General features: G+C 39.8%; 1 long non-coding RNA gene across 1 annotated transcript; it reads left to right on the plus strand.

Annotated features, from left to right (window-relative positions):
- Positions 1-33,946: 33,946 nt before the first annotated feature.
- On the plus strand, positions 33,947-58,680 carry LOC133624319 (uncharacterized). Its single transcript, XR_009817986.2, has 3 exons — positions 33,947-34,034; positions 55,578-55,712; positions 58,402-58,680. It is a non-coding gene; the product is annotated as an uncharacterized lncRNA (long non-coding RNA).
- The last annotated feature ends 13,409 nt before the right edge of the window (positions 58,681-72,089 follow it).

The raw sequence follows: 72,089 nt of genomic DNA on the forward strand, positions 1-72,089 counted from the left end.
TATTATTATTTCCTCTTTTTTTAGTGCCCCTGAGAGTCGTTAAGTTATCCTTTCCTCTTGTAATTGAGCTACCGTGTCAAACAATTTCCCTTGGGATCACTAAAGTTTGGCTAGGTCTAGGTCAACAAAGAGCTGACAAAATAGAAGATTAAAAAGACTAGATTTTAGGAAATAAATACTTAAAACTGGTGAAATTGTCACGGCGGGGTCGCATGTTAATGCGCGGATTGTTTTCCCAGGATGCAGACGGAACTCCGGTGGCAGAGTGCAGGTAAGACAATCATTTATTTGCCATAAATCAGTCAAAATACAAATCAAACAGAAAAGCATGCCGATAGCATGGGAAGCTATGGCGAAGCTTAGTCCAAAAACAAGAATCACGAAGGTATTCACACGTGACTTGTTGCATGGAGCAGAGTCTTCTCATTTCCAGCGTGCAAGCAAAGCCAAGGAACTCAGGGTTTAGAAGCTAATAAAGAGACAGCGAATATGTCACGGCGGGGTCGCAAGTTATTGCGCGGATCGTTTTCCCAGGATGCAGAAAAGAGACAGCGAATACCCTGAATAGCAGCAGTGAGACGATCAAACATGACTTTTAACGCCATCACCTGGTGTATGTTGGTGTGTTCACGGAATTTTCAGACTGGTAAGTTTGAATCAAAGCATGTTTTATTTTAAAAATTTGCTGTAATTTTCGTCTACTAAAACTAGACTAAAACTCAATTGAGTTGACCGAAATATGACTAAAGCTAAAATACATTTTTGTCAAAAGACTATAACTAAAACTAAATTAAAGACTACTGTCAAAGTTAACAGTTAGCCATAATTAAGACGAACATTTTAAGTCAACAAAATTAACACTGAAACTGTGAGGATTACGCATGGCTGCGGTAGTTGTGACCCAAGATGCAGGAAACAGGAGAACGAAACAGGTAAGACTCTTTTAGTAAACTCAAAATAAGGAGAAGCAGTCATGCATACAGAGGTCCTAAACATAATCAATCCTCCTGCATTGAGGGACAGGCGAGGCAGGCATAAATAGCCGCCTGATTGGCAACTGCAACCAGGTGTGCCGGGCTGCCAATTAGGGACAGGTGAGGGAAACGAGCGCTCAGGGAGACATGCAGGAAATGGAACAAAATAAAGAGCGCCGACAAGTAAACAAACACCAAACAAGGAAAGACAAACACAAGTGAAGTAACAGATCGTCACAGAAACCGGACCATTAAAGTACAAAAGTGTCTTCTGGAAATAAGTAAACATGTGTTCCAACATTCATGAGATAAAAAAAAAAAATTCCGTCAACATTGGCACAAATCATCTTGCATCGCTGGTAAAAACAGGCCTTCAAAATGAAAAACGTGCTAAAAGACAGTGGGGTCTTTCCACAGGCACTGTCGCGGCACGGGCTCGAACCCGCTTTTCTTCTGCAGCCAGGACACGCCCCTGCTCGCGCTGGGCGCTTCACGGCAAAGCTGCAGGCAATCTTCAATCCACGCACCTGGGTCTAATCAAGACAAGCAGCATAAAGACGCAGGGAGCTGGTGCCGGAATGTAGTCTAACTCTTTGCATGTCCTTCCAGTTTCCCCGTGTTCGAGTTGTGTACCTCGACTTCCCTCTGGATTCTGGACTGCCTCCCTCGATCCTCGACCCCTGCTTGGACACGGACCTCGTTGCTTCTCCACTTGCCTTCCCACGGACTACCTTTTTGCCTCGCCCCTCTGGACAGGCGAATGATTCATCCAACACTTACAACAACCCTAATAACATTGACATTATTCATTATTCATTCATTCACACGTAGAGTAGCATACACCTCCCACACACTCATCAAAGGTTTAAATAAACCTGTTGACCTGATCCTCCTTGTGGTGTCGAAACAGGCACCAACCTCCACTCGTGCCTGGCCAGAAAATATTAACTTAATATCCCCTATTTTCCCTTACTTTTCATAGTATTTCCCCTTGTTTTCAAATGCAAAAGCTGATGGTTGCATGCAAATAGAATAATACAATAATGACAGGCGCTTTTCTGTGTATGAGTTGTGTGAGTAATGGACTCTGGGATTTTGTTTAATGCTGTCCTTATTTTATCAAAATCAGAAATATGACAGCTGTAGCAATGCACAGCTGTGTGTGTGTGCGTGTGCGTGTGCGCTGGAGGGTTGACAAGTTAAAAAATGACCCCCAGCCCTGACCTCTCCTCCTCCCATTATTCTTACTTTCCTGCCTAATTCCATGTCACTGGGGGGCTCGCTGATGGAGACTGACAGTAATGTCTGTCCTCCGTCCTCCGGCTCGTCGCCCCGCCTCCTTCGCCGCCTCCCTCGCGTCTCCTCCACTCTCTGCCCTTTGCTCTTGCCTGTCCAGCACTGACCTCGCTGACTTTGCTTTGGAGGTTGCCAGCTTAGCTTTGGGGGGCAAATTGTGTGTGTGTGTGTGTGTGTGTGTGTGTGTGTGTGTGTGTGTGGGGCTGGCTGTCAAAAGCACATCTGGGATGAGATCGAGCGTCCATCCATGACTGATTCATCTGACATTGTGCTTTTTTTTTTTACTTAATGCATGGAGGAATACTACAGCCAACTTTGAATGGGAACAGGTTCTAAGATAACAAGAATAATGATTCCAATCATAAAAAGTACACTTCAAAAACGAATATATCTGGAATACTCTATTCTTATTAGAAGACCTTTAGCATCCAGAGGACTGAAGATTCACTAACAAGTTCTCTGAAAATTAATCTAGCAGTCATTTCCCATAATATCCATAATTTTTTGTAGAGATGTCGGTAAATGCGTTAAAATGTAATATCGGAAATGATCGGTATCGGTTTTTTTAAATTATTGGTATCGTTTTTTTTTTTTAGTTTTTTTTTAAAATTATTAAATCAACATAAAAAACACAAGATACACTTACAATTAGTGCACCAACCCAAAAAACCTCCCTCCCCTCATTCACACTCATTCACACAAAAGGGTTGTTTCTTTCTGTTATTAATATTCTGGTTCCTACATTATATATCAATATATATCAATAAAGTCTGCAAGGGATACAGTCCGTAAGCACACATGATTGTGCGTGCTGCTGGTCCACTAATAGTACTAACCTTTAACAGTTAATTTTTCTAATTTTCATTAATTACTAGTTTCTATGTACCGTATTTTTTGGAGTATAAGTCGCACCTGAGTATAAGTCGCACCTGCCGAAAATGCATAGTAAAAAAATTAAAATATATATATAAGTCGCACTGGAGCCCGGCCAAACTACGAAAAAAACTGCGGCTTATAGTCCGAAAAATACGGTAACTGTTTTTATATTGTTTTACTTTCTTTTTTATTCAAGAAAATGTTTTTAATTTATGTATCTTATTTTATTTTATAAATTTTTTTTAAAAAGTACCTTATCTTCACTATACCTGGTTGTCCAAATTAGGCATAATAATGTGTTAATTCCACGACTGTATATATCGGTTGATATCGGTATCGGTATCGGCAATTAAAGAGTTGGAAAATATCGGAATATCGGATATCGGCAAAAAGCCATTATCGGACATCCCTAATTTTTTGAGTAATCAGTACATAACTAACTGCACTTGGAATGCACTTTCCATCGCCAGACTCAATGTACCCCTCTTCCTATCATTGTCAAGCAGAATTCACCAAGAGTTGGATTGTTCGTCCACTAATAGAGAACTTGAGCTGTGATTAGATTAGGTCAGTTTTGCCTTACTGGTTAAGTGTTGTTGCAAGACAGTGTGGACAAAGTCATGTAAAACTATTCCTTTTGATCACTTAACGCAGACCTGGGCAAAGCTTTTCAATCTGGCCCGCCGGACATTCCCAAATAATTTTTTTAGATCTTTAAGATGGAAACTGTAGCTGCCATTATGTTGTGCAGGGCTGTTTTTAAATGACCGTAAGTCTTGAACTATACAAAGTATTTCAATGGTTGGAATCTGCGCTTTTGCATGATATACTAGTTACTATAGTAATCTAATTAGTTACTATGGTAATCTAATTAGTTGCTATGGTAATCTAAGTCACAGAAAATCAGACGAGGCACCAATCAGGGTGGGCGGGGTGTGTTTCCACAGAGTGTTTCCAGAGTGGCCAGCCTGAAGGAGATTTTTACAACAAAGTTCTAAAGCTTAGTAATATATCATATATATCAGATTGTAGGTGTTTTTTTTTTTTACCCTTCGCGTACATATTTAGCTGTTTTTGTGTTTCGCTTGAATATAAAATATGTTGATCGAAAGGGGGTGTGACGTTCATATGTTGTCAATATTCAGTGTTTTATCGTTCATAGTTAAAGGGGAACATTATCACAATTTCAGAATGGTTAAAACCATTAAAAATCAGTTCCCAGTGGCTTATTATATTTTTCGAAGTTTTTTTCAAAATTTTACCCATCACGCAATATCCTTAAAAAAAGCTTCAAAGTGCCTGATTTTAACCATCGTTATAAACACCCGTCCATTTTCCTGTGACGTCACATACTGATGCCAACACAAACAAACATGGCGGAAAGAACAGCAAGCTATAGCGACATTAGCTCGGATTCAGACTCAGATTTCAGCGGCTTAAGCGATTCAACAGATTACGAATGTATTGAAACGGATGGTTGTAGTGTGGAGGCAGGTAGCGAAAACGAAATTGAAGAAGAAACTGAAGCTATTGAGCCATATCGGTTTGAACCGTATGCAAGCGAAACCGACGAAAACGACACGACAGCCAGCGACACGGGAGAAAGCGAGGACGAATTTGGCGATCGCCTTCTAGCCAACGATTGGTATGTGTTTGTTTGGCATTAAAGGAAACTAACAACTATGAACTAGGTTTACAGCATATGAAATACATTTGGCAACAACATGCACTTTGAGAGTGCAGACAGCCCAATTTTCATCAATTAATATATTCTGTAGACATACCCTCATCCGCGCTCTTTTCCTGAAAGCTGATCTGTCCAGTTTTGGAGTTGATGTCAGCAGGCCAGGGAAGCTAGGGTCGATATTCTTCTCTTGATCATCTTCGGTGGCATAAGGGACGGTGTGAGCCAAGACATCCAGGGGGTTTAGCTCGCTCGTCTGCGGGAACAAACTGCCGCCATTGCTTGCCGTGCTACCGAGGTCCTTTGTCCCTGAATTGCTCACACACTCCGGCAGATTCAATGGGGGTCTGGCGGCAGATTTCTTTGACTTTATCGTTGGAAATGCATCTGCTTTGAGTGTCGCAGGATATCCACACATTCTTGCCATCTCTGTCGTAGCATAGCTTTCGTCGGTAAAGTGTGCGGAACAAACGTCCAATTTCTTGCCACTTTCGCATCTTTGGGCCACTGGTGCAACTTGAATCCGTCCCTGTTCGTGTTGTTACACCCTCCGACAACACACCGACGAGGCATGATGTCTCCATAGTACGGAAAACAGTCGAAAAAACGGAAAATAACAGAGCTGATTTGACTCGGTGTTTGAGAAAATGGCGGATTGCTTCCCGATGTGACGCCACGTTGTGACGTCATCGCTCCGAGAGCGAATATTAGAAAGGCGTTTAATTCGCCAAAATTCACCCATTTAGAGTTCGGAAATCGGTTAAAAAAATATATGGTCTTTTTTCTGCAACATCAAGGTATATATTGACGCTTACATAGGTCTGGTGATAATGTTCCCCTTTAATATTGTAAATACCACATTCTTTTATTTTCATGTACATTCTGGGTGTCTCATTCAGTAAAAAAATGTAGAATTCCATTGTGTTTTTTAAGGCGGTCTGTCGTAACGTTTTTAGCATTCAATCAGACATTATTGTGAGGTTTTGTATTAGTGAAGCGAAGTGAAGTGAATTATATTTATATAGCGCTTTTCTCTAGTGACTCTAAGCGCTTTACATAGTGAAAACCCAATATCTAAGTTACATTTAAACCAGTGTGGGTGGCACTGGGAGCAGGTGGGAAAAGTGTCTTGCTCAAGGACACAACGGCAGTAACTAGGATGGCGGAAGCGGGGATCGAACCCGGAACCACACTTGCCAACCTTGAGACCTCCAATTTCGGGAGGTGGGGGAGTGGGGGGGCGTGGTTGGGGGCATGGTTAAGAGGGGAGGAGTATATTTACAGCTAGAATTCACCAAGTCAAGTATTTCATATATATATATATATATATACATATATATATATATATATATATATATACATATATATATATATATATACATATATATATATATATATATATATATATATATACATATATATATATATATATATATACACATATACTTATGTATATATATACATATATATATATATATATATATATAAGAAATACTTGACTTTCAGTGAATTCTAGCTATATATATATATATATATATATATATATATATAAATAAGAGAAATACTTGAATTTCAGTGTTCATTTATTTACACATATACACACACATAACACTCATCTACTCATTGTTGAGTTATGGGTTGAATTGTCCATCCTTGTTCTATTCTCTGTCACTATTTTTCTAACCATGCTGAACACCCTCTCTGATGATGCATTCTGCTTCGTCTCCTTGTTGTGTGCGCAGTTGTGCACTGCACTCTCTAAAAGCCCTAGGTGTTATTGTCACATATGCATGTACAGTAGATGGCAATATTGTCCTGTTTAAGAGTGTCACAACATTGCCATTTACGGCAGACGAACTGCTTTACGGTAGAGGAAAACGTGACTTTTGTTGTGTGTTGTTGCCGCGCTGGGAGGACGTTAATGAAACTGCCTAACAATAAACCCACATAAGAAACCAAGAACTCGCCCTCGATCATTCTACAGTTATAACGTGATTGGGCAGGCATGCTGTTTATATTGTGGGAAAGCGGACGTGAAAACAGGCTGTCGACACCTCACTCAGGTCCGCCTGAATTTCGGGATATTTTCGGGAGAAAATTCGTCCCGGGAGGTTTTCGGGAGAGGCGCTGAATTTCGGGAGTCTCCTGGAAAATCCGGAAGGGTTGGCAAGTATGCCCGGAACCCTCAAGTTTCTGGCACGGCCGCTCTACCAACCGAGCTATACCGCTCGTGTTCCTACAAATACATATACAGGCCCCAGACACATTTTTTCTCTAAATTTGGCCCCCGAGTCAAAATAATTGCCCAGGCCTGACTTAATGGCATGTTTTTATCGCCCTGGGCCATGATTACTTCAAAAGAAAGAAAGGATATATAAAAGAATCGCCATTTCCGAACTTCACTGCTCTTCCATCTTCCTGTGTTTCCTCGTGCTCTTTCAGCCTCTCCTCAAACATATTTTGGAAAACATCAGTAGAAGAGGACACAAATAGAATAGGGCTTCAAAGTGTAGTAAACGCAATGCATTGTGTCTTGCTGGCCTATGAATCGCTTATTTTCCATGGTTGGATGTTTTTTTCTCTAACAAGTTTTAAACATGGCGCGAATGTGCGGCATCATTAACTGCCACAATTGTTGTCATAATCCATTCTGAAATAAAACCCCAAAAACGATTTGACTAGTTTCCTCTCATTTCCAGCGTGAAAGCAAAGCCAAGGAACTCAGGGTTAAGAAGCTATTAAAGAGACAGCGAATATGTCACGGCGGTGTCGCATGTTATTGCGCGGATCGTTTTCCCAGGATGCAGACGGAACTCCGGAGGCAAAGTGCAGGTAAGACACTGATTTATTTACCATAAATCATTCAAAATCTAAAAATACAGGAACATGCAAACAAACACAAAGAAAAGGGAAGCTAAGGAAATAGCCAACAGGAAGACTTAGCATTGAATCAGGAATCAAATAGTATACCCTCGTAACTTTGCATAGCGTAAACAAGACAGCCAGACTGAGTGTGGCGAAAAGCAGGAATAAGTAACACTCTGATTAGTGCCTGGGAGCAGGTGAGCGTCCCGAACACTAATCAGAGGCAGGTGAAACTAATCAGCACCCATGGCAACAAAGAACACACAAACCCAGAGGTGCTGAAACAGAACTAAGGTAGTCTTTAACTAAACAAAACATGATCCGGGCAACAAATCGTGACAGAATACACTAAATAGCAGCAGTGAGACGATCAAACATGACTTTTAACGCCATCACCTGGCACATGTTGATGTGTTCACGGCATTTGCGGACTGGTAAGTTTGAATCAAAGCATGTTTTAGTCCTTTACACATGTAGCATTTTGTAGACTGTTAGCATTGACCAAGCTAGCTGCGGGATACAAACAAAAAACAGTATTTTGAAAAAAAACATGTTCAGTAGGTGGGTCTTTATTGTCATTGCACAAGTACAACAAAACTTTGTTATGTTGTCTGTTTACTTTTATTTTTCTTGGGTTACCATGAAAATGAATGGGCCCTTTTTAGTAGCGCAGTGATCAAAGTATTTAAAAGTAATAATGGGCTTGTTTTGTTCAGTGAAACCTGCTTACGAAATGAGGCTGGGCACTGTCACTCCATCTCAGACACAAACAAGATGAAAGCCGCACATTACGCTCAATTTGAAGGGAGGACAATGAGCCGTAACAGACTTTGTACATCCGTGTAAACGAAAGCTTTGGCCAACTTAGCCCACAATGCATTGCGAAATCACATGCCCGTTTGAGCCCTTTTCTCTTGTTTTTGAGTGCCAAGTCATAATAATTTTGATTTTAATTCATCAATATTCTTTGAGAAATTTTTTTTATTTTTTTTAATCCCACTAAAATTATTGGGGATCCAAAAGGGCCCCACAAGTGTTAAAAAAAAGCTAATAAATTTTTTTTTTTTAACTTTATTGCTTAATCCTTTATATCAATTTCAATCCGTCGATTATACATTTTTATTCAATTTTAATGGTTTTTTTTTGTTTGTTCTACGGCCTTTTTGTCCAAGAAAACTTAGAGTTTTGATTCATTATTATTTTTAAAAATGACAGTTTTAACGAATACAAACAGCTTTGTGTTATTAGAGTCTACATTGGTACTTTTTGTCATTACATTTGTGGTGTGCTACATTTGTACACATTGTGGGGCGGCATAGCTCGGTTGGTAGAGCGGTCGTGCCAGCAACTTGAGGGTTGCAGGTTCGATCCCCGCATCCGCCATCCTAGTTACTGCCGATGTGTCTTTGGGCAAGACACTTTACCCATTTGCTCCCAGTGCCACCCACACTGGTTTAAATGTAACTTAGATATTGGGTTTCACTATGTAAAGCGCTTTGAGTCACTAGAGAAAAGCGCTGTATAAATATAATTCATTTCACCTGTTTGCTTTTTCTTTCCACTTTATGTAAAATAAAACGTTTTAAAATTATTCTAATAGCAGGCCGTTAAAAAAAATGAGCTGCGGGCCACAAGAGTTGAAACTCCGTCACAGAACCAATTAAGGTGAGGTACTACTGCATTTTCATAACAGCTTTATGCTAATGACATGTTTTTCTTCTTCAAACATTACAACTTTATTCTCATTTTCCTGATATCGTCTGTCATTCCCACGTTTTTTTGTCCGTGTGACTCACCGGAGCAATTCTACTATGGCGACATATCCAAAATCCTTTCACCTGTTAGAATTATCAGCACGTTAATCACTTTTATAAACTGGGGTGTGACAGACCATGCCAAACATGCACGTACGCGCATGTTCCCCACACACTCCTTCCCACTTCCTGTTGCGCAATTTTCACAACTGATATAAAGGATGAACTTGCTGAACTGGACGAACACACCACACACACACACACACACACACACACACGAACACACACACACTCTTGTATTTGTTACCTTCTTTAGACCTCCGAAAAATGTCTAACTTTTTAGGACCACCCTTTCTAGATATATAAAGATTTGTATTTACAACATTAATAATATATACATACTATGCAAATATAAAAAATGGTAAGCTTTTAGTTCAGGGGTGTCAAACTCCTTTTAGATCGGGGGGCCACATGGAGAAAAATCTACTCCCAAGTGGGCCGCACTGGTAAAATCCCAGCGCGATCACTTAAAAATAAAGACAACTTCAGATTGTGTTCTTTGTTTAAAAATAGAACAAGCACATACAATGTTGCTGTTTTTTGTTTTTTACGCTTACCGTATTTTTCGGAGTATAAGTCGCACCGGAGTATAAGTCTCACCTGCCGAAAATGTATAATAAAGAAGGAAAAAAACATATATAAGTCGCACTGGAGCCCGGCCAAACTATGAAAAAAACTGCGACTTATAGTTCGAAAAATACGGTGCATGTTGCGGTTAATCAAGATAAAAAATAATATCAAAATCAAATACAGGATGTTATTTATGTAGTTTGTTCATTTTCCTCGACTGGTGCACTAACATCATGTGGTTTATTTTATTTGTTTTACATATGTAGCATCACCTACAAAGATACCAATAATTGCTATTGCCACATCTAGTGGACACATTTAGAACAGCAGTTTCTCCATCCATCCATTTCCTACCGCTTATTCCCTTCGGGGTCGCGGGGGGCGCTGGAGCCTATCTCAACTACAATCGGGCGGAAGGCGGGGTACACCCTGGACAAGTCGCCACCTCATTGCAGAGCCAACACAGATAGACAGACAACATTCACACTCACATTCACACACTAGGGCCAATTTAGTGTTGCCAATCAACCTATCCCCAGGTGCATGTCTTTGGAGGTGGGAGGAAGCTGGAGTACCCGGAGGGAACCCACGCAGTCACAGGGAGAACATGCAAAAAAACAAAAATACTTAGCAAACTCATCCCGTGGGCCGGATCAACACACTTGTTATTACATATGTTGGCCAGAGGGGGAGCACTTTTAAAACCGACCCACAGTCAATTTAAAAAATCCCTCCTTTTTGGGACCACCCTAATTTTGACCACCAGGGGTGCAAGTGAGATCTCTATTTTTTTGTTTTTTGTAATGTGCTTTAGGCCGATGACAAACGAGTCACGGACCACAGATGGCCCCGGTGCCGCACTTTGGGCAACCCAGCTGCAGAAGCTAACTGTTAATAGCCACTATAGTCTTAGTTGTCGTCGGCATCCTTCCGTCTCGGGAGACGATGGGGTAGAACCAAAAGGGGGGGGGGGGGGGGGGGGCTGTCTCACTGGGATAGTCTCTCCCACGGACGGAGATGGCCCCTGGCACGTGTTTCCTTCGCCAATCGGATGGGCTTAGAACCGGTATCTGCTGGAGTGGACCTCTCCAGTGTATCTCTCCAGTGGATCTACATGGCCTGGGCATGGAACTGAGGAGGGCAAGCTGTTGTCCAGGCAGCCAGCTGGTGGATCCAAGGGAGCGACGAGTGTCGATACAACTTGGCACCAGCGACGCCGCAGGAGTTGCCGGAATGACGCTACAACACCAAACCGCCTTCAGGACTCGGGCTCCTGATTTTCTGTCGGGGTTTACTCCCTTAGCCTTACCCTCAAGTTAAGTTAAGTTAAGTTAAAGTACCAATGATTGTCACACACACACACTAGATGTGGTGGAAATGTGTCCTCTGCATTTGACCCATCCCCTTGATCACCCCTTGGGAGGTGAGGGGAGCAGTGGGCAGCAGCAGAATCATTTTTGGTGATTTAACCCCCAATTCCAACCCTTGATGCTGAGTGCCAAGCAGGGAGGTAATGAGTCCCAATTTTATAGTCTTTGGTATGAGTCGGCCGGGGTTTGAACTCACGACCTATCGATCTCAGGGCGGACACTCTAACCACTAGGCCACTGAGTAGGTGGGTTGACCGCAAGGCAGCGGTGGTTTTGAGATTGGAGATTTCCTTCTCCTAGATGGGCTGCCTTGCCAGGTTTACGAGCCCCATCTGCCCGAATGCGGCAGGTAGCACAGGGGTACATCTTACCCGTGGCGGTATAAATGGGTTTGGGTTATACTTGTATAGCGCTTTTCTACCTTCAAGGTACTCAAAGCGCTTTGACAGTATTTCCACATTCACCCATTCACACACACATTCACACACTGATGGCGGGAGCTGCCATGCAAGGCGCTAACCAGCAGCCATCAGGAGCAAGGAGTGAAGTGTCTTGCCCAAGGACACAACGGACGTGACTAGGATGGTAGAAGGTGGGGATTGAACCCCAGTAACCAGCAACCCTCCGATTGCTGGCACGGCCACTCTACCAACTTCGCCACGCCCGACCTGACTATATAGTCTTAGTACCGTAGTGTATTTGTTCATCCTATGGTCACATACGGGACGCGGGTTGTCTTACGTCAGCACCGGAAGGTTTTTTCGGGAAATAATAGGGAAGTCCTTCTTTAGCTGCCTTTGCACCTCACTTTTGTATGCACATTAAATCAACTAAAAAAAATCCTGACTTTGGAGCAATGTTCACGGACTTTGGTATTTGGCTCTCTGTTAGATGCAATGGTTTTCCGTATTGGGACCATGATTTCGGTCCTAACTTGTTCACCGGTCCTTATATGGAAGATACTTTTCCTGGTTGATGTCTCAAGAAAGGGTAGAAATACAAGAACACACACACACACACCTGAAATAATATCGGTGTGGGCCTCTCCACCCCATTCATTGCCTGTGTGTGTGGCAGTGTGGGCCCTTAGAATTGTCATCACCCCCCCCCTGATCGGCGGCACGGCGAACAACCACAACACACACGTCAGTAATGATGAAGAAAACTTTCAAAGGTAGCTGAGGAGGAAGGAGAAAGTGGAGGATGTCATGTTTTGGCGGCAATATGTATTATTCATGCTGTCAGCAGAGACATGGCTGCAGTCACAGGAGTGTAAGTAATGGTCTGTGTCACGTAAATCAGCAGCGATGATGACCTCATTTTACTGCACAACTCCCGCCGCCCACACGCTTGAAGGAGCTCCAGTTGCACGTGGACACACACACCAACGCACGCACGCACCTTCTGTTTGCTCACAATAAACGAATAAAACATCATGACGCTGATAAGGCCTGTTTATTATCTGTCTGTCTTTTCCACATAAAGGCAGTTATCAAATCTGTAATAAATAATGAAGCAGATAACTGTGCAACAGCACAATGCTGAACAATCAGTTTGTGCCTGGTATCATCTGTCCATGGACAAGTAGTTAAAAGTTCTCGTTATCATTTCTTCTCAGTATCCCAGCAGGATATTGGTTTTCTTACCAAAGCTTTCATTTTAATGGGGTGGGGGAGGAAGTAAGCTGTCTTCTTAAAATTTTTAAAAATAAAATTAAAAATGTGTCTTATACTCCTTATATTTTTTTGTTGAAAGAATCTCTTACACTTACACAGTGGGGGGGATTTCCATGGCAACATTGCATCAAGTTTACAGTAACTGTCTTTTTATTTCCCAAATGGTTGCAAGAAGGGCTGCTAAAGTTAATAACGAGTAAGCAAAAATGTCATTTTGGGCCAGCTAAATGTACATCTTACCAGACTTTTTACTTTTTACAATTTTGTTCACTGCTGCTGGAATTTAAATTTTCCTGAGGGAACTCTCCTGAAGGAATCAATAAAGTACTATCTATATATCTATCTATCTATCTATCTATCTAACAACAACATGACTGCAAATTGTTCCTTGGACTGCTTTTTTTGGTCGGGGCGATAAAAAATCATAAAAATGTGTAATGTGTAATTGTGAAAAATATAGACAAAAATTGTGTTCTGTTAAACCACTAATGCAGTGGTTCTTAACCTTGTTGGAGGTACCGAACCCCACCAGTTTCATATGCGCATTCACCGAACCCTTCTTTAGTGAAAAATACAATTATGTTTTTTTTTCAAATTCAAGACAAAGTTATATGTTTTTGGTAACACTTTAGTATGGGGAACATATTCTAAGTAACAAAGACTTAATTTAGAGTTATTTGGTTAGGGTTAGGGTTAGAGGGTTAGGGCCAGGGTTAGAGGGTTAGGGTTATAATAAGGCCATGCCGAATAAGGCATTAATAAGTACTTAATATTGACTAGTTAAAAGCCAATATGTTACTAATTTGCATGTTAATAAGCAACTAATTAATGGTGAATATGTTCCCCATACTAAAGTGTTGCCATGTTTTTATTACTGGTGCACAAAATGAACCGTGCATGAACATCACCTTGTTCAAAGAACAAAACCAACACAGTGCATAAACTCCCAACAAATTACACACCTGCAAATCAGTCTGACTTCCGTATTCGTAATACACCGATAGGGAGAAGTTTTTATTCACACGATGAGTCGGGTGTGTTTTGACCTCCGCCGAACCCCTGAGGCCGACTCACCGAACCCCTAGGGTTCGATCGAACCCAGGTTAGGAGCCACTGCACTAATGGTAACATAAGCTAGCCTGTGATGTTTTGTTATATATTTTGCTTTAAAAAAATGTTGCAAACTGCACCTATAAGGTGGGGGGGGGGGGGGGGGGGGGGGCACAAAAAAATCGTCTCAGGGGCTGCGATTGATCAGTGGGCCACAAGTTTGGGACCACCCGTCTAAAATATACAATAAGTGTTTCACAATTCCCTGTGTGCAGTGGTTTGCAAAAAGTGTGACACTGACATCATGCTTATAGTTGTGTATGTGTGTGTCTGGGGTTTTGCTCTGACAGTGTAAAGCAGGGGTCCCCAAACTATGGCAACTATGGAAGTCCCAAGTTTAAAAAAAAAAAAAAAAAAAAAAAAAATGTTTTAAATCATTTTAAAAAAAATCTGTCCTTTATAATCCATTTTCAAATTAATCAATCAAAGTTTATTTATATAGCCCTAAATCACGAGTGTCTCAAAGGGCTGCAAAAGCCATAACGATATCCTCGGCTCAGATACCACATCAGGGCAAGGAAAAACTCAACCCAATGGGCTACAATGAGAAACCTTGGAGGGGACCGCAGATCCCTGCTTCAGATGACGTCACTTGCTCAACTCATTTGCTTCTTTGGGTAATGTTTCAACTGCAGAATCATGTTCAGGGGATGAATATGACATCACTTTTCTCTGCATCAATTTGTGAACAAATGCGTGCGCAAATTGTCGATCGCAAGGAAATTAGGGACTTCACCATCTATGGTCCGCAATATCATCAAAAGGTTCAGAAAATCTGGAGAAAGCACTGCATGTATGCGATGATATTACGGACCTTCGATCCCTCAGGCGGTACTGCATCAAAAAGCGACATCAGTGCGTAAAGGATATCACCACATGGGCTCAGGAACACTTCAGAAAACCACTGTCAGTAACTACAGTTTGTCGCTACATCTTTAAGTGCAAGTTAAAACTCTATGCAAAGCGAAAGCCATTTATCAATAACACCCGAGCCCATTTAAGATGGACTGATGCAAAGAGGAAAAGTGTTCTGTGGTCTAATGAGTCCACATTTCAAATTGTTTTTGGAAACTGTAGACGTTGTGTCCTCCGGACCAAAGAGGGAAAAAAAAACAATTCGGATTGTTACAGGTGCAAAAAAAAAATGGGACCCAAAACATTTACTGTGGGACCCCATTTTTATGACTTGATGGGGTCCCTGGGACCTCATTTTGTAGTATTGGTGTGTGTAAAAAACAGCAGCAGGCGGCTGTGGCCTGCGGGCCGGTTCTAATACTTATCAAATATTATCCCGGGGGCCATAGATCATTCATTCGCGGGCTGGATCTGGCCCGTGGGCCTTGACTTTGACACATAGGGAGTAGAGACAGAAAATCCCTGCTTCAGATGACGTCAACTCATTTGCTTCTTTGGGTAATGTTTCAACTGCGGAATCATGTTCAGGGGACGAACATGACATCACTTTTCTCCCTCAAAAAAAGGAAACTTGAAATTTTCAACACTTGTGAGACAGACAGCCGTTATTTATGGTGCAGCGTTCAGCTGTTATTGTCTGCCGTCCATGCAGGTGTTGGAGCTGGCACAGACACACCTGGCCGTGACCACAGACAACAGCAGCGTATTAAACCCTCTTGAACGCAACTCAGACAGACACACAGACAGACAGACATGAGTGTGCATGACACACCCACACACTGATCAGATAATCACCTTTGTCGATGTCAAAACACAGACGGGACGTGTCTGTCCTTTCCCCTCTTCATAGACACTCTCTAAAGTCATTGAGGTACAATTCGCCTTGGAAATCGGTTCCGCTGGCAAGAAGACGAATATTACTTCACCGGAGAAATATCTTTCCAGATTTGTAAGAGTCCACGGGACAGGTTCTCTCCCGATCTTTCACCCCCCCCGCCCCGGGCCAGGATGTCAATTTCCCCGAGTCGTCATTTTCCGCCTCTCCTGGTGGATCTTCTTGTCTTGTCTTGCTGCCTTGTTTTTTGCTGCTCGGCAGCCTTGAGAGGTGACCTCATTTGGTGCCCCGACTCCCAAAACAACATTGTATTTATCGGACCAGAATAGACGCTTCAGCATGGAAAAACCCGAGTCGGGACAGACAGAAATAAGGCAAGAGTTTCCAAGGAAGCCAGTCTGGACTGAAGGGGATCATTTTTGACTGACACGACACTTGTGTGACATTTTTAGTAAATAGCCCAAAGACTGTTAGAACAGGCTCCAGCTCACCTGTGATCCTTAAAGTGAATGCTTCAAAAAGATCACATTTGAGTACTAAAGTAGTCATATTTTGTTGTTCCAATAAAACTAAGTGCACCGACAAGTTTAAATATTTTTATTTTTTTTATAGTTTTAAATGAGTAAAAACATTTTTTATTTTAATCAAATTTAAATATAAATACAATAAAATAAAATAAAACTAACAAAAATCATGATCTCTCATCACAATTATCATCTCATAATAAAAATGTCTGGTATTTTGTCTTATTTCCGATCCAGCGTACTGCTCACCTGTCCCTGATTGAATCAGGACACACCTGTTCCTGGTTGTCCTGATTCGATCATTGACAGGTGAGGGATGACATTGCTTGACTTGTGAAGCCTTTTGCTTTGCTTTATAGCTAAACGTGCATACTGTAGTTTCCCCCATGCTTCCTGTGCACTTTCCCCGCTGAAATATTTCTTTAATCCTTCCATCCATCCATTTTTCTACCGCTTGTCCCTTAATATTGTTGAGAAATACATTTGACCTGCACGTCGCCCTGCATCCTGGAGTCACGACCAACAACACCCGCATTAAAACGTAAACCTGTGTGTAAAGTAATACTGCATTTTTTTCATGGTTCTTGTGTAATAATTGTAATAAAACAAGATGTTTTAATCAAATGTTGTATAAATATGGCACAGTATAACATTTGATAGTAGACTGTAAATATAACAGCCACCCTAGTGGCTCCTTGGAGCTTTTTCAAAGATGTGTGAAACCGGAAAAATATGTTTTACTATGCAATGCTGTCTGCTGAAAATGATGGAAAGCGCAATTCTACACATAAACTGATGATGTGGTGAAAGTTGCAATTGCCACAAAACACATTTGAAGATATTCAACACTCTACTTGCGTCCGGCGGCTAAAGTGGATGCACGCCCCAATTTGTCACATTTCATGTGTCAGGTAAACCATGACAAATGGGGCCGTATGAATCCCCTTCCTACTGTAAGTTAAGGCTGATTGTCTCATTGGTATATTCTGACACTTGTGTTGTTAAATAATTGAATATTTTCTTTGTTTCTCACCCAAGCATGAAGCTTTTGTTGTTTGTTGAGGGTGTTTGTCTTGTTTGAACATACCGTATTTTTTGGAGTATAAGTCGCACCTGCCGAAAATGCATAATAAAGAAGGAAAAAAACATTAGGCAATTTTCATAAACTATGAAAAAAAACTGCGACTTATAGTCCGAAAAATACGGTATTCATGTGAACAAAGGCTAACTTATTTCTACACTTGAATGACTTCAACATTCCCCAATGTTAATGACAACATTGCCTGTTTACATTATGGTGGTTCCTCCATATTTAAACGCCACATTTTTCATAGGATTCAGTTTTTGCCGAAATGTTTCGCCAGCGGTTTTCCTATACCGTCTTGCTTATTGTACGCCAACATTGTGCTTAACAAACTTATCTGTTCACCTGCGTATCATTCCGCAGAATCAAATTCTCAAACAAAGAATCCCAAGGATTTGTGACCCTGCGCTTTTTTTTCTTTTTTTTTTATAGTAAGACAATGTACCAACCCCAAAACCAGTGAAGTTGGCACGTTGTGTAATTCGTAAATAAAAACAGAATACAATGATCTGCAAATCCTTTTCAACCTATATTCAATTGAATAGACTGCAAACACAAGATACTTAACGTTCAAACTGGAAAACGTTATTTTTTGCAAATATTAGCTCATTTGGAATATGATGCCTGCAACATGTTTCAAAAAAGCTGGCACAAGTGGCAAAAAAGACTGAGAAAGTTGAGGAATGCTCATCACAGGTGAACAGGCTAATTGGGAACAGGTGGGTGCTATGATTGGGTATAAAAGCAGCTTCCATGAAATGCTCAGCCATTCACAAACAAGGATGGGGAGAGGGTCACCACTTTGTGAACAAATGCGTGAGCAAATTGTCGAACAGTTTAAGAACGACATTTCTCAACAAGCTATTAGAAGGAATTTAGGGATTTCACCATCTATGGTCCGTAATATCATCAAAAGGATCAGAGAATCTGGAGAAATCACTGCACGTAAGCGATGATATTACGGACCTTCGATCCCTCAGGCGGTACTGCATCGAAAAGCGATATCAGTGTGTAAAGGATATCACCACATGGGCTCAGGAACACTTCAGAAAACACTGTCAATAATTACAGTCCATCGTTACATCTGTAGGTGCAAGTTAAAACTCTACTATGCAAAGCCAAAGCCATTTATCAACAACACCCAGAAACGCCGCCGGCTTCGCTGGGCCCGAGCTCATTTAAGATGGACTGATGCAAAGTGGAAAAGTGTTCTGTGGTCTGACGAGTCCACATTTCAAATTGTTTTTGGAAACTGTGGACGTCGTGTCCTCCGGACCAAAGAAGAAAAGAACCATCCGGATTGTTATAGGTGCAAAGATCAAAAGCCAGCATCTGTGATGGTATGGGGGTGTATTAGTGCCCAAGGCATGGGTAACTTACACAATTTGTGGCGCAATATGAAGCCTAAAATACCACAACGGAGAACAACTTAAGCTGTACATCTCCTCAGTTCCCAAACGTTTACGGAGTGTTGTTAAAAGGAAAGGCCATGTAACACAGTGGTAAAAATGCCCCTGTGACAACTTTTTTGCAATGTGTTGCTGCCATTAAATTCTAAGTTAATGATTATTTGCAAAAAAATAAAGAAAAGTTTCTCAGTTCGAACAAATAAATATCTTGTCTTTGCAGTCTATTCAATTGAATATAAGTTGAAAAGGATTTGCAAATCATTGTATTCTGTTTTTATTTACGAATTACACAACGTGCCAACTTCACTGGTTTGGTTTTTGTAGTAGTGTATACTGACTATTCATTAAGGGTCAGTAACATCTGCAATTATACGTGTATTCTCCAAAGTTAATTAAAGACACTTATAAGACTTAGACGTCCTTTTTATTGTCATTCAAATTTTAACTTTACAGTACAGATAAGAACCAAATTTTGTTGCGTTAGCTCGTTGTAGTGCAGGGTAAAAGAGCAATAAGGTGCCGATATAAATACATAAATTACTGTACAGATAAATATATTGCACTTTTGCATATGCATCCACGTTTATGAATGTATATTTTATTGTCTTTATATATTCCAGCGAGTTAATCCATTTTTGGGGGGAATTGAGGGGAATAAAAGGAATACAGTCCGACATGAAAGTGAACAAAACAAAGATAAGTTGAATTGGATTTGTAAATCATTGCATTCTGTTTTTTTTATTTAGGAATAAAACCGTGCCAACTTCACTGGGTTTTTTTTTTTTACAGTGGGGCCAAAGAAAGTTGCAAGTGCCAGCACTTTGATAAAGAAGGTGAGAAACACGACTGAGTTCAAGAAAAGTACGAAGGTGACCTCTTTGTGGATACTTCAATAAAGGTAAAAGCGATATTAAATATTAATTTATATGGTGCCTTTATCCAGACTCGTCCACTTGTTACCCGCGGCAACGTAACTCTGGCAAACTCTGCTTGTATTTGTATTCTCTGATTGGTCGATTTGCCTCTCAACACCACTCTAGCTCGCCTCATTACTAATTATTTGATTTCATTATGCTTTCAGATCATCCTAAATCCTTGACATCGCCGTCCTGTTGCCTGGCAACCCGTTCACATTTGAGGAAATCCCTGCCCGAGGCCAACACATGATCAAAAACATGAGGAAATGCAGCTTGACACATTTTCAGGTTATCATATGGATTACACAAATGAGATGATAATTCGCTGTGAGAGGCAGGATATGTGGCGATATTCCCTTCTGTGTGTTCATGCACGTACTAATTAATGCTCCACCACACATAATCCCTCCATGGAAAGTGACAGGAATAAATAACTTTCCACCAGATTTTAGTTTATGATTTATGGTGAATAAAAAAATGATGCTTGAGCCTCAGAGAAAAGCAGATGTTGAAGATGTCAGTTTAACCTCCCTGCGGTTCATTTAGTCTAGTATCCTTCAGACGCACGAAAACCAACATTCACACAGACGGACAAACATTAACCCGCCGTCTGACCTTCCTCTGCTCCACCTAAGGAGGAGGAGGAGGAGGAGGAGGGGAATTTTGAAAAAAATAAGAATTGGAAACACATTCCATTTCCCGTAAAGCTGGGAGAAGGAGCAGTGAGTCACTGGGGCAGTTTGAAACAAGCTCTTTTTAGTCCCAGACACTCCGTCTTTGAACGTTTCCACGCGGCACTTTTAACCTGCGAGGGTCCTCAAAGGATTAGTTACATGTTGTGAATGTCGACGCACCACTTCCTGCATCATTCAACTGTGACGCCTTTTTTTTTTTTTATCAGTTCAATCGCTGGCTCAATAAATGTACGTTATTCATTCCTTGCAGTCACATGACAAATATGGCAGATACAGTAGCACCTGGCTTTTTGGACGGATTCACTTCAGTTCAGTTTCAGTTTCAGTTTATTTGGAACATGCATACCATACAATGTAATGCATCACATATTTCCAGTTGTTTCATTACAGCACGTCCGAAAAGGAGTAGGAAGAAGCTGAGCTTATTTAATCCGACCCCTTTTCACACCATAGCTATTTTATCCTATTTCCATGTTCTCTGTAACAGAACAGTGAATAAATAATAAATAAATAATTTACCATAGTAAGTAAACAAATCTTTCTTTCTTTCTTTCTTTTAGTTTATTTCGAACATGAACACACTTACAGCATAATACATCACACAATTTTCATATAATTTTCTGTTTCCGAAAAGGAGTAGGAAGAAGCCCCTTTCCCACTTCAGAGCGTTTATAAATATATACATTCATTTACTGACCTTTTCATAGTAAAATAACATCCGTGAATTAGCAATACAACAGTTTTGTAATATGTAATTAGTTACGTCAGTCATTATAAACATACTGAGATGAAGAATATCTTAATTTCAATAAGGTTGAAAGTAGGGATGTCCGATAATGGCTTTTTGCCGATATCCGATATTCCGATATTGACCAAACCCTTAATTACCGATATCAACCGATATACACAGCCGTGGAATTAACACATTATTATGCCTAATTTGGACAACCAGGTATAGTGAATACAAGGTCCTTTTAAAAAAAAAAAAATCATACAAATAAAATAAGATAAATAAATTAAAAACATTTCCTTGAATAAAAAAAGAAAGTAAAACAATATAAAAACAGTTACATAGAAACTAGTAATTAATGAAAATGAGTCAAATTAACTGTTAAAGGTTAGTGCTATTAGTGGACCAGCAGCACGCACAATCATGTGTGCTTACGGACTGTATCCCTTGCAGACTGTATTGATATATATTGATATATAATGTAGGAACCAGAATAATAATAACAGAAAGAAACAACCCTTTTGTGTGAATGAGTGTAAATGGGGGAGGGAGGTTTTTTGGGTTGGTGTACTAATTGTAAGTGTATCTTGTGTTTTTTTTATGTTGATTTAATAAAAAAAACAAAAAAAACGATACCGATAAAAAAAAAAACTGATACCGATAATTTCCGATGTTACATTCTAAAGCATTTATCGACATCTCCAGTTGAAAGTATTCCTCATAGTTCTTCTTTGTACTTTGTGAGCACAATTAATTTGAACAACCTCTTAAACTGGATCATATCAATACAATGTTGAACTTCTTTACTTAATCCATTCCATAATTTAATTCCACATACTGATATATAATAATAATAATCTTTATCCGGTAACACTTTAGTATGGGGAACATAATTACCATTAATTAGTTGCTTATTAAAGTAACAAAGACTTAATTTATAGTTATTTGGACACAAGGGGAACATATAAGGGTTAGGGTTAGGGTTACTAATAAGCAATAATTATGAGGTTATTGAGGGAAGACTCTTAGTTAATGGCTTACTGGTTGTATAATAAGGACATGCAGAATAAGGCATTAATAAGTACTTAATAATGACTAATTAAGAGCCAATATGTTACTAATTTGCATGTTAATAAGCAACTAATTAATGGTGAATATGTGTTCCCCATACTAGTGTTACCCTTTATCTCAAAAAAAAAAAAAAAAGGGTTCAAGATGTGTATCATAATTCTTGTTCTGTGTACTTTGTGAACACTTGTAGTTTGAATAGTCTCTTAAAGTGAATCATATTGGTGCTTTGTCTGATTTCTTTGGTTAATCCGTTCCATCATTTGATTCCACATACGGCTATGCTATAGGTTTTAAGTGTTGTACGCGTATACAAATTGCCACGGCCCGCATTCATCTGGGCGCACCTCCAGGAGCGCGCCACGCCGGCTGCAGCAGGCGGCCGCATTCAATCATCAGCAATCAACACACCTGTCACTGATGAGAAGAGCCGCCTTCTTAAGCCAGTGCAACCTGCTATTCTGAGCCAGAACGTAGCGACCTGTTCCTGTACAGTAAGCCAAAATTCTACAAGCTATATGCATACTCTCTCTCCGTGTTGATTGGTCTCGTGTCCCCCTTGTCGTCTTCCAGCAGTCTACCTCCGTTCCCGCGTAACGAGCTGTGTGTCTCGTCTCCCTGTGTTCCCCTCTGGTTCTCTGGCTGCCCTTCCTGGATCTCGACCTCCCGCCTGGACACGGACTTTGACGCCTCTCTATTGCGCCCGGCTCTCGGACCTCCCGAGCCAGCCTTGCCCCTCTTTGGACTTCCGCCTCTCGCTCAACACTACGGGTAACACTCAACATTTAATTCCCCACACATAGTCGTACACCATACACACTTTTTAATGAATCACACTCCATTCCCTTGTTTATTATTATTGTTTCTTATTTATATATATATATATATATATATATATATATATATATATATACACATATACATATATATATATATATACATATATATACATATATATATATATATATACATATACATATATATATATACATATACATATATATATATATATATATATACATATATATATATACATATATACATATATACATATACACATATATATATATATATATATATATATATATATATATATATATATATATATATATATATATATATATATATATATATATATATATATAAATAAACATTAAGCTAAAACCTGTCTGTGCCATCTTCTTCCCCTGTACAAACCGTAACACAAATGTTTTAAATTAGATTTTCCTCTGAGGTTATATTGTTGTACATTCTTGGGTAGCAGGTTATAGTTTGCTTTGTGTATAATTTTAGCTGTTTGCAAATGCACCAAATTGTTGAATTTCAATATTTGTGATTCAATAAATAAAGGGTTCGTATGTTCTCTATATCCAACATTATGTATTATTCTAATTGATATTTTTTGTAACACAGTTAGTGAATGAAGTGCACATTTGTAGTTGTTCCCCCATATTTCTACACAATAACTCAGATATGGTAACACCAGCGATCAAGAAACAATATAAATAAATAAATAAATGAAACAATATGAAGTGTATTTTGGTCTCGAACATTGTGGTTAGATTGTCCGCCCTGAGACTGGGAGGTCGTGAGTTCAAACCCCGTAAGCGTTAAAGTCATGTGGGCTGGACTGGTCACTAGTTCATATATAATCACAGCATTTCACAATAACCCCCCTCCAAGGAGTCTAATTACCAAACACTGTGGAATAAAACTTCTTCTCCCTGTCTCCTCACACCATGTCCAGACAGCCCGCCAAAAAACATCAATACTCCAGAAAATGATGCTGGTTTTCCGTCTAGTTTTGAGGCAGCATCCTGAGTCACAGACGGCGCTCCAATCGTTCTCATGCTGACAACTAAATGGACTCCAGCGTGGGATGAGAGGCCCGAAAATGTGCTCTCTATCAACACTGCAGTGTGACTCTCGCTGTAACACAGGTGGACTGTAAAGCTTTGATCTGCTTTTTAATGGTCAAGGCTTTTTCTTCTTGTCACTTAAGTAGTACTGTTATATATTTATAATCTCTCGAGGCCCAGAAAAATAAAAGTAGCATTTTTTTCTTGCATCCATGCATTAAACATATGTTACAGGTGAAAACAACACTACAATAGTTTTTTGGGTCAGGGAACATGTTAATGTCTTCCTCTTTTCTACTACCATACTCAATATATATTGTTAACATAATAAAAATACATATTTTTTTCATTTTCTCGATGCAGTGTTCGTTGAATATATATATATATATATATATATATATATATATATATATATATATATATATATATATACTGTATATATACTGTATATATATATACATACATACATACATATGTATAAATAATTCTGCGGAATCAAATAAACACACACACACACAAACACACACACACACATGCGCACACTCACACAGATACATATATTTTATTTGTTTATTATTATTATTATTATTTATTTTTGATCAATAACTGTGTAAAATAAAATAAAAAACATGCTGGTCAGTATATATATATATATATATATATATATATATATATATATATATATATATATATATAATAGTTATAACAATAATTCTATGGAATCAAACACACACACACACACACACACACACACACACACACACACACACACACACACACACACACACACATATATATTATTTTTATTTTTTTTAATCAATAACTATAAAATAAAATAAAAAACATGCTGGTCAGTATATATGTAAATGTGTATATATATATAATTCTATGGAATCAAATAAAAACAAACGCACACACACACATATATATATATATATATATATATATATATATATATATATATACATACTGTATACACATATTTATACATATATACACATATATATATATATATATATATATATATATATATATATATATATATATATATATATATATATATATATATATATATATATATATATATATATATATATATATATATATATATATATATATGTGTGTGTGTGAGTGCATGTGCGTTTGTGTTGTTGATTCCGTATATAAAAAAAATAATTAAAAAAAAAAATAAATAAAAATAAAATATATATATATATATATATATATATATATATACTTTTTTGTATTAATTGTTTTTAAAATCACTAACTGTGTAAAATAAAATAAAAAACATGCATATGGCAGCCATTTCAGGACCTTTATTTTCTGGAAAGTTCAATGTCTTCTTCACAGCACAACCGAAAGCAGTCTTGTGTAAGTGTTCTGCATTGGAAAAAAAGGCCATTAAATGCTTGTTTCTTACAGTGGATGAAAATGTATTTCTGGCCGTCAGGAGGGAGGAACACTTTAGTTTTTTTCCATTTCTTCACAATTTTCCCCCAAAGACCTAAATGAATGGTTTGTTGTTGATAATACTACTACTTATACTTCTAATATGACTTATTATTATTTTATTAGTAGAATTAGTATTATTAATATAACAATTACATTAGTGTAACAATATCATTATTAGTATTATTTTAACAATACTAATATCATTACTACTGTAACAATAATAGGTATTATTGGCATAAAAATAATGGCTATCATAATTATTAGAATTAAATCATAATAATATTATTATAAAAATCTGTTATTTAAGTTCCTGCAAGCTAAGCTTGAAGCATTACGTCAGGATGCAGAGATGGCAAATGAAAACTTATTTAGCTAAGAAGTGCACAAAAAGAACTACATTAGTCAAGGTATCAACAAGCAATGATCCAGAGGAACAGGGCCGGCCTAAGAAGCAACCTGATTGCCAATCAGGGACAAGGTGAGGCAGGCAGCGCTCAGGTCATAGGTGAAGTGGCAGGAAATAAATGCAAACGGGAAGTGGTGACTAAAAAACAAGAGCGCTGGAACAGAAACACCACCAAGCACAGGAAAACTAATACAAGTCCAAAACTGTCATGGAGGGTCATGTCAATTTAGTGAGTGAATGCGAGCATGAATGGTTGTTTGTTTATACCAGGGGTGCACAAACTGTTTGATTTGGGGGGCCACATTTGGCTAAAAAAAGTACATACATATACACACATACACAGCCTATACATATATGTGTACATATATACATATTATATTAATATAGTATTATAGAAATATATAATATATATAGAAATACACACTGTATATACATACATAATATATATATATATATATATATATATATACATACATACATACATACATACATATGTAATATATACAAAATATATATTCTCTATTTTCGAGGGTAATTGCCAATACGCTATCATATGGATCTGCACGCATGCACACACACACACACACACACACACACACACACACACACACACACACACACACACACACACACACACACACACACACACACACACACACACACACACACACACACACACACACACACACACACACACACACACACACACACACACACACACACAAAGGAGTGGCATAAAACACGTCTTTGTGTGGCAGCGTCGGAGAAAGTTGTTCATGCAAACAAACTACGATGAGTTCAAGGATCGCTGAAATTAGTAGGAAAGAAACGGTGCTTGCCAAATACTCTCATCAGTGAAGCATGTATAACATAAACAGTGGGATGTCTAACAATTAGGAAGGTTTGTGTCATGTTTGTTCCCCTACAGAAAATATATTAAAACAAAAATTAGATTTTTTTCTTCATCTTTTTCCATTTTCACACATCTCTGAAAGAGGTCCAGCGAGCCACTAGGGCGGCGCTAAAGAGCCGCGGGTTGCTGACCCCCGGTATAGGTCATACATGCAACGTTATGAAATCTTATAATGCTGAAATCTTGTTTCCTCTGGTGAACCCTAAATCGTAACCTGCCACTGAGCCAAAGTCAGCCGGGATAGGCTGCAGCTCACCTGCGATCCTAATCAGGATAAATTGTATAGAAATTGGATGGACGAGCAAAGACCGAGGCGCTATTATATCCTCTAAATTGTATAGAAATTGGATGGACGAGCATAGGCGCTGTCTTCTACTCTTGAGTCAGAAAACACACAGGCAAGAACCAACATACACAAACACCAGTGGCGGGCCGTGCGTTTCTCACCTAGGCCTTCAGTGATGTCCTACTTAGTCTGACTTCACCTTTTAAAATACCGTACCTTATGTCACCACATGGACACGGCTGAAGATACTATACAGAAACCCACTTGCACACTACTGGGTATCAAATCCCCTCAACAGTGTACAAAACGGTATATTTTTCGGCGCACATTCAATAAACCCACAAAACGGTCTATTTTTCGGCACATTTTTATATTTCCTGTATTTTATATTATCACTTTAAACCATGGTTTCAAACTCTGGCCCGCGGGCCATATTTTGCCCGCCGTGTAATTTCATTTGGCCCTTGAGGCAATATCAAATTAACATTAGAGCTGACCCGCCGGTATTATACAGCGTATAGTATTAGCATTCACCGCTAATACTCATACTTGCCAACCCTCCCGATTTTACCGGGAGACTACCGAATTTCAGTGCCCCTCCCGAAAATCTCCCGGGGCAACCATTCTCCCGAATTTCTCCCGATTTCCACCCGGACAACATTATTGGGGGCGTGCTTTAAAGGCACTGCCTTCAACGTCCTCTACAACCTGTCGTCACGTCCGCTTTCCCTCCATACAAACAGCGTGCCGGCCCAGTCACGTAATATATGCGGCTTTTACACACACACACAAGTGAATGGAAGCCATACTTGGTCAACAGTCATACAGGTCACACTGAGGGTGGCCGCATAAACAACTTTAACACTGTTACAAATATGCGCCACACTATTTCGGGAGAACATCCGCACCGTAACACAACATAACAAATACCCAGAACCCCTTGCAGCACTAACTCTTCCGGGACGCTACAATATACACCCCCGCTACCACCAAACCCCGTCCCCGCCCACCAAGTTTATGTTGATATTTACCTCAGAAGGCTGCAAATAGAAAAGAGGCATTACATTTGATTTAATATTCCATTGATGTTTTTTCGTTTGTTTTTTGAAATTTGATTTAGCACTATTAAGTTATATAAGCGTTGCTTGTTCCATATTCAGTGTTAAAGCAAATCAGTGTAGCAAACTGAGCAATAATTAACGTTTTATTCATGCACTTTCTCTTGCTACTTCAAGGCTTGAATGTTTGATTCATTCATTATTGTTATTTCATTTTCAAATGTATTATTAGCCTGTGGAAAAAGTTTATTTTGATATTTACCTCAGAAGGTTGCAAATTGAAAAGAGGCATTCAAATTTGATTTGATATGCCATTGATATTTTTTTAACTATTATTATTATTATTATTATTATTTGAAACTCGATTTTGCATGTCACAATAAAGTTATATAAGCCTTGCTTGTTCAATATTCAATGCAAAAATTGTTTGGGTCCCTATTAAAAGGTTAATTTGTTCAACCGCGGCTTTGTTAAGTTTTAAATTTTGGCCCACTCTGTATTTGAGTTTGACACCCCTGCTTTAAACTGTTTTATATTTTAATTTTTTATCCTGTAAAGCGTCTTTGAGTGCTCTGAAAAGCGCTATACTAAATAAAATGTATCATTATTATTATTATTACATTTAACATTCAATAAACCCATACGGTATGTTAGGCCAGCAGAGAAGGCCTTGCTGGCCCTGACGGCACACCACTGACAAACACACACATCCTTGTTATTATGGGGGCTACAGGTGAAGACCATGTCATTTGAAAGATTATTCCATCCATTAAAAAACCATGTGAGTAAATCCTATGCATCCTTACATGCTTGTGTCCTCCCTCGACACAAACACACTCACATAAAACTCTTTTTCATTGCCCTAGTGTGCACTGGAGGCACAACAGTGACTCAGTTTGAGTCATGCAGACAAACACACACGCACGCACACACACACACACACACACACACACACACACACACACACACACACACACACACATACACACACACACACACAAGCTTGTCTCAAACTCTCACACACACGCAAACACTTTCCAGAATGCCAAAACTTTATTGGTTGCAGTCGTCTGAGCTCACGTTAATGTGAGAGGGTTGCTATATTTGCAATAACAACAATTCCAAACACACTTTGCATACGAGGCTAAAAGAAGGATAGTACACATAAATGTGAAATATTACATGTTTTTACATTTTCAATAAATACAGTAGCAGGTTTAGAGTTAGCAATTTGTCATAAATACTAACATTGAGAGTATTTGATAATAACAAGCTTTCTGCAGCTAACTACTGTATGTCAATAATGCTATTTGGGGATAATAGCAATTGAATAAGGTGATAAAGATCAGTGTTTCCTAACCATAGGGCCCCTATAGAGGGCCTCCAAAAAGTATCTGTTTCTCAGCTGCGGTCTTTAGGCAGTATTCAGTTGTAATACACTCTTCCACCACTTGTGGCAGTAATGACAATCTCAAAGAAGTCTGGAGCTAAAAAAAAATAACTAAAGTGGTGAAGCCTTTTATTCATTTGCATTTAAATTTCATTGACAGTTGAGTTAAGACACATTTATCATTAAGTTAGTTTATTTTAGCACAACATAACTATGTAAATTTATTTTTTGGAGTCTCCTCTAATGCAATATATTTGGTTAGTTTCTCTAATCAGCATGACCTAAGCCCAAGGTTTATGTGTTCCATAAGTAATAATCTATGTGATTAACATATGCTTTCATTTTATAAAAAAAAAAAAAAAAATACAAATCAAGATTACTAACTCAGTTTTATTATTTGAGTATTGGAAAAGTTGGGGCCCGAGGTCAAAAGGGTTAAGAAACCCTGATATAGACGATTACTTATTTATATGTGACTGTTGGAAGGCGCTAATGGACACAAAAGTAAGATAAGAGTACTCAGACTTAGACTTAGACCAGGGGTAGGGAACCTATGGCTCTAGAGCCAGATGTGGCTCTTTTGATGACTGCATCTGGCTCTCAGATAAATCTTAGCAGACATTGCTTAACAAGATAAGTAATTAATAATTCCGCTGGTAATCACAGTGTTAAAAATGACGTTCAAATTATAACCATTCTCATACATTTTAATCCATCCATCTGTTTTCTATCGCACCTGTTCAAGAAGTCGAATTAATGGTAAGAAGTATTTTATTTATTATTGGTTAGCTTCAGAAAAACAATGTTATTAAAAAGAATAAGAGACTTATCTTACTCTAAAAATGTTGGTCTTACTTAAAAATGCACGCAATTAGTTGTTTTCAGTGTTAAAAAATATTATATGGCTCTCACGGAAATACATTTTAAAATATTTGGCTTTCATGGCTCTCTCAGCCAAAAAGGTTCCCGACCCCTGACTTAGACAAACTGTATTGATCCACAAGGGAAATTGTTCCACTCAGTAGCTCAGTTTCAAAGGATGGAAAGGGCCAGGATGGAAAGGATAATGCAGGTATTAAGTAAATAAATGATAAATGGGTTGTACTTGTATAGCGCTTTTCTACCTTCAAGGTACTCAAAGCGCTTTGACACTACTTCCACATTTACCCATTCACACACACATTCACACACTGATGGAGGGAGCTGCCATGCAAGGCGCTACCAGCACCCATCAGGAGCAAGGGTGAAGTGTCTTGCTCAGGACACAACGGACATGACGAGGTTGGTACTAGGTGGGGATTGAACCAGGGACCCTCGGGTCGCGCACGGGCACTCTCCCACTGCGCCACGCCGTCCCCGTAGACTAAAAATGTACCATAGTAGCAAAATAAAATATAACATATATGTATGTGGAGGTATCTCTTCTCCGGGTTCTTCGGACCACCAAGTACAGACATCACCGCTCCTTTTCAGGGTTTTTAGACACGGTTTTATTTAACAATAAAAGTCTCTGTTGTGCTTTTCAGCAATTGTCCTGAGTGTGTGTCAATCTCGCTCTCGCTCTCTATCCTGCTCCAACTCCAGCTTCCCTCTCCTTCCCGGCTGCTGCCTTTTAACAGAGCGAGAGGTGATTAGATAAGTAGGCCCAGGTGGGCCATCTACGCACCTGTCGCTGATCTCGAGGCCGGTCCTGGCACACCACGCTTCGCTGCAGGTCCGCAGGCCAAGCCCCCCTCCACAATGTAATATTTACATATTATATATACAGTATATAATATATACTGATATATTATATCATTATATTTTTATATATTATACACAATATATTACAAATCCCAATTTCCAATGTACTATAGTACAGTATATGTAACAGCTGCAGCAACAACAAAAAAGGGCAGCATAAAATAGCGAGTAGATCCAGAAGAAAATATACATTATAAACAAAGAGAGGTAGCTAACATAGAAGCGGTCAGGTAATAGACAGATATCATCTATTGCTGTATGGCGAGTGATTATACAGCTGGATGGAGTGCGGAATGAAGGAGTTCTTGAATCGAACGCTGTGGGAACGAAGCTGAAGGAGCTGTCACGCCAAATTTCTTCCCCCTACAAAAACCTTCCCCCTCCCCATTTACTTCCGGGGTCATTTCCTCTTACTTACATAATTTCCTCTTACGTCATTGACAGCGATCGATAGAATCCGAATCTCCTGAAAATGGTGGTGTCACTGAATGACATTTGTCTTTATCTTTACCAGGGGACTTATGTCAAACACCAGCAGGCTTCGAAAAATTCCAGGCGGAGTGCTAGGGAAAATTCCAGGTTAGGGCCGCTGCTGGGAACTTCTGTCTTCGTGGTAACGTGCAAAAAACATTAATTAATATATAATACTGTTAAATGTCTGTAGTTTAAATCAACATTATTGTTGAAACCATTTCACTACAATATTGTGTGTGCTGCTGTCCTGTGTCAAAGCCGAAGTGTTATCGATCGCTGTCAATGACGTAAGAGAAAATGACGTAAGAGGAAATGACCCCGGAAGCAAATGGGGGGAAGGTTTTCATAGGGAGAAGAAATTTGGCGTGACAGAGCCTCTTTGAGTATGATCTCCGCTGTTCCTCAATGGTCTGGTGGAGTGGGTGGGCAGGATTGTCCATGATGGCGAGCATTTTGTCCAGCGTCCTCCTGTCCCTCACTGACTGCACCTGCGTGCCAATAGTTTGGCCGGCTTTCTGGATCAGTTTGTCAATCCGGTTTAAGTCCCTTTTGCTGGTGCTGCTCCCCCAACAAACCACTGCAAAGTACAGGGCACTGGCCACTACAGACTGCAAAAAGATCTCCAACAGATTGCTGCACACATTAAATGACCTAAGCTTGCTGTTGTCCTTCCAGTCCAGTCTGCTGTTCAAGTGGACTCCCAGGGACTGCCACCTCCCGGCCCTGGATTTTGATGGGCTCCACAGGGGCCATTTTCTTCTTGATACTGTTATCGTATTAATGTCCATTGTAAATGCCAGGAGAGGCATGGAGAAGACATTTTGGTACTTACTTCTCCTCCCCCCATCGTCATCATCACCATCATCATGTACAGTCATTAATCAGAGACAACATGAAGTCATCGCTCACTCGTGGGATTTTACTGCCTGTGGAAATAAAAGGCAACATGGCTCATGAGTAGCCCTACCAACAATATGTCACCAATAACAAACTTTGGCAGCGCACACGCAGAGTTTCAAGTATGTGATAACTACGAGGAGATCTGTGAGTTAGGGCTGTGGTCCAAGCAGAGATCTCATATTTTCCACACGGAGCGAGGAATGAATGCACAAACGGTGGAAGGAGGATGAAAAGGGATGGAGAGAGGACAGATGGGTGGATGCTGTATCTGAAGGGGAGGGGCGGGGCTTGCTGTTTGCGAACAAATACATGCGTCACCCGTGCTATTCCGAGATTCACAAATGCTCTCACACTCGCGCTCCACACATACACAACGTCTTCACAGCCTGTTGTTTTACATTGTGTGTGTGACGTCATCATCTTCGAAAGGACTTGATTTCGGCTGAACCCCAATCCGACCATTTTGCGTGAAGAAGCGCATGTAAAATGTCATCAAATGAATGACAAGGCGCTTCATAGGACATTTTATCACAAACGTATATTCCCAGCCCCTTCCTGCTATGTCACTGATAGGATCATGATGTACATTTTTTTCCAAGATATTATAGTCCTCTGTGGCATACAGTATTAGTGCTGGCTTTGTAAACAGTAGTACCAGGAGCAAATCCTGTTAGATGTGTCAGGAAGATATGTACATTTATGATTTAATTATGCTAAATTTGCACCAAAAAAATATATTGAACATTTGTAATTAATTTATACAATTGCATAAAATTAAATTTTAAAAAGTATAAAACATACTTGGACTGGGGAGTGGAGAGCTTAAAAAAAAAACATTCTGCTTAAGGCCCCAGTCTGTGACCATCTGTCACTTCACTTCTGGTTGTGGTTCCTGGTTTGGTGTTTGTTTCCTGTCAGCACTCTTTTTTTTGTTCCCCTTCCTGCATGTTTCCCTGAGTGCTCGTTTCCCCTCACCTGTCCCTGATTGGCAGCCTGGCACACCTGGTCGCAGTTGCCAATCAGGCGGCTATTTATGCCTGCCTCGCCTGTTAGTCAGGGCTCGAGGATTCTGTGAGGAACTCGCACGGCTGCGGTAGTTGTGACCCCAAGATGCGGGAAACGGGAGAACGAGGTGCAGGTAAGAGTCTCTTAATATACTCAAAATAGGGAGAAGTAGTCATGCATGCAGAGGTCCTAAACATAATTCATCCTCCAGCAAGGCAATGAAAGTTTTTTAGAAAAAAAACAGCCTGCATTGCAGCTTTGTGTTATTAGAGTCAACATTGCAACTTTTTCTAGATACATTTCACCGGTTTGCTCTTTTATTCCAATTAATGTTTAAAAAAAAAAAAAAAGCATTTCTAGAATATGTTGCAAAGGCTGAAAATAACCCCCGGGTTGGACTTTGGACACCACTGGCTCCAATCATTGTTAAAACGCTCATTAAGATAACCAGAAAAGGAAGATTGACCAATCATAAGAAAGTTATCAAATGCAACTTGGTCTTATTTATTTACTTTGATCAATTTAAAGACATTCTTTCTTATTGTCTATTGTATTTGTATGTAAAGTATATGCACTATCCTCAATGAAAATGTACTTTCTATGATCACCTATGTTTTTTCTTTAAATCCAGATTAGAGATCATGTATATACAGTATAATCCTCCTCCGTATTGACAGCCACATTCATTAATTAATTCATTCAGCAGAGCATTAAAACATTGTTCTTCCATCTGACAAAAAAAAATCCCCTAAAAAAAGCTGATGTCTTCGCTGATAAAGCACGGTAGCAAAATACGTCTGCTAGCTCACAATTTCACTCAGAGTACTACAAGAGGCTCCTTTCTCCATTTATGGAATAACGATGTCATTGTCATGGTTGGGTCGCACATTAGTGATAGATGTGTTCTTCAAAAATACTGTCTCCAGTGGTGAACAAATATCTTGCAAGGACCGGCAGGGTGAGACGGGCGCCAAAGGGGAGTGATTAGTGGCGGCAGCAGGTGGATACACCCCACACCAAACAGAAACCGGTGTGTGAGCTCAAGCGCTCCTCGCAACAAGAAAGTAAACAAAAGGAGGGCAAGGAGCACTAGAAACAGAACTAAACACAAAACCTAAGAGAATAACAACAAAACATGACCAGACACGACCTGAGGCACAGGTGATAAAAGTTATATTTAATTTAAAAACATGAGAGGCTGTAGATTTTACAGTGTACAAACTACAAATCCATGGTGTAAAAATGTCTCTGCAAACAATATTTTGGCGACATTGTGACAAGCAGACCAGCCAGTAAGCCACGCCCTCATTCTTCTCCGCTCCCACCCATACTGGCAATAATAAAGGGCGGCACGAGACCCAGAAGATTTATATTGTGATTTAAACATTTGCTGTCACACATGAAATGCATTCATACCCCAGTTTAAAGGGGAACATTATCACAATTCCAGAAGGGTTAAAACCATTAAAAATCAGTTCCCAGTGGCAAGTTTTTTTCAAAATTTTACCCATCACGCAATATCCCTAAAAAAAGCTTCAAAGTGCCTGATTTTAACCATCGTTACATACACCCGTCCATTTTCCTGTGACGTCACACAGTGATAAATAAATAATGATAAATGGGTTGTACTTGTATAGCGCTTTTCTACCTTCAAGGTACTCAAAGCGCTTTGACACTACTTCCACATTTACCCATTCACACACACATTCACACACTGATGGAGGGAGCTGCCATGCAAGGCGCTAACCAGCACCCATCAGGAGCAAGGGTGAAGTGTCTTGCTCAGGACACAACGGACATGACGAGGTTGGTACTAGGTGGGGATTGAACCAGGGACACTCGGGTCGCGCACAGCCATTCTTCCACTGCGCCACGCAAACAAACATGGCGGATAAAACAGCAAGGTATAGCGACATTAGCTCAGATTCAGACTCGGATTTCAGCGGCTTAAGCGATTCAACAGATTACGCATGTATTGAAACGGATGGTTGTAGTGTGGAGGCAGGTAGCGAAAACGAAATTGAAGAAGAAACTGAAGCTATTGAGCCATATCGGTTTGAACCGTATGCAAGCGAAACCGACGAAAACGACACGACAGCCAGCGACACGGGAGAAAGCGAGGACGAATTCGGCGATCGCCTTCTAACCAACGATTGGTATGTGTTTGTTTGGCATTAAAGGAAACTAACAACTATGAACTAGGTTTACAGCATATGAAATACATTTGGCAACAACATGCACTTTGAGAGTGCAGACAGCCCAGTTTTCAGCAATTAATATATTCTGTAGACATACCCTCATCCACTCTCTTTTCCTGGGGGTCTGGCGGCAGATTTCTTTGACTTTATCGTTGGAAATGCATCTGCTTTGAGTGTCGCAGGATATCCACACATTCTTGCCATCTGTGTCGTAGCATAGCTTTCGTCGGTAAAGTGTGCGGAACAAACGTCCAATTTCTTGCCACTTTCGCATCTTTGGGCCACTGGTGCAACTTGAATCCGTCCCTGTTCGTGTTGTTGCACCCTCCGACAACACACCGACGAGGCATGATGTCTCCAAGGTACGGAAAACAGTCGAAAAAACAGAAAATAACAGAGCTGATTTGACTTGGTGTTTGTAATGTGTTTGAGAAAATGGCGGATTGCTTCCCGATGTGATGTCACAATGTGACGTCATCGCTCCGAGAGCGAATAATAGAAAGGCGTTTAATTTGCCAAAATTCACCCATTTAGAATTCGGAAATCGGTTAAAAAAATATATGGTCTTTTTTCTGCAACATCAAGGTATATATTGACGCTTACATAGGTCTGGTGATAATGTTCCCCTTCAATGTTACAGAACCTGGAGGTTCCGCAGCCTCCGTAGCAGAACCTCCAGGTTCTGTAACAGCTTCTTCCCTCAGGCCGTAAGACTCTTAAACGCATTAAAATAATCCCCTCAATTCCCCCCAAAAATGGATTAACTCGCTGGAATATAAAGACAATATAACATACATCCATAAACGTGGATGCATATGCAAAAGTGCAATATATTTATTTGTACAGTAATCTATTTCTTTATATCTGCACCTTATTGCTATTTTATCCTGCACTACCATGAGCTAATGCAACAAAATGTCATTCTTATCTGTACTGTAAAGTTAAAATTTGAATGACAATAAAAGATAGTCTAAGTCTAATGGACAAATCTTAATATTTATTTCATGTTTATATTATGAATTTTTTCATCATGACGAGTACCCTGACCGCACAACCCTGCCACACAGAGATGGCCAAACAGATATTTGTACCCTCAACCTCTTGACTGTGCAGCCAACATGCTAACCACTAGACCAGGGGTCGGCAACCCACGGCTCGAGAGCCGCATGCGGCTCTTTAGCGCCGCCCTAGTGGCTCTCTGGAGCTTTTTCAAAAATGTATGAAAAATGGAAAAAGATGAGGGGGAAAAAATATATTTTTTATTTTAATATGGTTTCTGTAGGAGGACAAACAATACACAAACCTCCCTAATTGTTATAAAGCACACTGTTTGTATTAAACATGCTTCACTGATTCGAGTATTTGGCGAGCGCCGTTTTGTCCTACTAATTTTGGCGGTCCTTGAACTCACCGTAGTTTGTTTACATGCATAATTTTCTCCGACTTTCTAGGACGTGTTTTATGCCACTTCTTTTTCTGTCTCATTTTGTCCACCAAACTTTTAAGGTTGTGCATGAATGCACAAAGGTGATTTTTGTTGATGTTATTGACTTGTTGGAGTGCTAATCAGACATATTTGGTCACTGCATGTCTGCAAGCTAATCGATGCTAACATGCTATTTAGGCTAGCTATATGTACATATTTAGGGATGTCCGATAATGGCTTTTTGCCAATATCCGATATTCCGATATTGTCCAACTCTTTAATTACCGATACCGATATCAACCGATACCGATATATACAGTCGTGGAATTAACACATTATTATGCCTAATTTGGACAACCAGGTATGGTGAAGATAAGGTCATTTAAAAAAAAAAATAAATAAAAAAAAATAAAAAAAAAATTAAAAATATTTTCTTGAATAAAAAAAGAAAGTAAAACAATATCAAAACAGTTACATAGAAACTATAGTATATAATGAAAATGAGTAAAATTAATTGTTAGTACTAGGTTAGTACTATTAGTGGACCAGCAGCACGCACAATCATGTGTGCTTACGGACTGTATCCCTTGCAGACTGTATTGATATATATTGATATATAATGTAGGAACCAGAATATTAATAACAGAAAGAAACAACCCTTTTGTGTGAATGAGTGTAAATGGGGGAGGGAGGTTTTTTGGGTTGGTGCACTAATTGTAAGTGTATCTTGTGTTTTTTATGTTGATTTAATAAAAAACAAAAAAAAACAAAAAAACCGATACCGATAATAAAAAAACGATACCGATAATTTTCGATATTACATTTTAAAGCATTTATCGGCCGATAATATCGACAGGCCGATATTATCGGACATCTCTATACATATTACATCATTATGCCTCATTTGTAGCTATATTTGAGGTAATTTAGTTTCCTTTAAGTCCTCTTAATTCAGTTTATATCTCATGACACACTATATGTATGTAATATGGCTTTTAATTTTTTGCGGCTCCAGACAGATTTGTTTTTGTATTTTTGGTCCAATATGGCTCCTTCAACATTTTGGGTTGCCGACCCCTGCACTAGACCATCGTCTATTCTCGCTCAGATCTGATCGGATTGCTCGGAAATTCATTGCCATAACAATGTGACGGAAAGAACCAACTAATGAGAGCTAAAGATGCCTCGACGTGACGCCTTGATTTATTTGGTCATTCATATTCACATTGGAATATTCCAAACATGAGTTCTAATAATCTACTTGCACTGCAATTCTGCTTTAAAGCTTACATAAAAATATTTTGACTGTGTAGTTCAAGGGTGTACAAACTTTTTCCAGTAAGGGTTGCATACAACAAACATGCAGGTTGAACCCTCCACTGTACTGTACACATGATTTACTTAATTCCTCACTTATTTCGGTCCTACTAAGGGAATAGGTCCTTATAATTAGGTGGTCTTGGTCCTTAGACACCCCCACACACACTAGTTGGGTACACGCCAACTTTCGGCAGCAGGAAACCAGCATTTCCTGCCGCACGTAGTACAGGATGTGAGATTAGTGACTTGTCGTGTTCCAGACTATCATGAATGAGAGTTTTTTTTTTTCGAAGGACTATCCAGTAGTCAACGTGCACATGTGGTGCTGCGCTCCCACACATTTCATGAGTGATGGTCAATCAGAGAGGAGAGGCATTCTTTCACTGAGAATCTAAACTGATTCGTAGCGTCTGCCTTTTTTAGATTTCATGTGGAGAAAGAATTCAAATCAACCCCAAAATATAATATACAAGATGTTTTTGGAAGAACAAGTAGGTGAAGTAAGTTTTAGTCTTATTGAGGAACAGAGAAGCAGGGCCGGTTAAAAGATCTCCTTCTGCATCCTGTGTTGTGGCCGACTTTGTTTCATTGCATGCTGTTGATACACTATTTCGGATTTGAATGGTTAACCTCAGGTTTTCCTTTAATAATAACTTTATTATCTGACACCGGTGCCAAGTCGGTACTTTTGAAACATATTTTGCCCAAAAACAATGCCTTTTTATTGTGTGACGTGCGAGTTGAGCTGAATAGTAATCTAAATACTTCAACAATGTTGTTAACATGAGTAACAAATAAGACGACGCTGCACGTTGGCTGTTGCTGTGAACCCAGGATGCAGAGGAGGTAGTGAAAGTGCAGGCAGTGTTCCGTGCGGGTGTTGTGGATCCCAAAAACGCAGAGACGGTTAGCATTTGGCAAAAAGTCTTCCTCTTTATTGTGAGGGAAAATAAGGTTCCATCCATCCATTTTCTACCGCTTATTCCCTTTGGGTCGCTGGAGCCTATCTCAGCTACAATCGGGCAGAAGGCGGGGTACACCCTGGACAAGTCGCCACCTCATCGCAGGGCCAACGCAGATAGACAGACAACATTCACACTCACATCCACACACTAGGGCCAATTTAGGGCCAATCAACTTATCCCCAGGTGCATGTCTTTGGAGGTGGGAGGAAGCTGGAGTACCCGGAGGGAACCCACGCAGTCACGGGGAGAACATGCAAACTCCACACAGAAAGATCCCGAGATTGAACCCAAGACTACTCAGGACCTTCGTATTGTGAGGCAGATGCACTAACCCCTCTGCTACCGTGCTGCCCGGATAAGGTTATCCAGGGTAAATCCTACCTAACCTTATCCTTGTCCACACACACACACACTGGTCGTTTAAGCCCCCCTCCGTCCGCCGGCTTAACGCGACCTAATACGCATGCGCGGAAAATGCGCACGTCATAGTCACCTCCAGTGTTGCTTTGTGTGCAAGTTCTTAAATGTAACTTATCTGAACAATATCCAGTGTTGTGGTATTTCAATTAACTGGAATCCAGTGTGCTGTGGGGCCCTATTGTAGTGATTCACACCTGAGCCATCATAAATTAATCAAATCTTTATTGGACAAGTGAAAGTAAACAATGTGATGAAGAACATTTTACATCAAATCAATCTAGGGATCTAGATATCTGGTCAGGACACTCCTCACTCTTTTGCCTTCACCTTCATTGTCCATTCATTTTTGGTGACTTTATATACTCTGGACCTAGACGTTGAGTCCGCGACATACATGGCGGACAATAACTGATACAGTCCGCTTTGCCAGTCCAAAAGCATTCAATGTTTTCCGTAGTCTTCCCTCGTCGGCCAGGGAATACAAAGCACACCATTTTTTTTTAAATCACATCCATGGGAGCCCACATTCACATAGTCTCTCCTTTGACAAATGGATGAAGGTTTTCAGTAAGTAGAATCATAGCTGACCTGAACATTGGAAAGTTCTCTTGCCGTCTGAGAAGTGTTGTATCCCAAATAGCTGCAATCGCTTTCTCTTAAGGTATTCATGCGTGATTTCCACAAGCATCTGTACAGACGGAAGGAGAAGCACGGGCATGTCTGGATGACTTGCCTCCATATTTCCAGTGGTTACCTCCGAGTTACGAAACCGATTTATTATGAAGCTGGCTGTGGCGCGTTCTTTCTGGCGTCACTTCCTCTCCGAACTCAGTTTGTAAACGATCATCGAGTCCATACAAAGCTAAGAGCCAAAGATGTCTGGATGATTCGCCTCCATCTTTCTAGTGGTTGCCGCCGAGTTACTGAACGGGTTGTTATGAAGCTGGCTGTGGCGCGTTCTTTCTGATGTCACTTCCTGTGTGGCATCACTTCTTCTCCAAACTCAGTTTTTAAAAGATCAATGAGTCCATACAAAAGTAAGAGCCGGAGATTCAAGAAATACACGGCGCACTTCCCCGCATAAAAAATTGTCCGAGGAGGGGGACCTTAAACGCTGCTTTAGTGTGGCTGAAACGGGGCTTAGGCTAAATAATTATTCGTTTAAGGGGTTATCCGGCTTAGTGTAGACATAGCCTAAGGCAGTGATTTTCAGCCACTGTGCCGCGGCACACTAGTGTGCCCTGAGATATTGTCTGGAAATTATGCCACTTAACCTAATTGGTCCCAAAAATATTTTTTGCAAAGCAATAATCATAATAATGTGCCGTTGTCTAGTGCCTGCGCTGTGTAGAGCTTGGCAATCCCAATATGCAGAGCACAGCGGGAGACAGCGTGCAGGTAAAAAGGTATGTAAGGCTTAAACCAAAAATTAATACAAAAGGCAATGTTATGATCCGCTGCCCGGATCATAGTTTGTTTTCTTGTCACATGTGTTTTCAGCACCTTGAGTTTTTGTTTGTTTCAGTTGCCATGACGGCAGATTGCTTACACCTGCCTCTGGTTAGTGTTCGGGACGCGCACCTGTTGCCCGGGCGCTAATCAGAGGGCTATTTAGTCTTTGCCCTGGCCTCACTCGGTCTGGTTTCCTAGTTTGCTGTATGCAACTGATAACGACTATTTTGATTCCTGCTAGCTTTTCACGCTATGCTATTTTTGCCTACTAGCTCCCACGCTAGTCCCTTTGTTTTTTTTACCTTCTGTGCTATGTGCATGTCTTTTGTTTGTTCCCCGTATGATTTATATCTTAAATAAATCATTTTCCTACCTGCAAGCTGTGTCCGAAGCCGTCTGCATCCCTGGGAGAACAACCACGCATCACGATGCGACCCCGTCGTTACAGGCAAGTCCCGCTAGGAAAAAGCACTGAAGCATAGAGATGGCTATGTAAAACAAAAGTAAAACTGAACTGGCTACAAAGTCAACAAAAACAGAATGCTGGACGACAGCAAAAACTTACAGCGTGTGGAGCAAAGAGGACGTCCACAAAGCACATCCGTACATCACATGACAATCAACAATGTCCCCACAAAGAAGGATAGCATACGCACAACTTAAATAGTATTGATTGCGAAAACAAAACAGGTGCGGGCAGTAGCACTCAAAGGAAGGCGTGAAGCTGCTACGGGAGAACACCAACAAAACAGGAAAGGCCACCAAAATAACAGCGCAAGACAGGAACTAAAAGGACTATACACAGGAAACAACAACAAACTGGGGGAGTCTAATTTATTAACCTTTTCTGCTGGTGGTGTGCCTCCGTATTTTTTTAATGAAAAAAATGTGCCTTGGCTCAAAAAAGGTTGAAAAACACTGGCCTAAGGCAGCAAACAAAAGGCGATTGCGGCAAAAAGTAACACGCCACGATAAAAATAAAAATAAAACCAAAGTACAAAAATAAGGACGCTAGGCAAGGCTCGGAAGTACTGGGACACTGAGCATGCTCCTTGCGAGACCATGGAAGATGTGGCTGTGGTAACTGAGGACAAAGCTCTGGCGCCCACATGCTGCAATAGCACGGTTAAGTAGTGTGACCCTTAATTAGAATCAGGTGTGCCCTGCTGTCTGGAGCCAGCTGTGGGGGAGAGAGAGAGAGTGAGAACAGGTGCGGGGACAGAGAACAGACACACCAGAACCTCAGAATACCTCAAGCAGGAGGTCTCGTCAGAAGAAAAGTACACTATGGTATGAACCAGCACTGAGGAGGGATCAAAGTGAAACTAAATGGAAATAAATGAAAAATGAGGAACATGTGTGCTGCAAGGACGAGGAACACAAAGCAGAGGTGCTGCAAAACACAGACACCAAAAAGGAAATACTACCAAAACAAGAGCAGCAGGACAGTAAGTGATACCAAACACAGGAAAACAAAGAACAGAGTCCAATCTGTAGGATCATGAATCACCAATATGAAATAAAATCCACAACAAAGTGTCCAAATTGAATGACGGCAACACCAGCAGTAACACATGACACAAAGAGAGTAGGGACAATACTCCAAGTGCATGTATTCTGTACAAAACAAGCGGAGATTGATCACTGATTGTCAGGCTTGGTAAAAAGGATAGGACTCAGATGCAGAGTAGGGAACTTAGACAGGCTTTTATTTTGGCAGCTTCCTTTCACCTCCAAAGTCAAGGAATACAATATCTATTTTAACCAAAAAACTAATCGGCAAAAAAGGTTCCAAAAAATAGGAACAACCGAAAATCACTCCGAACAGAGGAAAACACAAAAGCAAAGACGAACTATAATTGGCGCCGTATATGCTATAAAATGTATAAACAAAAAAACGCTCCAACAGGAGGAAGAAACAACAGCTATGAAAAAGTATACACTATCTAATCTAATAAAGTTGAACAAAAATTGTCACTCAAAAATTTGAGGAAAGAATGAAAAATAACTGAAACTCACCACTTCAGCTGAATAAACTAAATAACAAAAAATCACTCTGCTGAGGAGGAAGAAAGGAAAACTCAAAATAGCAACGAAGGGATTCAGGATCAAGGAACATAAGCACGAGACGAGGCAAGGCAAGGTAAGGCAAGGCATGGACATGGATAACTTTTTTGTGACTCTTTAGTGCATGGCAAATAACTTGTTACGTCGTGGTCGCATGTTACTGCACAGATCGTTTCCCCAGGATGCAGACGGAAACTCCGGAGGTAAGGTGCAGGTAAGACAATAATTTATTTACCATAAATCAGTCGAAACCCAAAAATACAGGAGAATGCAAACAAACACAAAAACAGTGTGCCGATTGCACAGGAAGCTAAGGAAATAGCTAACAGGAAAAGCCTAGCATGGCAAAGCTTATAACGGGAATCCAAAAGGTATACGTCGTAACTGTTGCGTGAAGCAAACAAGACAGCCAGACTGAGTGTGGCGAAAAAACAGGAATAAGTAGCTCTCTGATTAGTGCCCGGGAGCAGGTGAGCGTCCCGAACACTAATCAGAGGCAGGTGAAACTAATCAGCACCCATGGCAACCAAGAACACACAAACCCAGGGGTGCTGAAACAAAACTAAGGGAGTCTTTAACTGAACAAAACACGACAACGCTAAAAAGACATAACAATGCTAAAAAATGACTAAAGCCAATACACGTGTAGTATTTGTGTGGGTTAGTATCCCTGAAAAGGTTACTCTATATTAATGTCAAGTTCTGAATAAAGTTTGATACTGTTTACTTTGTTCCTTCTCAGAAATACAACTTTGTCATCCTCCCGCTTTCCCAACCGTGACAATTGGGACATACTGCATATTACTTTAACCACAGGTGTAATTTGTCAGCCTTTATTCATCGAGCCCCTCCCTTTCTGGTAACCATTCTTAAATGAACTATTTCAAGCACAGTCATCGTCGTCACCAGCTGTCACAGTAAATGACATGTCCATCTGCTCCTCGCTGCACTATATTTGACTTGTTTCACGCGCTTTGGCAAGTCATATTTTTTTGTTCTGCTGTTGATTTTAGGTCAAATATAAATGAATGAAGATAAGAAAATTGGTCTAAGCAATGAAATAAATGAGCTATGATTCATTAAAACCACACCTTATAGTCTGACAGTGTCCAAAATGACTTGGATTGCAAATTGAATCAAATAATGTTTCAACAAGCAACCACATGACACGAATGGCTCATCATGACTGCTTATGTTGCATATACAGTATGTGTTCATAAATGTGTAGATGGCTGCTTCATGAACTTGGGTCAAATGTCGCTCCTGGGCACAATTTAGGTGCACGGCTTGTGCCAAGAATTTCCATGTATATTTAAAAAAAATCACCCTAAGGCTGCAGCTAAGCAAATGTAGGCTGCTGCACAAGTCTAATAATGAGGCGGAACAAAAACTGAAAAAAAAAAAAAAAATGCTAGCACAGAGGAAAAAAATGAGGAGGAAGATATAGAGAACAACACTGAGAAATTAAAGTGTGTTTTATGAGGACAAACTCAAGTGGTGATTTTCCTTTTGTTGCTAATAACTATCTGGTTAAGCATTTTCTGTGGGAAAAAAAAGACAATTGCAGTTTAATCGTTTCATTGCCGGGGAGAATTGAGTCGACTGTGGTTGACTGACTCAAAGCGTTTTTGCTCTCTGTCTCCATATATTAGTGGTCACACTACAATGGGTGCTGGTGAAAGTGTGACAGGGCCTCTCCCAGTCACGCCTGTCTCAACCACTACCCGACAAGTAACAGCAGAGGCGCCTTGAAGAATGAGCCTGGTTCAAATACCTGGGTAGACTGGACTCTGTGCATAACTCTTTAAATGATAAGTTTCCTGTATTTAAATGCTCCTATGAATAAATAAACGATTAAAGGCCTACTGAAACCCACTACTACCGACCACGCAGTCTGATAGTTTATATATCAATGATGAAATCTTAACATTGCAACACATGCCAATACGGCCGGGTTAGCTTACTAAAGTGCAATTTTAAATTCCGCGCGAAATATCCTGCTGAAAACGTCTCGGTATGATGACGCCTGCGCGTGAAGTCACGGATTGTAGAGGACATTTTGGGACAGCATGGTGGCCAGCTATTAAGTCGTCTGTTTTCATCGCAAAATTCCACAGTATTCTGGACATCTGTGTTGGTGAATCTTTTGCAATTTGTTCAATGAACAATGGAGACAGCAAAGAAGAAAGCTGTAGGTGGGAAGCGGTGTATTGCGGCCGACTTTAGCAACACAAACACGGCCGGTGTTTCATTGTTTACATTCCCGGAAGATGACAGTCAAGCTTTACCATTGGCCTGTGGAGAACTGGGACAACAGAGACTCTTACCAGGAGGACTTTGAGTTGGATGCGCAGACGCGGTACCGCATGCAGCTGCGGCTTCCAAATATTTGATCGCTTGCCCGTACGTGTGTGCCGCTATGTGCATGTCACGTACGTAACTTTGGGGACTTTGGGGAAATATATGTGCTGTATGAACTTTGGGGAGGTGAACGGTACTTTGGGCTGTGGGATTGAGTGTGTTGTGCAGGTGTTTGAGTTGTATTGGCGGGTTATATGGACGGGAGGGGGGAGGTGTTTGTTATGCGGGATTCATTTGTGGCATATTAAATATAAGCCTGGTTGTGTTGTGGCTAATAGAGTATATATATGTCTTGTGTTTATTTACTGTTTTAGTCATTCCCATCTGAATATCAGGTCCCACCCGCCTCTCACAGCATCTTCCCTATCTGAATCGCTCCCACTGCTCTCGAGTCTTTCACTCTCACTTTCCTCATCCACAAATCTTTCATCCTCACTCAAATTAATGGGGAAATCGTCGCTTTCTCGGTCCGAATCGCTCTCGCTGCTGGTGGCCATGATTGTAAACAATGTGCGGATGTGAGGAGCTCCACAACCTGTGACGTCACGCGCATAACGTCTGCTACTTCCGGTAGAGGCAAGGCTTTTTTTTATCAGCGACCAAAAGTTGCGAACTTTATCGTCGATGTTCTCTACTAAATTATTTCAGCAAAAATATGGCAATATCGCGAAATGATCAAGTATGACACATAGAATGGATCTGCTATCCCTGTTTAAATAAGAAAATCGCATTTCAGTAGGCCTTTAAGGTCTGCATTTAAATCATAACACTCAAGACCAGTAAATAGTCAGTTTATTGGTCAGGCTACATGTCTGTCATTATGGTCAATCTTAACGCAGAGCATGTCATGATCCGTTGCCCGGATCATGTTTTGTTTAGTTAAAGTCTACCATAGTTCTGTTTCAGCACCCCTGGGGTTGTGTGTTCTTGGTTTCCATGGGTGCTGATTAGTTTCACCTGCCTCTGATTAGTGTTCGGGACGCTCACCTGCTCCCGGGCAGCTACTTATTCCTGCTTTTCGCCACACTTGGGAGAGTGGCCGTGCCAGCAACCTGAGGGTTCCTGGTTCGATCCCCAGCTTCTACCAACCTAGTCACGTCCGTTGTGTCCTTGAGCAAGACACTTCACCCTTGCTCCTGATGGGTCGTGGTTAAGGCCTTGCATGGTAGCTCCCGCCATCAGTGTGTGAATGTGTGTGTGAATGGGTGAATGTGGAAGTAGTGTCAAAGCGCTTTGAGTACCTTGAAGGTAGAAAAGCTCTATAACCCATTTACCATTTACCATTTTCTACGCTAAGCTTTTTGTTAGCTTTGCCATAGCTTCCTGTGCAATCGGCATGCTTTTCTGTTTATTTATATTCCTGACTGATTTATGGACAATAAAGTCTTACCTGCATGCTGCCTCTGGAGTTTCGTCTGCATCCTGGGAAAACGGTCCGCGCATTACCACGTGACCCAATCGTGACAGATGTGGGGAACTCGCTTGTCTGCCGTTCTTGTGACCCCAAGATGCAAGAACCAGGAGAGCGAAGAAGAGGTAAGATGAGTTGAATCTCATATAAACAGAAAAAGAAGCAGTCTTGCCTAAACATTCCAACATAGAATGTGATCGAGCACTGAGGAGTGCTCGAGACAAGGCATAAATACAACATGTGCTGATTGGCAGCAGGTGTGGACCGGCTGCCAATCAACGGCAGGCGAGGGAAAAAACAGTGCTCCGCGGAACAACAGGAACTTTAACAAAATAAGAGCACTGACGGGAAGTAAATACAAAAACAAGGAAACAAACAGAAATGCAGTGACCGATCGTCACAACAGAGACACTGTTCGGCAAATTACTTTGAAAAATAAATTAATTATAGTTACTCGTTACTTTCCCACGCATATAATTGAATTACTCTTTAATAAATGTACTAATTTAAAAAGGAAAGTAATTCATGTGTTACAAAAAAAAAAAAAAAAACCTTCAAATATCCGGCATATGCAGTTGAGAGATGTTTCATGAGAGCAGAGTGTGAGTGGACAAGGGGATGGGTCGAATGCAGAGGACAAATTTCACCACACCTAGTGTGTGACAATCATTGGTACTTTAACTTTAACTTAACTTTTAAATTATCTTAACTTAACTTTAACTTAAGTTTAACTTTAACTAAACAGTCTTGTGCTCAATGGCAGAAAACACATTTCACCACACCTAATGTGTGACAATCATTGGTACTTTAACTTAACTTTAACTTAATTTAACTTAACTTTAACTTTAACTTAACAGTCTTGTGCTCAATGGCAATATTATTATTTCACCAAAAATAAAATACAATTTAATTAATAAAATAAAATAAAATTCCATTATAGCTATTATTACAGTAGCAAAATAATGCTTCTGTATTAAGGTATGCATTTTTCTACAAACCCTGTTTCCATATGAGTTGGGAAATTGTGTTAGATGTAAATATAAATGGAATACAATGATTTGCAAATCCTTTTCAACCCATATTCAATTGAATGCACTACGAAGACAAGATATTTGATGTTCAAACTCATAAACTTTATTTTTAGATTATTTTTATTTTTTATATATTGTCTTTGTAGCATATTCAACTGAATATGGGTTGAAAATGATTTGCAAATCATTGTATTCCGTTTATATTTACATCTAACACAATTTCCCAACTCATATGGAAACGGGGTTTGTATGAGACAAACATCAAATAGAGAGCAGATTATTATGATGGAAGTGTTCTTGTTGTTTTTAGCAAGTTGCTTTTAAAAAAAAATATTAGAATCCGGAGCTTTATAAATAGCGTGCCGTACTTCTCTTGCATGACTGTTGTGGGCACGAATCAGTTAAAATGATCTGGCTTCCACAAAACAGGTGTGCTAATGGCTAAAAGTTCAAATCCATGATAAAAGCGCTGCTGATCAAAAAAAAAGAAAAAAAACACATGCTGCTCAGGCATGTCTCAAGACATTAATGACATCTCCACCCTCACTCTATTCATTTCAAGGACACCTAATTATTCTCTAAGCTCTTGCATTAATGAATTGAACTCAAGATTCCCACAAGGCGTGGCTCCATGCAGGGTTAGAGCAGGTCATCTTGGAGCCTTTAAAGTTTCTGGCAAACCTCCTTCACAAAACATGTTTCAATGAAGTCCTAAACTGCAAAGAGCAGCTCTTAACATGTTCAACCAATAGAAAATAGCACAGTTTGGAAAAACAGATTAGATTTTCTGGATTCGTCTTGAGCGAAATAACGTTAATAATGTAGGCACACGCAGATTGTATTACACCAGGGGTGTCAAACTCATTTTAGATCGGGGGCCACATGGAGAAAAATCTACTCCCAAGTGGGCCGGACTGGTAAAATCCCGGCACGATAACTTAAAAATAAAGACAACTTCAGATATATATTGTATATATGTTATAGACATAATATAATATATCTGTATCTATAATATACTGTACACATATGTATATATTCGTATATATATGTTAGATTTTTTATTGCTATATTAGTCTATTTATACCTGCATTGTCCTTTCCATCCTTACACTTTCCATCATTATAACTGAGCTACTGTGTTGAATAATTTCCCTTGTGGATCATTAAAGTTTGTCTAAGTCTAAGATTGTTTTCTTTGTTTAAAAATAGAACAAGCACATTCTGAAAATGTACAAATCATAATTTTTTTTTTTACACTTACACGTTGATAGTTTTCTATCTTTATTTGTCGTTATTTATACTTTCTGAATAAATGATGTGATAATGTTCATCAGTCAACACATTGGTGTTAATTTTCAACCTATCAAGATAAAAAAAAGTATATCACAATCAAATTACAGGATGTTATTTATGTAGTTTGCTCATTTTCCTCGACTGGTGCACTAACATGTGGTTTATTTAATTTTTTTTTTTTACATATGTAGCATCATCCACAAAGATACAAAGAATTGCTATTGTGACATCTCGTGGACACATTTAGAACTGTTTATTTCATTCAAAAATGTTGTCTTATTTTTATACTTAGCAAACTCATCCCGCGGGCCGGATAAAACCTGTTTGACACCTTCGTATTACACTCTCACAAATCCGAACGTGTGCACTCAAATCGTACACGGCAGAAGTGTCGCAAAAGTCACGTATAAGTAGACAGCCTATCGAGGGTTATTTCTGATTAGGGACGGACAGACAACTTAAAACACACGTACGCTGATCTGAATACACACACTCAGATTGATATACAGACACACAAACAAGTAGACACGCACGTGAATTGGATGCACAGATTGAGATACACTATTGCAAATAATTTTGCTACAATGATACTTCCATAAGTAATGCTCCCATACTGGAGCTTGCTGACATACCACTTACACGGTGGTATGTCAGTGGCCTTGTGGTTAGAGTGTCCGCCCTGAGATCGGTATGTTGTGAGTTCAAACCCCGGCCGAGTCATACCAAAGACTATAAAAATGGGACCAATTACCTCCCTGCTTGGCACTCAGCATCAAGGTTTGGAATTGGGGGTTAAAATCACCAAAAATGATTCCCGGGCGTGGCCACTGCTGCTGCCCACTGCTCCCCTCACCTCCCAGGGGGTGAACAAGGGGGTGGGTCAAATGCAGAGGACAAATTTCACCACACCTGATGTGTGTGACACTCATTGGTACTTTAACTACTGTGACAATTCATGAAAATATGAGTGATAAAGGAAAACAATTAGTAGTACAGCCAGTAAGTAGAACTGATTAAAAGGAAGCAACAACCAATATCATGGATATAAATAATTCAAGGGAAGTGAAAGAGGATACAAAATGCAACAGTAAACCGTTAAAAGCACTTGTTTTTTTATCATTACTGATAAAAAAGGATGACATTTTTTTTTTTTAGCTCTTGCAAAATATCCACTGTATGTTACTCTCTTTTTACCTTTCGGCTTGGTCTTGTATCCACTTCACTTTGACTCCCTGCCTCAAGCCCTCGATGTTCCTGCATGGCATTAACACACTTGCAAAATTATATATAATAATGCACTGTATCAGTATTTGACTTAAAAACATGACCCAAAACCCAATATAGTGTAGAAATGATTAAGTACTTCAATTAAATAATATCTTTAAAAAAAATGAACTTGACATTTTAGCTGGTGTTGACATTACTTGGGAACACTGACAAAGTTAGATATTTAATAATGGACGAGTGACTATGCTAGAATTAAGATGACCTAACTCAAAATATGTGCTTTCGAAATGTGACTGCAAACAAACGGCAAGACGTTATAAACAAGCAATATTCATGGCAACATTCCCAACAGACCGTCTGCTGGTGTCACCCTCACAGCCTGCTCTTTTCAGTCTCTTTCTCACTGGCACACCCAGAGCTGGTGAAGGAAGACGCCCGTCAGTCACAAGACAAAGCACATATACTGTACCTTCGCAGTATATTTTTTGGGTGGGACGAATGCGTCTTTGTCTCGTTTCCCCCGGTTCCTACGTCATGATGGAGTGTAATATATTATGTGCAAAATAAACTGTTCACGGAGCAACAAGTAAGTCCCTGTCATGCCTCCCTTTTAACCAGACAAGGCTACCGGGACCGTAACATAATTGGGGGCTTGTACAGGGGCTTTTTTAAAATCTTTTAAAGTTAAAGTTAAAGTACCAATGATTGTCACACACACACTAGGTGTGGTGAAATTTGTCCTCTGCATTTGACCCATCACCCTTGATCACCCCCTGGGAGGTGAGGGGAGCAGTGGGCAGCAGCGGTGCCACGCCCGGGAATCATTTTTGGTGATTTAACCCCCAATTCCAACCCTTGATGCTGAGTGCCAAGCAGGGAGGTAATGGGTCCCATTTTTTATAGTCTTTGGTATGACTCGGCCGGGGTTTGAACTCACAACCTACCGATCTCAGGGCGGACACTCTAACCACTAGGCCAGTGGTTCTCAACCTTTTTTCAGTGATGTACCCCCTGTGAATTTTTTTTAATTCAGTACCCCCTAATTAGAGCAAAGCAATTTTGGTTGAAAAAAAGAGATAAAGAAGTAAAATACAGCACTATGTCATCAGTTTCTGATTTATTAAATTGTATAACAGTGCAAAATATTGCTCATTTGTAGTGGTCTTTCTTGAACTATTTGGAAAAAAAGATAGGTTTTTATTTATATTTATAAAGGATTTTTGAATTGTTGCTATTTTTAGAATATTTAAAAAAAATCTCACGTACCCCTTGGCATACCTTCAAGTACCCCCAGGGGTACGCGTATCCCCATTTGAGAACCACTGCACTAGGCCACTGAGTACAAAACATAACATAATAGAGGCTCATATAAAGCTCAGGGAACCTTTAAAAAAACTATGTGATAGAGAGCTGACATTTATCTGTGCTTTATATAGTTGTATTGCAACTAGGATTGTACGGTATACCGGTATTAGTATAGTACCGCGTTACCAATTAATCATATTTGGTACTATACCGCCTCTGAAAAGTGCCCATTACCTCCGTGCTTGGCACTCAGCATCAAGGGTTGGAATTGGGGGTTAAATCACCAAAATGATTCTCGAGCGCAGCCATTGCTGCTGCTCACTGCTCCCCTCACCTCCCAGGGGGTGGAACAAGGGGATGGCTCAAATGCAGAGGGTAATTTCACCACACCTAGTGATACTTTAAAGGGGAACATTATCACCAGACCTATGTAAGCATCAATATATACCTTGTAGAGATGCGCGGATAGGCAATTTATTTCATCCGCAACCGCGTCAGAAAGTCGTCAACCATCCGCCATCCACCCGATGTAACGTTTGATCAGAACTGCACCCGCCCGCCATCCGCCCGTTGTTATATATCTAATATTAATAAAAATTAAAAAAAAGGGTGAAAACTACGCGAATTGCACCTTGTGCAGACAAGATTTTTCGATCGGACACGCAGGAATTAGCGATGTAAAAGACCACGTTGGGACAAAAAAACACAAGTCTAATGCCGTTGCTAGCGATACAAGTGGAAAACTTTCAACGTTTTTCGTCGCCCAAACAGATTCTTTGGATGTGATAAATGCCGAAGTTTTATTTACGGAGGCAATAATTGAGCATGGACTTCCAATCGCACTGGCTGATCACATGGGACAGTTAATAATGTAATGCAACCTTTAAAAATCATTACGCGGTGATCGCGATCCCAAAAATAAACTTTTCTTGCATGATAATGTCCAGAAAAATTTGCTTTATATTACTATAGAGTCCTTTTAACGAATGAGTTTGATGGTTTATCACAAACCTTAAATGAAATTCCATGGCCACCGTCCTGCTCTCTATATCAACCAGGATGAGCCCCACCCCTTTCGTGAGCGCACTGCGAAAGCGGACGAGGCGGGGTGTCGGTGCGGTGGGCGCGGTAGTGACCCTGGACGTGCGTCGGGCCCTTCTCGCGGATCGCCTCAGCTACGGCTCCCGGTGGGGCCCTCTCGGGGGAAGGGGCCTCGGTCCCGGACCCCGGCGAGGCGTCCCTTCTCCGCTCCGTAAAAGTGTCCATCTCTTTTCTTTTTTCTTCTTCTGTTGTGGCATATGCAGCAGGTGCCTGCTCGTTTTTCGTATGTGGGTAACAACATTTAACTATGTATATATATTTCCCAATTGGTTTAACTGCCACCCGCAAAAAAAATAAAAAAATAAAAAAAATATCTAATTAATCCGCCCGACCCGACCCGCGAGCGGATAAAATCTTATTGTTTTTAATTTCATCCGCCCGATCCGCGGATAATCCGCGGACTCCGCGGTTGTGTCCGCAAACCGCGCATCTCTAATACCTTGATATATTTTTTTAACCGATTTCCGAACTCTAAATGGGTGAATTTTGGCGAATTAAACGCCTTTCTATTATTCGCTCTCGGAATAACACACATCACATCGGGATGCAATCCGCCATTTTCTCAAACACCGAGTCAAATCAGCTCTGTTATTTTCCGGTTTTTCCGTACCTTGGAGACATCATGCCTCGTCAGTGTGTTGTCGGAGGGTGTAACAACACGAACAGGGACGGATTCAAGTTGCACCAGTGGCCCAAAGATGCGAAAGTGGCAAGAAATTGGACGTTTGTTTCGCACACTTTACCGACGAAAGCTATGCTACGACAGAGATGGCAAGAATGTGTGGATATCCTGCGACACTCAAAGCAGATGCATTTCCAACGATAAAGTCAAAGAAATTTGCCGCCAGACCCACATTGAATCTGCCGGAGTGTGTGAGCAATTCAGGGACAAAGGACCTCGGTAGCACGGCAAGCAATGGCGGCAGTTTGTTCCCGCAGACGAGCGAGCTAAACCCCCTGGATGTCTTGCCTCACACTGTCCCTTATGCCACCGAAGATGATCAAGAGAAGAATATCGACTCTAGCTTCCCTGGCCTGCTGACATCAACTCCAAAACTGGACAGATCAGCTTTCAGGAAAAGAGCGCGGATGAGGGTATGTCTACAGAATATATTAATTGATGAAAATTGGGCTTTCTGCACTTTCAAAGTGCATGTTGTTGCCAAATGTATTTCATATGCTGTAAACCTAGTTCATAGTTGTTAGTTTCCTTTAATGCCAAACAAACACATACCAATCGGTTAGAAAGCGATCGCCGAATTCGTCCTCGCTTTCTCCCGTGTCGCTGGCTGTCGTGTCGTTTTCGTCGGTTTCGCTTGCATACGGTTCAAACCGATATGGCTCAATAGCTTCAGTTTCTTCTTCAATTTCGTTTTCGCTACCTGCCTCCACACTACAACCATCCGTTTCAAAACATTCATAATCTGTTGAACCGCTTAAGTCGCTGAAATCCGAGTCCGAACCCGAGCTAATGTCGCTATAGCTTACTGTTCTATGCGCCATGTTTGTTTGTGTTGGCATCACTATGTGACGTCACAGGAAAATGGACGGGTGTATATAACGATGGTTAAAATCAGGCACTTTGAAGCTTTTTTTAGGGATATTGCGTGATGGGTAAAATTTTTAAAAAAAACTTCGAAAAATAAAATAAGCCACTGGGAACTGATTTTTAATGGTTTTAACCCTTCTGAAATTTTGATAATGTTCCCCTTTAACTTTTCACTTTGCATCCGTCAGACATATTTGATCATTCCTTCAAATTCTGCTTGAAAACATTGTGATTTTTGAATGAAGATGCTCCAGTCCTCTGTAAGTGACATCAGCAGGCCCCGCCCACTCCATTATGACAATTGCAAATTGATAATATGATGAGTACTATAATAAGTAGGGACACTAAATATCCAATTTCATGTTGGAGTGCATGCACAATACTTGCATGCACACTTGAAATATGTCAGGGCCCAAGAAGCAATGGAGGCCATAAGTAAGATCAGAGAGCGCCTACACAGTTTCATCCCCACTCACACTATTTGATCTCATCGTCATCCTTGCTCTCTATCTGATGTGTGGCTCTTTCTTAAACATTTCTCTCTCATGCAGGTGTCCTCATTCGCTGCCGGGGACACTGCAAAGGCGCTAAGAGGGGATGCACACAGGCCGATGTGATACACGTACTGTACGTACGGTAACACTTCTGACATCAGATATGGAGTTTGCTTCCGGATAACCATCCAAGTAAGTATTCATGCAATGACAACTAAGCCTTTGTGTATAAGATTATGTCTACAGATGGATAAACTATCATTCACTATGTGAACTATATGAACAGCTGACATTCACCAGTCCCATGGGGCACATCCTTTAATTCTGAAGATTATTGCAATATATACAGTATATGTAGCATTTGTTGTGGGTATTTTTCAATTAGAGCCGAGAGACTTAAAAAAAAACTGCAGAAATGTCAAGCATGAGGTCGGGACCTTCGCACAAGGTTTGTAATTTGCATTCTCCGTGTCTGAACTGACTGATAATAAAACTCCCCTGTCTGATGAAAAATGTTTAAAATTCTTAAAGAAAAAACAAACGCATACGTGTTTGTGCAGATTATTCACAGCACCTGCACGTTATGTCATGGCCACCAACTAACCTCCTCCACGGCCCCACAACATAGAACGTTAAGTCAAACTTTTATTAACTGTATTGGAACTACGACGGCGTTGAGTTTTAGTGTAAGTCTGAACTTAAATCATAGCAGTGGCGGGCAGTGCGTTTCCCACCTAGGCCTTCAGTGATGTCCGACTTCATTGATTACCTCTCAAAATACCAGAATTGATGTCACCACATGACCATTGCTGGAGAAATACTATACAGAAACACATTTACGCCCTACTGGGCACTGAATCACATCAACAGTGTACAAAACGGGTTATTTTCTGGCGCATTTAAATATCAATTAAAACGCATCAACAATTAAAACACATCTTATGTGGTACTGTCACAATCAAAATTACAAAAAACATTTTAAAAGTGACAAAATATAATATTTGAACCCACAATTTGTAGCACCTATCTGATGCCGTATAAGCCAGTGGTAGCCCTCGTCGTCGGCTTATTCGAGTGGAAATGGCGAGCATTTTCCTATTTCATCGCCAGAACAGCTGAGCTAGCTTCCGGGGTTGGCCGACATCGTCTCAGACGATGTCGTTTTTCTTTAAATATCCTTCTTGAAAATGAAAATGAATGAAAATGGCTAAATTGAAACTTGTGAATGGATAGTCACTTTGGAATGACAAGTGAGTATCCAATCACAGTCTCGTTAACATCAGGCTACATAGAGAGACTACTGTCAACAACTTGTGATCTGATTGGCTATCGCAACTGTCTATCAACTGTATGTGTTCTCAAATTCATCCGCTAACGGTCCCGATGAGTATCCAATCACAGGACGTGTAAATGTCACGTTCAACGTGAGGCCATCTAGAAGGCCTTACTCACAACAACTCGTGATCTGATTGGCTACCGCAACTGTCTATCAACTGTATGTCCCCAATCATTTACAGTGCACGGACGCCCACATTGTTGATTCTGAAGGCCTATGGCAGATTTTGTACAGCATGGCAACAGCACTGGAAGGAGCATAATATGACATGAAGAGAATATGAATAATTTTATATATTTAGGGAAAGTAAATTAAAAAATAATTGTATCTTTAATTATGATCATGATTTCTGGTTATGTTAGGCCAGCAGAGAAGGCCTTGCTGGCCCTGACGGCACACCACTGAATTAAACCTAAATTAATACCTAATCACACTGCAAACATAACACATTATAGAGCTTAAAAGTATAGTAAGAACAGTATTAATTATGAGAATTAATTGAAATAATCATTTTATAACGACATACCGGTACTTGTTTTCATCCCTGTGGTTGTCTTGCACACTGGAAGAGGCGTTGCAAGGAAGGGGGAGACAGGTCTATTATAATGCATATATATATATATATATATATATATATATATATATATATAGCAATAAAAGATCCTTACATCTGTTCAACTTTATCTTTATCCATGATAATGCTTAATTGGAGTTTCTCTCTTTTCTGAGCATGTCTAATCTCATTTCGCTTTTCACTTTCCTTGTCTTGGATTCGCTGTCACCAGAAGAATCTCCCTCACGCTTGGGAGACATTAAAAGAAAACTTCACTTTTAAAAAAAAATTTTTTTTTTTTAATTGTGTCCATCACCCACAAGCCTTATGTGAGACGAGAACACACATCTCTCGCTTTTCTGTGCTGAATACAGTGCATCCGGAGAGCATTCACAGCCCTTGACTTTTTCCACATTTTTTTATGTTACAGCCTTATTCTGAAATAGACAAAATAAATAAAATGGAAAGAGCATCTCGCTAACTCTTGCTGTGTGGGTCAGTTGAGAGCAGTTAACCCTTTTTATGCCAACCAAAGAGCACTGCAGTGTACAGATATAGTTCTGTGTTGTAGATAATTACTCTATAAAGATGTATATTTCTCTGTGTAAATATATTATTGTTATTTCTTATATATGTAAATACATTTTGGACTGAGTGATGTGGAGTATTTTTTTTTGACTATAAGTATATTTCCCAAGGACATTTCATGTCTAAATGATAATTCCCCATTTGTAAAAGAGTCTATTACTCAGATCTTTCTGTAAAAGCACTATATAGAATGTGAATATACAGTAGTACAGAACATTACAATATCTATTGTGCTATGGATAAAGATATGTTTTTAGAATGTAATATTGAATTTAGAGAATATGAATTGTATTTTTATTGGGGATTATAGGAAATATATAATGTGTAATAAAGAGAGGAAACTTGGGAAGCTTCAAAGATAGTTTGTGTATTCACTCTCCTTAAACATTGCCTTTGTTTTCCAGGGGTCAGACAATGAACACAACCTTTTTGTCCACTGAACTCACACGCCTGTGAGACCTGCCACACGTACATGTGCCCTAGGATAGGTTCCAGCTTACTTATAATTTTAAAGGAGAACTTCACTTTTTTTTTTTTTTTTTTTTAATCACTATGAGAGACAAAAAGACATACAGTAAAGGCTCAAAGTTTGGACACATTTTCTCATTCAATGCGTTTTCTTTATTACCATGACTATTTACATTGTAGATTGTCACTGAAGGCATCAAAACTATGACTGAACACATGTGGAGTTATGTACTTAACAAAAAAAAAGGTGAAATAACTGAAAACATGTTTTATATTCTAGTTTCTTCAAAATAGCCACCCTTTGCTCTGATTAATTTTTCGCACACTCTTGGCATTCTCTCGATGGGCTTCAAGAGGTAGTCACCTGAAATGGTTTTCACTTAAAAAGGTGTGCTTGAAGCTCATCGAGAGAATGCCAAGTGTGTGCAAAAAAGTAATCAGAGCAAAGGGTGGCTATTTTGAAGAAAATAGAATATAAAACATGTTTTTTGTTAAGTACATAACTCCACATTCATAGTTTTGATGCCTTCACTGACAATCTACAATGTAAATAGTCATGAAAAATAAAGAAAATTAATTGAATGAGAAGGTGTGTCCAAACTTTTGGCCTGTACTGTATGTTTTTTTTTTTTTTTGGATGTAAAAAAACGCTTGAAAGATATGGCAAATGGGAGTCACTGTTGTAGCCTTCAAAGTCCTGTAAAACAACTTCAAAACCCTCCATCAACGTTTTATGTACACACTGCAAGTATATATATACAGTAATGTAGTAACAGACACTTTCATAACAATTTGAATATATTGTATGTTCAATAATTACCGTATTTTTATCATTTTACATCATTCAATCACTGATTTTTCTCAGTGCATTGATTTGCGTTTCCATAGCAGCGCACGTCCGACTTCTGGCAACAACTGTGTTCCCACTTCCGGAATCAAACACGAGTGTGTGTTCTAATCATGGCAGACTTGATAACAAACAAGGAAGACAACTATTTTTGGACAAATGAGGATGATTTTTTTGAAGCCGAATATACTGAAGATGAACGACTGCTTCTAGAAGCCAGCACGAAGGAGGAGTGAGACGTTGGAGCAGAAGGAAGCCGAGAGAGTGAGGTAAAGTGACTCGAAGGTGCAAAATGTGGAATTTGAAGCCAAGCTTTTTTTTTGACATAAATGGAGTGCTTGCCCAAACAAACCAGGAAAAAAACGTCCCTGACCAGCTGGACCAAACAGACAACTGTCCATTGAGCGAGTCAAAAATGCGGAGGCACACCACCAGCAGAAATCATTAAAAAAACAAAACTCAGTTGACAGTAAAAAGTTGTTGTTGCAATTGTTGGATATGAATTTAAAGCATAACCAACCATGCATCAATATAGCTCTTGTTTCAAAGTAGATGTACTGTCATGACCTCCCACATCACGCCCTGACTTATTTTGACTTTTTTGCTGTTTTCCTGTGTGTAGTGTTTTAATTCTTGTCTTGCGCTCCTATTTTGGTGGCTTTTTCTCTTTTTTTTTGGTATTTTCCTGTAGCAGTTTCATGTCTTCCTTTGAGCGATATTTCCCACACATTGTTTTAGCCATCAAGAATATCTTAGTCGTTTTTATCCTTCTTTGTGGGGACATTGTTGATTGTCATTTCATGTTCGGCTGTACATTGTGGACACCATCTTTGCTCCACAGTAAGTCTTTGCTGTCGTCCAGCATTCTGTTTTTGTTTACTTTGTAGTAGAGATGCGCGGATAGGCAATTTATCTCATCCGCAACCGCGTCAGAAAGTCGTCATCCATCCGCCATCCACCCGATGTAACGTTTGATCAAAACTGCATCCGCCCGCCATCCGTCCGTTGTTATATATCTAATATTAATAAAAAAAAATAAAAAAAGGATGAAAACTACGCGAATTGCACCTTGTGCAGACAAAATTTTTCGATCGGACACGGAGGAATTAGCGATGTAAAAGACCACGTTGGGACAAAAAAACACAAGTCTAATGCCGTTGCTAGCGATACAAGTGGAAAACTTTCAACGTTTTTCGTCGCCCAAACAGATTCTTTGGATGTGATAAATGCCGAAGTTTTATTTACGGAGGCAATAATTGAGCATGGACTTCCAATCGCACTGGCTGATCACATGGGACAGTTAATAATGTAATGCAACCTTTAAAAATCATTACGCGGTGATCGCGATCCCAAAAATAAACTTTTCTTGCATGATAATGTCCAGAAAATTTCGCTTTATATTACTATAGAGTCCTTTTAACGAATGAGTTTGATGGTTTATCACAAACCTTAAATGAAATTCCATGGCCACCGTCCTGCTCTCTATATCAACCAGGGTGAGCCCCACCCCTTTCGTGAGCGCACTGTGCGCGGAGTGACCCCTGTTACGCGCCCCCGGCAACAGGGGTGGCAAGCAGGTAAGCTGCGCGGGCGGAGCGCGCGGAGTGACCCATGTTACGAGCCCCCGGCCACGGGGGTGGCGGGCAGGTAAGCTGCTTACCTGCTGCGCGTGACGCCGGCCGCGGCGAAAGCGGACGAGGCGGGGTGTCGGTGCGGTGGGCGCGGTAGTGACCCTGGACGTGCGTCGGGCCCTTCTCACGGATCGCCTCAGCTACGGCTCCCGGTGGGGCCCTCTCAGGGGAAGGGGCCTCGGTCCCGGACCCCGGCGAGGCGTCCCTTCTCCCTCCGTAAAAGTGTCCATCTCTTTTCTTTTTTCTTCTTCTGTTGTGGCATATGCTGCAGGTGCCTGCTCGTTTTTCGTATGTGGGTAACAACATTTAACTATGTATATATATTTCCGAATTGGTTTAACTGCCACCCGCAAAAAAAAAAAAAAAAAAAAAAAAAAAAAAAAAAAAATCTAATTAATCCGCCCGACCCGACCCGCGAGCGGATAAAATCTTTTTTTTTTTAATTTCATCCGCCCGATCCGCGGATAATCCGCGGACTCCGCGGTTGTGTCTGCAAACCGCGCATCTCTACTTTGTAGCCAATTCAGTTTTAGTTTTGTTCTGCATAGCCTTCCCTAAGCTTCAATGCCTTTTCTTAGGGGCACTCGCCTTTTGTTTATGTTTGGTTTAAGCATTAGACACCCTTTTTACCTGCACGTTGCCTCCTGCTGTTTCCGACATCGACAAAGCAAATAGCTACCGACTGCCACCTACTGATATGGAAGAGTATTACACGGTTACTCTGCCGAGCTCTAGACAGCACGGACACTCAACAACAACACATCATTTGCAGACTATAATTACTGGTTTGCAAAAAATATTTTTAACCCAAATAGGTGAAATTAGATCATCTCCCACGGCACTTGCCGTAGTTAGCTTATACGGCTAATACCGTAGCACGCCGATGTGTTAGTACGCTAGCAAAACAGTTCCTCAGTGTTCGCGCTTACAATAACAATGTCACTACAGTGTGGTTATTATACGGGTTACGGAATGTAAATTAAGTATTGTTTACGCTTTTTGAATGCATTTCTAAAGTGATTTAGAGGTAGAATTAATTGCTGACATTAGCTCCATTGCTAGCCACCAAAAACAAGACAAATTTTTACATGTTAGAATGCAAGATGGATCTGTCTTTCCCACTTGTTCTTATAATGATCGTGAACGATAGGCAAAATTCCCCCCCAAAAATGCAAGATCAGAAGACTTAAGGCTCAATTTAAATAATGACCCCCCTGAATATCTTTTGATCTTTTGTGACCTTCTTAAACTTTATTTAGCACCAAATGTAGCCCACTGCTGACGGTAATGTATTAGGGAAATGAAAATACGGCAAACCAAAATCTCCCCCACCCTAGACTCGCATTCACTTCTTCTTTTTCAAAAAACAAAAAGAAAAAGAAAAAGAGGAACTGCAGGCCAACACATCTCAGCAAACCACAGAGTCGTTGAGTAATTACACATTAAAGTATCAACACGTAGTCATTTACTATGTTGATAAAAACATGCCGTCCCCCTGCTTTAATATTCTATATGTCAGTAGTTCTCAAACTTTTTTCCACCAAGTACCACCTCAGAAAAAACTTGGCTTTTCCAAGTCCCACCATAATAACCAACATTAAAATACAGTACCACAGTAGGCCTAAGTATTCATTACAAACAACGCAAAGGTTATGTTGATTTAATAAAAAATAAAAATAATAAAACAATTAAAAAATAATGCAAAGGTTTTATTTAACAAGTATATGTAATATTTTTTGTCTACTATAACATGACACACAGTTTGAACAGTAACACTGTGTTTGACTATAGGAAAATAAAACACTGACTTTTAATCAAGTGATTATTTGGCGTGCCACAGTTTGATGTTTGCTTTTGAAAGAGTGGGGCATTTTCTGCAAAGCGAGGACAATTCAGTCAGCTGGTCAACTTTATAATAAATTATATATAATATAATACCAATAGAGCAGCACGGTGGAGGAGGGGTTAGTGCATTTGCCTCAAAATACGAAGGTCCTGAGTAGTCCTGAGTTCAATCCTGGGACCGGGGATAGGTTGATTGGCAACACTAAATTGGCCCTAGTGTGTGAATGTTGTCTGTCTAACTGTGTTGGCCCTCTGATGAGATAGCGACTTGTCCAGGATGTACCCCGCCTTCCGCCCGAATGCAGCTGAGATAGGCTCCAGCAACCCCCCGCAACCCCAAAAGGGACAAGCGGTAGAAATGGATGGATGGATAATACCAATAACACTACCATTGTAGATATTATTTAAAACCCGTGGCTCAAAGGGGACTTATTATGCAAACCTAACTTTTCTTTTTGATGGTACTTGCTTTTGTGTGTGTGTTTAGGATCTGCATAAGTCCCCCAAAAAATGTAACTCAAACCACGGAGGCATTGCAGAGATATTTATGTAATAGGGTTGTACGGTGTACCGGTATTAGCATAATACCGCGATACTAATTAATCATATTCGGTACTATACCGCCTCTAAAAAGTACCGGTCCCCGACCGCCCCCGCTCCTCCGTCGTAGTCATGTAGTGACATTGCTGGTTTACGAGCAGACGAGCATGTTCGGCAGCGCACAATCACAGAGTACTTACAAGCAGACACAGGGTGTAGACAGAAAAGGGAGAATGGACGCATTTTGGCTTAAAAATTAAAGATAAAGGTGAAGTTATAACACTGAAACGCCCTCAGGAAGAGGTGCTTTAAGACATGGCTAGCTAGCTAGCGGATAACGTCCATCCGCGGTCTGCAGTGTTTTAGCTACTTCTAAATCACTAATCCTGGTCTCCATGGCGACAAATAAAGTAAGTTTCTTACAAGTATCATCCCTGCAGGACGAGGAATAGCTAAACATGCTTCACTACACACCGTAGCTCACCGGAGTCAAAATGTAAACAAACGCCATTGGTGGATCTACACCTGACATCCACTGTAATGATACTAAGTACAGGAGCGCATCTAGTCGATGATTCTATATTTACGTCGATATTTTTTGGCATCTAATCATCTTCTTTCGTTTAAAAAAAATGTATATTACGTTTATAAATATGTCCCTGGACACATGAGAACTTTAAATATGACCAATGTATGATCCTGTAACGACTTGGTATCGGATTGATACCCAAATTTGTGGTATCATCCAAAACTAATGTAAAGCATCAAAACAACAGAAGAATAAGTGATTATTACATTTTAACAGAAGTGTAGATAGAACATGTTAAGAGAAAATAAGCATATATTAACAGTAAATGAGCAAGTAGATTCATAATTTATTTTCTACCACTTGTCCTTAATAATTTTGACAAAATAATAGAATGGAAAATGACACAATATGTTACTGCATATGTCAGCAGACTAAATTAGGAGCCTTTGTTTGTTTACTTACTACTAAAAGACAAGTTGTCTAGTATGTTCACTATTTTATTTAAGGACAAACTTGCAATAAGAAACATATGTTTAATGTACCCTAAGATTTTTTGTTAAAATAAAGCCAATAATGCAATTTTTTGTGGTGCCCTTTATTTAGAAATGTACCGAAAAGTATCGAAATACATTTTGGTACCGGTACCAAAATATTGGTATCGGGACAGCACTATTATGTAACAATCTTGCCTTCTTCATACCGGTACTTCCTCTAAACGAGCTGTTTGGACTTTGCTCCGACTTGTGATCTTTTCTGACCTATTTCTCCATATAAGGTTGAAATTTACCCGAATAGCTTTGCGCGAGTCCGCTATTGTAGTCTGACATTGCAGACGATAAGCTCCTTCTTTTCTCTATACTCTTGTTGCGGGGCAGACTGGCTCGTACATGCACGTGCATCCTCCGCCGTTGCTATTTCCAATGCAAAGTAGTGTATAGTTCTAACTAGAGATGTCCGATAATATCGGCCTGCCGATAATATCGGCCGATAAATGCGTTAAAATGTAATATCGGAAATTATCGGTATCTTTTTTTTAATTTTTTTATTATTAAAACAACATAAAAAACACAACCTTCCTCCCCCATTTACACTCATTCACACAAAAGGGTTGTTTCTTTCTGTTATTAATATTCTGGTTCCTACATTATATATCAATATATATCAATACAGTCTGCAAGGGATACAGTGTGCATGCTGGTCCACTAATAGTAACCTTTAACAGTTAATTTTACTCATTTTCATTAATTACTAGTTTCTATGTAACTGTTTTTATATTGTTTTACTTTCTTTTTTATTCAAGAAAATATTTTTAATTTATCTTATTTTATTTTATTAATTTTTTGTAAAAGTACCTTATCTTCACCATACCTGGTTGTCCAAATTAGGCATAATAATGTGTTAATTCCACGACTGTACATATCGGTTGATATCGGTATCGGTAATTAAAGAGTTGGACAATATCGGAAATCGGCAAAAAGCCATTATCGGAAATCCCTAGTTCTAACTTATATCTGTCAGTAGACTTCATATTCATCCATCCATTTTCTACCGCTTGTTCCTTTCGGGGTCGTGGGGGTTGCTGGAGCCTATCTCAGCTGTATTGAATTGCTAAAAACTATAACATAAATAAGACCGCCCACAAAACGGCTGGAAGATGGTCTGTAAAACCTAACCTATGAAAAACCACCATTACATATTATGTAGACCACTAGGAAGTGTTTTAAATGTAGAAAACATGTCATAATAGGTCCCCTTTAAAGGTAAATTCCCCTTCACAACCAGCGGGACATTCGCAAGACAAAATTATTCATTGAGCGGATAAGTGATTTTAAAAAATGACAAATTATTAATGTATACCACATGATGTCATCATACAGTACCATGAGTAAGCGTTTAGTCACTTACTGTAAATCATCATTCATTCAACGCTATGACAAATCCTGTAAGCGTGTGTCTACAGAAATGGGAGTGTTCGGCTTCTTGCTCACTGCTTTTACTTTACTATCATGTTTACCTGTCTGTGACCTGTCTGGGTCACCGCTGTTTGTTTCAACTGCAGCTCATAATACTGTATGTACACGATATAGTGATATATACGCTGCTGCACTTCCTTTGCAACGGTCATATGAGTGCGGTATTTACGATATTGATATTTGCACAAAACACAGTCTGAACCTGTAAGCAGGTTGGAACTGATGTCATCATACGATACAATAAGGCTATTTGTAACGTGTTGTTCAGAACCAAAACATTAGAAACACCTCTCACTTTCTGCCCCACTGCAAACTCCAAGCACATCAATATACATTGTCTTAAATAACAGCTTCTTAACCATTTGACCCACTCAAATATTAACACTTAATTAGTCATTTAAGTCTTAATTTTAATCATATTGCATCCATTTTCTTCCGTTTATTTGAGGTTGGGTCGCGGGGGCAGCAGTCTAAGCAGAGTCTTTCCTCTTAAATCATATTCAATAATTATTTCTAACCTACCGTATTTTCCGCACTATAAGGCGCACCTAAAAACCACAAATTTTCTCAAAAGCTGACAGTACGCCTTATAACCCGGTGCGCTTTATATATGGATTAATATTAAGATTCATTTTCATAAAGTTTCGGTCTCGCAACTACGGTAAACAGCCGCCATCTTTTTTCCCCGTAGAAGAGGAAGTGCTTCTTCTTCTACGCAAGCAACCGCCAAGGTAAGCACCCGCCCCCATAGAACAGGAAGCGCTTCTTCTTCTACTGTAAGCAACCACCCGCCCGCGTAGAAGAAGAAGAAGAGCGGATATTACCGTATGTTTCATTTCCTTTGTGTGTTTACATCTGTAAAGACCACAAAATGGCTCCTACTAAGCGACAGGGATCCGGTTCATGAAAAGACGCAATCTCTCCATCCGCACACGGATTACTATTTCACAGCAACTGCCTAAAGACTTTCAAGAAAAGCTGGCTACTTTCCGTGCATATTGTAAAAACAAGATAGCTGAAAAAAAGATCCGGCCAGAGAACATTATCAACATGGACGAGGTTCCACTGACTTTTGATATTCCTGTGAACCGCACTGTGGATACAACGGGAGCACGTACGGTGAATATTCGCACCACAGGGAATGAGAAGTCATCCTTCACTGTGGTTCTAGCTTGCCATGCTAATGGCCAGAAACTTCCACCCATGGTGATATTCAAAAGGAAGACCTTGCCAAAAGAGACCTTTCCAGCCGGCGTCATCATAAAAGCTAACTCGAAGGGATGGATGAAGAAAAGATGAGCGAGTGGTTAAGGTAAGTTTACGCGAAGAGGCCGGGTGGCTTTTTTCACGCAGCTCCGTCCATGTTGATATACGACTCCGTGCGCGCCCACATCACGCTGGTTTTTAATATATTATTAAAGTTTGACTGACCTATCTGACTGTTTTTTTGACATTCCTTTAGCGCAGTTAGATGCGGCTTATAACACGGGGCGTCTTATAGGTGGACAAAGTTTTGAAATATGCCGTTCATTGAAGGCGCGGCTTATAACCCAGGGCGCCTTATGGTGCGGAAAATACGGTACTGACATTTCCCAACCTTGTCAAATGATACAAAAACATGTCTTTATCTCAAATATTAACATCTATTTAACACATAAACCTCAGTTTTAGGTCAGGCTGATTACAAACATATACTGCATACAGTAAGAAAGGACTTATAAATAACTAAAAAAAAAAAAAAAAAATTATGCTGTGCTAAAATAAACAATATTACTAGTTTTCTTTACTGAACTGTCAGTAAAATTGGAATGCAAATGAAAATACAGCTTCACCACTTTAGTCATAATTTTTGCGCTTAAGAAACTTCTCTATGATTTTAGCTACAGACTTCTTCTGTTTGTTTGATATTGTCATTACTGCCACAAGTGGTGAAAAGGTGTATTACAACATATGAACCACAGCTGACAAACCAATGTTTTTTGGCTCGCGGCCTAACAATGGTTAAGAAAATATTTTTTCAAATGAATTCTTCTCTGAGCATAGTTGTTTTTTCTATTATCGTGATTAATTAATCATTTTATTCCGTTCCAAAGATCCCGCTAAAAACCAAACGAAATCAAACTGTTTTCCCATATGATTAATGTAAATCCAATTAATTAGTTCCCGACATCCAAAAATATGCACACTTTTTATGAAGAATGATTATTTTGCTTTATACCAGAACACAACGTAAAATGCATATAAATGGTTACGGTCTGTGTTTGTCTGGACCCCGAGATGCAGAGACGTCAGGCGTAGCGCAGGTAAATATGCACAGTATTTAATAACGAAAACAAAGAAATAGTGCTGTAGCACATGAAGCATTAGGAAAGTTACGCACATTTAAGTTACCAAACAATCAAGCAAAGCAACATTGATGCAAAAAAGTCAGGTAATGATCCAGCCTTGTCCAGAGCTGGCATATAAAGCATCCTGATTGGGAACCAGGGACAGGTGAGGAAGGTGAAACATATGGTGGCAAACAGGAACTAATAATTAAATAAGAGTCTCAACACAGGAAAATAACTAAATTCCACCTTTGTACACTTCTATGACTTCCTTCTTGAATAGTAAGTGCTTCTCACCTTCTTCATCAAAGTTCCGGCTCACTTGTGTGTGCTGATGCAATCACATGGGTGTGCGAGGAGACAGTATCGTTCGCTGCAAAACTAAGGAGCACAGACCATGGGCGCCATATTAGCCTTAATTGTTTGACTACACTAGGATGTCCAAAGTTTTGTTGGCCTGCTGCATATTGTCAAAATAAAATCAATTAAAAAATACAAACATTAAAAATAAAAAATAAAAAACAGCGCAAAAACTTAATTTGTGATACTAATAATTGATCAAAACACACCACAAAAAATATTCCTCGCATGCTGACTTTTTCAGTATGTGGCCCTTGTTGGAAAAAGTTTGGACATCCCTGGGCTAGGCATGCCATAGCAGTTTGGTGCGTTCACTGACACGCTGGAAACACGGACTTGAAGGCTCTTCTTAATTCTTGGCTTTCTTTGGCTCTGTAATGGCTTTGCAGCTGTACTCAAAGTCCCAAAAGTGGAACCTCGATGAACAAACGTAATTGTTTTTGAACAGGGTTTGTATATTAAAAGTAAATTTCTCCATAAGAAACACTGTAAATGTAAATAATGGCTTTCAGCCTCAACAAAAGTCCATATTTTAGTAAAATGTGTGCACTTTGAACACAATATAAAATAAAATACAGCACTGTGTATCAAACAAACGTAACAAGTAGATTATGGATCAATTAATAACAAAATAAACAACAACAACAACTAAACAGTCCCTCTTCCTAAGCAGCCGCCCTGCCGACACGCACACACACTGTTATTAGCTCTTTAGTGCACTCACAGTGTGAAATCACAACACTCCTTAAATTAACAGCCAAGTTGCTACAATGATTAGGAAATTAAAAATATCATCCACTTTACCTTGTTGGTTATTCTTCTTTGTGTGCAGCGGAAGAAGGGGTGGGCCATGTCAACAACACTGTGGATACTTCCTGAATGTTTCAAACAACGCTCGTCCATTGCATTCTTTGGACTCATATTGAGCCAGCAAAACTAGAAAAATGTTGTAAAATGACTTAAAAATGTGACAATCTGTCACTTCACTCCTGGTTGTGGTTCCTTGTTGGGTGTTTGTTTCCTGTCAGCGCTCTTTTTGTTCCCCTTCCTGCATGTCTCCCTGAGTGCTCGTTTCCCCCTCACCTGTGCCTGATTGGCAGCCGGGCACACCTGGTTGCAGTTGCCAATCAGGCGGCTATTTATGCCTGCCTCGCCTGTTCCTCAGTGCTGGAGGATTGACTATGTTTAGGACCTCTGCATGCATGACTGCTTCTCCGTATTTTGAGTACATTAAAAGACGCTTACCGGCACGTCGTTCTCCGGTTTCCTGCATCTTGGGGTCACAACTGCCGCAGCCATGCAAGTTCCTCACAAAAAACACTTTAGAGCAGTGGTCCCCAACCTTTTTGAAAATTTGTCCCACGGGAGGGGGCTTATGGTATTTTTTTATTTTGATTTTTTTTTATAAAGAAATACAATCATGTGTGCTTACGGACTGTATCCCTGCAGACTGTATTGATCTATGTTGATATATAATGTATATATTGTGTTTTTTTTGTTGATTTAATAAAAAATAAAAAATAAAAATAAATTTATTTTTATTTTTATTTTTTATTTCTTGTGCGGCCCGGTACCAATCGGTTCACAGACCGGTACCGGGCCGCGGCCCGGTGGTTGGGGACCACTGCTTTAGAGCACACAAAGTAGCAATTAGCTCAGTAGCAAACAACAGCAGTGCTCCGCAGACTGAATAAGCACCGGAAAGCGACCAGCCCACCCACAATAAAATATACAAAATATGCAATATAAAGTAGCAAGAAACACATCAATAATGAATAAAGCAAAAACATGTTCTAGACCAAAAATCACTTCACATTCTCTACTGCTCACTAGTGTTACCATATCTGAGTTACTGTGTAGAAATATGGGGAAACAACTACGGTAACGGTGTTACAAAAAAGATCAATTAGGATAATACATAATGTTGGAGTAGAGAACATACAAACCCTTTATTTATTAAATCACAATTATTGAATTTCAACGATTTGGTGCATTTGCAAACAGCTAAAATGATGTACAAAGCAAACTATAACCTGCTACCCAAGAATGTACAACCATTCTTCTCAACAAAAGAGGAGAAATATAACCTTAAAACACTTAAAACCTTTAGTATATCAGTATGTGGAATCAAATTATGGAACGGATTAACCAAATAAATCAAACAAAGCACCAATGTGATTCACTTTAAGAGACTGTTCAAACTACAAGTGTTCACAAAGTACACAGAACAAGAATTATGATTAACATCTTGAACCCTTTTTTTTCCCTTTTTATTTGTATTTTTATTGAGACAAAGATTATTTATGTATTTAATATTTGTTTGCTTACCATGGTATGTTATTTATTTATTATTTATTTGTTCACTGTTCTGTTACAGAGAACAAGGAAATTGGATAACATTGCTATGGTACTAAAAGGGGTAGGATTAAATAAGCTCTGCTTCTTCCTACTCCTTTTCGGACGTGCTGTAATGAAACAACCGGAATTGTGTGATGCATCACATTGTATCGTATGCATGTTCCAAATAAACTGAAACTGAACTAAACTGAACAATGCATGTGCTGCCGGGCACAAAATGGCTGCCCTGCAGGCACACAATGGGTTGATTTTTTTATTTATTTTTATTTAGCCTTTATTTAACCAGGTAAAAATACTATTGGGATCAATGATCTCTTTTCCAAGGGAGACCTGGCCAAGAGGGCAGCAGCAAGGTTACATTAAAAAACAGTAAACAACACATAAAACATCACATTTACAACATTAAAACTTGCTCACATGACACATGTGCATACAGACAAGGTAGACTGCAGTCCTTTCACAGAAGCTTTAAACTCATTCAATGTAACAAGGGTTTGAAGTTTAATATTCAATTGTAGGTTATTCCAAGCCTTTGGTGCTGAAAACCTAAATGCTTTCTTGCCCAGTTCAGTTCTTACTTTGGGGACGACAAATTGCAGATGACACATTTATGTTTGTATTCGGCCTGTGGCTCGTAAATCGCAATTTGTATAATGAGGTGTTCGTAAATCGAGGTTCCACTAAAACCGAGTGTGTGAAAATGTTTTCCAAAAACTGAATCGTACTAAAACTGGGGCGCATGAAAACCAAGGAATGTAATTATCGTGGTAATCTTTTTATTTTTTTAAAGTACTGATCACAAATACTGTGATGAGGTGGCGACTTGTCCAGGGTGTATCCCTGCCTTCCGCCCAAATGAAGCTGGGATAGGCTCCAGCTCCCCCCGCGACCCCAAAAAGGGAGAAGGGGTAGAAAATGGATGAATGGATGGTCACAAATACGGTAACACTTTAGTATGGAGAACATATTCACCATTAAGTAGTTGCTTATTAAAGTAACAAAGACTTAATTTAGAGTTATTTGGACATTAGGGGAACATATAAGGGTTAGGGTTACTAATAAGCAATAATTCTGAGGTTATTGAGGTAAGACTCTTACATTGCAAAAAGTCAGTGTTCAAAAACAAGAAAAAAAAATACAAAAATGAGGAGTATTTTACTTGAACTAAGGGAAATTATCTGCCAATAGAACAAGAAAATTTGGCTTGTCAAGAC

Source organism: Nerophis lumbriciformis, linkage group LG27 (assembly GCF_033978685.3).
Source record: "Nerophis lumbriciformis linkage group LG27, RoL_Nlum_v2.1, whole genome shotgun sequence".
Taxonomy (NCBI): Eukaryota; Metazoa; Chordata; class Actinopteri; order Syngnathiformes; family Syngnathidae; genus Nerophis; species Nerophis lumbriciformis.